Genomic DNA, 70,000 nt, shown 5'->3' on the forward strand with positions numbered 1-70,000 from the left:
GGAACATTATTATTCGGACAACTTCCGGCTAAAGATGTAGGGCACGGACAAAATACTAGAATAAAGAGAAGAGCCGCTAGACCTGTCCATACCAAGCTCGAAAAACTCCCCAAAAAATACGACAGAGGACGTCGGGTACTTGGTATGGGTAGGTCTTGCGGCTCTTCTCTTTATTCTTAGTATATTATCCGTGCCCGACGTCTTTATCCGGAAGACGGCAGAGGACGGCAGTGCCGGGTCGTCGGAGTCTGTCTCCGGTGTGGGTTAGCCCTGAAAGTGACAGAGCATCACAAAAAACATTGAGAGCAATGACAACACTGATATAATAATATAATAATAATAATAATATAATAATAATAATAATAATAATAATAATAATAATAATAATAATAATAATAATAATAATAATAATAATAATATAATAATAATAATAATAAATAATAATAATAATAATAATAATAATAATAATAATAATAATAATAATAATAATAATAATAATAATAATAATAGATCTTTATTGTCCATAAAACAGTCCGATGTGAGTGAACTTCTATGTTATTCTTATTTGTTGTTTGTTTTTGTTTTTAAGGGTTTTACGGCGCTTGCAACACATTTAGGTCATATCAGCGCCAGTAAAAAGGAGGAAAATGGGAAAGTAAAAAGTTCTAGAATTACAATTAAAGCACCCAAGAAAAGGAAAGACAAAATGGAATTTGTTCAAACATGAAACACTATTAAAGAACTTAGTTTGATATCACCTAAAAGTCTCATCCAGACACAAACACAGGTTCCCACTAAGAGGAATACACTCAAATGTTTACAAATCATATATACTACGTAAACAAAACATAATATAGTGCATAACAGAGAAATTATTTACAAGGAAAAAAATATATCCCAAAACTAACTATACATTTGACTGTTTCCCTCTAAGCCAGTGTTTCCTGGCCAGGGCCAGGACAAAACCGATTAATCTCATTCCAAGACAAAGACAGAAAGCAAGTTGGGAAACAGATATATTGGGATAGAAAACATAGTAAGTGCCTCTCTGCCCACTATGGGAGGTCAGGAACCTCACCCAGTAATTCTTATTTCGTCACTGATCAGGAAACGGGGTCTCCGATAGCTCTGTTGATAGAACGATCGCTTCACAAGCAAAGGGACTGAGGTCGATCCCGGGAGCTGTCGAGATCATTTTCTGACCATACTAACCACCCAACAGTGATTGGGTAGCCAGGTCTGTTAGATGGACAAAGGGTGTCAAACAATTGCTATTCAATGTCCGTTTAACCCTATAGAAACCGGAATAAAAACAAAATTGGAAAATAATTGAGCTCTTATATAGAGCAATATCCACTAAACGTGCTCAAAGCTCTTTACAAAGGTTCCCTAGCCAAAACACTTTACATGTAGTACGAGACACGGCCTGTCGGACAGGGACAACGCAGTTAACGGCCCGTACTCATTTTACACCTGAGTACGGTCAGAGAATGTGAGTAAACTATGCGCCGGGCGAGGCTCGAACCAAGGACCTTCAGATCCAAAAGCGAGTGCACACCACAAGACCACATAGCCGCACACCGGGATAAACTCCGGCTCCGTTGGATAATGGCTCTGAAGGACTACTGACTACTGAGCAGGAGATCGATTCATAAAGCTGATAAATAAATAAATAAATAAATAAATAAATAAATAAATAAATAAATAAATAAATAAATAAATAAATAGATAAATAAATGTGAGGTACCGCGTCCATTTGATATCATGGCGGAATGAAGCAGATGAACAAGAGTGTGCGGCTATGTGGTCTTGTAGTATGACACTCGCTTTCGGATCGGAAGGTCCTGGGTTCGAGCCTCGCTCGGTGCATAATTGAGTCCTTGGAGAAGGCTCTTTACTCACATTCTCTCACCGTACTCAGGTGTAAAATGAGTACCTGGCCGTTAACAGTGTTGTCTCTGTCCCAAAAATGTGTAATATCGCCTGACAAGCGTCATGTCTCGTCCTACATGTTATGTGTTGCTGTTGGCCAGGGGTCCCTTGTAAAGCGCTTTGAGCACGTTTAGTGGATATTGGGTATTGGCATTCCCTCAATAGAGACCTACAGAGAGCATTGGAGATCAACAAAACAGATTTGAAAAGGATCATGCCCCCCCCCCCTTAAGGTCACAAGCGGAAGAACATGACTAGCTCTGGAAATTTTGGAAAGAATATACTTTTAAGAACGCCGAGTCCTCCGACTCTGAAAATAGAGAAGCGAGCGGTAATAAAATAAGTCCCTAAATATTCGTAGAGACTTACAGAGAGCATTGGAGATAGACAAGAACTGGGTTTGAAAAGAATATGCTGCTCTAAGATCACTAGCGGAAGAACATAAATAGCACTGAAAATATTCTGGATAGAATAAACTAAAATGTGCGGCTATGTGGTCTAGTGGTATGACACTCGCTTTCGGATCGGAAGGTCCTGGGTTTGAACCTCGCTTGGCGCATGGTTGAGTCCTTGGAAAAGGCTCTTTACTCACATTCTCCTACCGTACTCGGGTGGAAAATGAGTACCTGGCCGTTAACAGCATTGTCTCTGTCGGAAAAATATTGCAATATCGCTTAACAGGCGTCATGTCCCGTTCTGCTTGTTACGTGTTGCTGTTGATCAGGGACGTTTAGTGGATATTGCACTATATAAAAGCTCAAGTTCTTTTATTTTTAAATCAGAAGCGAACAGTATCAAATCAAGTCTCTAAGATATTCGTAGAGACCTTCAGAGAGCATTGGAGGTCGACAAGAACTGAGGTTTGAGAAAGAACTAGCAGATCACTAGCAGAAGAACATGAATTGCACTGGAAATTTTGGAAAGAATATACTCAAAAAAAAAAATAAAAATAAATAAGAGAGGCTGCCAATGCATTTGAGTCTGAAGATAAAGAAGAGAGCGGTAATAAATCAAGTCCTTAAGATATTCGTAGAGACATACATAGAGCATCGGAGACCGACAAGAATTGAGGTATGAAAAGGAACATGCTACCATAAGCACAGTGAAAGAACGTGAAAAGCACTGGAAAGAATCCACTAAAAAAATATAAGAAGCTGCCACTGCGAGGCATCCAAGTCTGAAGATAAAGAAGAGAGTCGCATTAAATCAATTCCTTAAGACATTCGTAGAATAAGCACAACTGAAGGACTTTACTTACAAAGTTACTTGGTAAACTGAGAGAATCAGTGAGAGACTGAAATATGTGGAGAAATATATTTCGTGAACCCTCCGAAGCATGGGACAGGCATGCAACTTGAAGAAGAAGAAGGAGAAGAAGAAGAAGAAGAAGAAGAAGAAGAAGGAGGAGGAGGAGGAGGAGGAGGAGGAGGAGGAGGAGGAGGAGAAGAAGAAAAAGACGAAGAGTGCCTATTGATTATCCATTTCAATGACGTAATTATCATAGTATTATTTAAACGTCCACACAAATGTCAACGTTGTAAACAGGAAGTGCGTCACTTTTCAATTAATTGACTGCAATAAATGGTTTATTTTCACATGCAAATCCTGACAAAAGTCCAATTGTGTATGATCTATGTTTATCAGAAATTTAATAACAATTAAATGATCCAACTAACTATTAGTAAGTCATTATTAATGTATACATTATAAATTCATTTTTAATGTGTAATACATTTAGTGATTTTGCAATACTATACATTGAATTCGACCGACGGGCACTTATTTGCAGGACTGATACTGATAATCCAATTCCTTAGCCTTATGAATGGGCTCATTGTTGTAATGGGAATCTCAAAATATGACGCAAAATATGGTCGATTACAACAGTGTTATACTAGGCTCATAAGTGGGTTCGGATGTCAGACCTGTTTTACGGCGCTTGCAACCCGTTTAGGTCATATTAGCGCCAATTAAAATGAATAAAATGCGATAGTAAAAGGTTCTAGAATTAAAATCAAAGTACCCAAGAAAAGGGAAGACAAAGGAATTATTGTCCATTCCAAGGTACGGATTATGGCAAATTCCTCCAAAGTTAGGAAATGTAGTGCCCTGATTGTTTGCATGCTGGCTTATGTTCTAAATGACATTATGAATTTTGAAACAGATCATTGAACAAAGCATCTTTAAATCTTTCAGAGAGAATCCGCAATGCAAGCTGTCAAAAGCTTTTTCAAAATCCATGGAAAAATTATATACAGATACTATGGCTTCCCAACAAGGATAGTTAATATAATCAACGCCATGCACTGCAACTTTCAATGCCATGTAGTATGTGAGAACAGCTTGATTGAAAGTTTCCCTGTAAGGACAGGAGTCAAGCAAGGATGTATGCTCTCGTTGCTAGTAGATTGGATCATGAAAAGGACAACAGACAAGAACGGAGGAATCCGCTGGACACTAAACTCCTATATTATAATTTTCAATTGAAGACAAACCACAATAATTATTGAGTTTTTTTTTAATTGTTGAAGGTTTGTTTATGGACATCCGATCGTTCATCGCCATCATCATCATCATCATCTTCCTTTTCTTCTTCTTCTTCTCTCATACTGCCTCTAAATAAACACACTTCTAATAACATTACCACCATCAAACGAGGGTCACTAGATAAGCTTAAACGTACAAATATATACATACACACATATAGACATATGTGCATATACAAACATACACATAGACATAGATGTATATAATATATGTATACATATATAATATAAATATATATATTATATATTATTATTTATATATATATATATATATATATATAATATTATATATATATATATATATATATATATATATATATTGAATCGTGTTTGATACAAATATGGTACGAAAAGTGCTCGACATGTAGTAATGGAGCGAATTATTATATTTTTTAAAAAAAATATTTACCACAATGTTTGAGACAGTCTACATTAATGTTTCAGGCTTAATTTGCCATCGTCAGGACTGAGTTGTTTTGTTGTCAACAAAACAACTCAGTCCTGACGATCGCAAATTAAGCCTGAAACATTAATGTAGACTGTCTCAAACATTGTGGTAAATATTTTTTTAAAATATATATATAATATATATATATATATATATATATATATATATTATATATATATATATATATATATATATATTATTTAAATATTTACCACAATGTTTGGGCAGTCTACATCAATGTTTCAGGCTTAATTTGATCTTCAGGACTGAGTTGTTTTGTTGACTGTTGTTGTTTCTTGAAGTGGTTCCGGTTTGAAGTTAATTAAGAGGAATTTGCGCCGATGGGGACACTTTCCGTAGATCTCACTTTTTTATTTATATCAATGATTCATTTGATAGGTAGATCTAAATAACTCAGTTTTGAAGGATTTTTAAAAGTATCAAAGCTCTGACATATTCTTGTATAAGAAGTTAATGAGTTCCACACAGCTGGAGCAGAAACTGCCTAAGATTCTTCAGATAATTCAGTTTTAGGGATTTTTCTTTCAAATAATACTGAGTTAGAAGACCTGAGGGAGCGACTTGCATTATGGACAGTAAGAAGTGATTTAAATTAATCTGGAGCAGTGTTATGAAGACATTTAAAGGCAAGGCAAGCTATTTAAAAAAAAAAAACTCCTCTCCACGGGCAGCCATTGAAGGTATTCCAAAACGGGAGTTATATGCTCATTCTTGTTTGTCTGGGTGACAATTCGTGCTGCCCTGTTTTGTAACAACTGCAGTCCTGCGACTAAGCTCTTTGGGAAGCCCGTAAAGAAGGGAGTGGCAATAGTCTAGCCTGCTAGCAAAAAGTGAATTAATGAGCATCTTACAAATTTTTTCATCTAAAAGATTGCGGATATCACTGATATACCTTAAAATAAAATGTAGATTTTGACAGAGTTTTGTTATATAATATTGCATATTCAGAAATTCATCAAAATATAAACCAAGTTATTTTTATAATTAAAGATCTCGAAATGACAGTCACAAATCGAAAGTGCTTCCTTGTTTTCTAAAAACGATAAATTCAGTTTTATCATGATTAAATTTTAGCTTGTTTTCGGTCATCCAGAGTTTGATGTGAGAGACGCAGTTATTAAAGATGTTTGTTTTGTTTGACATTAAATTGGAAGAAGTAATTGTATATCATCGGCGTAAAGATGATGACTGACGCTGTAGAATTGAATGATGTAAGAGAAGTGTGGTGTAGACGGTGAAGACAAATGGACCCAAAACAGACCCTGCGGCACGGATTTATACGTTTGACCCTGAAACAAAGCGCCAATCTAAGGTGGCTCTTTCCTGGTGAGACTCTGCCTTTGAAATTCCAGCGATCTTGCAGCGTTAGAAAGCAAACGGTGGCTAGCTTTTCAAATTAAAAGGTTACATCACGACAGAATCACTCCAAGACAGACGCACAGTCACCCCATTTTGGCATGTTAACCACTACATCATCATCATCCATCGTGGCTTGTGCTCTTGAGCACTTTGCCGGTCAGCTGTCTCCACGAATTACGATCCTCTGCGGTGCGCATGAAATCTGTGTTGCTTTTAAAATCACATTTGACCATTCTTAGGTTATTTATATAAGTCGTTCTTTGTCTTCCTCTAGCTCTCTTTCCTTCGATCATCCCAGATGTTACCAACTTGTCTATTCCGTCTCTTCTCCACACATGTCCGAAAAACCGTAACTGCATCTTTCTGATGGCATCGATCAATATTCTTCCCTTCCTCACCTTCTCCTACACTTCCGCTACGTACAGACAGTTATAGAGAAAAGAAGAATAAGGCTTCCTACGGCAGGCACAATGAGGTTGTTATGGCACCATGACAACACGGCCATTTCAACAGCGCAGTTCTTTACATAAAACAACGTCAAATCTTAACCTACCCTCCATATTCTCCCGACCTCGCCCCCTGCGACTTCTTTTTTTTTTTGTTCTCATTTGTCAAGGACAAAATCCGTTGGATTAAATTTGAGACTCCTGAAGATGCCGCAAGGGCATTTGGAGATGAACTTTCAGCCACATCATCGGAAAGGTGGCAAAACTGCTTTGACTCTTGGTTTAAGAGGATAAAACTTTGTATCCAAACTAAAGGAGAAGCTGTGAATTTTTTTAATTTGAAGTCGATTCCTTATTCTCGATTTCGGAAACGTATCTTTTGAACCCCCGTATGTTATTGGTTTCATTTTTATCTTTTTCTCTTTTCTTATAGTTTTTGTAAGTTGTTATTTGAAAAAAGAAATGTGTGCAAATTATTGGCGAAAGCCTATGAAAAAATTAATTGAAATACTATTATTATTTTGTATGTGAAATTATGTGACTATAGGAAACAATGCAAATTCTAGGACTTAACATTTTCCACGTACAGTCTGCTGTTTAAAAAAAACAACAAAAACTGACTCAAGTTTTTTTTTTTTTTTAATTTCCACTTACTTTTCTCGAACAGATTCCCAGGGACCAATCAAAGGAGTATCTCACAGAATGGGCCTCCTTTCACAAAGAAGTATGGATATGCTATCCTCACGATCTAGCATCTGGAGAACCCAATCTGTAAAACTGACAGCCAATTCCGACGTCAACGACTCGGAGGTAAAGCGATACCTCTGCCAAGAGATGCTCCTCAACATTTCCCTTGTCCTAACTACCATGGTGTCCTTTGTACTGTTTGCCCTTGCCTTATGGATGCGTCATTTCGTCGTCAACTTCTTGTCCCACTATCTGCAAGACAGCGTTGAACAGATAAAAACGGAGTTGAAACTGGCAAATCCGAATAAAACGACTGCTTACGTGAAAGCTCGACTTCCTCCGTTAATAGAGCAGGACGACACTGGAGTGGTCTATGTGGGCGCATGGGTTCGTGTTTTGAGCGATCTTTTGATGACTATCATTCTACTTTTATGGACAACCACCATCGCAGGCGTTCTGTCGATCTACGAAAAGAACCGGGTGTTTGTGATCGCGTTCATCGTGAGCAACATCACGAACGTTTTCAGCCAGATAGGCTTTGTGGGTTTGCTCCACAGCAGAGACGACTCAATGCACGACGGCATGAGAGATCAGATGACGCTTATACTACAGCAACACTACTCCTTCCACTCAACGTCCCTTCTGTCCAAGATAGTCAACACCGTGATGGCTGCGGGTAAGTGTTGCGGCATAAATGGACCAGACGATTTCCGCATGCAGACGGGTAGTGGTGCGTTTCAATTGCCTCCGCCGTGTTGCAAAATGGAAACGTGGGGCGTGTACAATCAATCATCTCCAACCGGCCACAAGTATTGCCTCGTCACGGCTTCGAAGAAGAACGACGTGTACTACAAGAGGGGGTGCTTCGATGTCTGGCAGGATTACTTCACCGACGCCAACAACTCGTTAATCGTGACCAGCACCATCATTATGTGTGTGCTGCAGTTGATTCAAGCCTGTATCGGCGGCATCATACTGAAATGGACAGCTTTCGCCATCAAGCTTGATATTGAAGACGATGACGAGGATTCCGACTCCAACAGTCAGCGCTGGGTCAGCGGACTGAGAGTTACCACGGCCTCGGAAATCAACGCGGCGAACGCCAGATTTAAATACGGTTCTACTAACAGTCACAGTATCTAACTCTTAATCAAGAAGGATGTACATAGTTGCAGTGCTCGCTAGATTTTAGCCGCATATCGGGAGAGTCCAAAAAAGTGTGCCAGAATCAGAGCGTGCCGAAATCCGATGCTCATGGGAGGTAACCACTTATTATTTATATCGATGCTGTTGCGCTTGGCCCAAAAAACAACCTCGCCCCCCCCCCCCCCCCCCCCCCAAAAAAAAAAAAAAAAAAAAATAATAAAAAAATCAAAAAATCACAACATATAACGTACCACCATACAAAACTGTATGTAGCCTATACGTTTAAAGTCTGATTAATACAATTTAACTTATTAAAACGACTGGATAAAAACAATGACAAAGAGCTGAGTGACGTCAATTTAGTTCTATCTATATCTGGATAAGATTCGGTCACCCAGCACCAGCGTGTCGTATTGCAGAGCGTGCTGGAATGCGGCGTGTTAGAATCTAGCGAGTACTGTATCAAAATGGGAAGAAAAATTATTATTACGCCTATTTCTTTCTTTTTTAAAGTGACTTTGCCAGAGGTGAAAGTAATAAAACAAACCAAAACAGCATTTTAAGCAAAAACAATATTAGAGATAAGGATGTTAGGTATTATTATGATTATGATTATTATTATGATCATTATTATTATTATTATTATGATAATAAATAATAATAATAATATAATAATAATAATATAATAATATAATAAATAATAATAATAATTATATAATTATATTATTATATTATTATTATCATTATTATTATTATATTATATTATTATATATATTATTATTATTATTATTATTATTATTATTATATATTATCATTATTAAACATAATCTATTATTATTTTTATTATATTTTTTTTTCATATTTTTCTTCTTAATATAATCATAATTTTCTTTATTATTGTCAACGGTAGTGATAGTAATAGTGGTAGAAGTGGTAGTAGTAGTAGTAGTAGTAGTAGTAGTAGTAGTAGTAGTAGTAGTAGTAGTAGTAGTAGTAATAGTAGAAGTAAAAGTAGTAATAGTAGTTGTTGTAGTAGTAGTAGTAGTAGTAGTAGTAGTAGTAGTAGTAGTAGTAGTAGTAGTAGTAGTAGTAGTAGTAGTAGTAATAGTAGAGTAAATAGTAGTAGTAGTTAGTAGTAGTAGTAGTAGTAGTTAGTAGTAGTAGTAGTAGTAGTAGTAGTAGTAGTAGTAGTAGTAGTAGTAGTAGTATATTAATATTAGTAGTAGTAGTAGTAGTAGTAGTAGTAGTAGTAGTAGTAGTAGTAGTAGTAGTAGTATTAATATTAGTATAGTAGTAGTAGTAGTAAGTAGTAGTAGTAGTAGTAGTAGTAGTAGTAGTAGCAGTAGTAGTAGTAGTAGTCGTTGTACCGGTAATGCTATGTTCAAAGAGGACACTTGTACATATGAACCAGATAATAACTGATACGTCAAAAAATCCCCTATATTATTATTATTATTATTATTATTATTATTATTATTATTATTATTATTATTATTATTATTATTATTATTATTATTATTATTTTCAATTATGATCATGTAAAAGAAAACGCAATTATAGTGTCTTTTAAAAATAAATAAAATATTTCGATTTATCTTTAATTTACTACCCGTTTTGTCGATTGTCGCTGGGTTTTTTTTTTTCAATTTTCACTAAGATAAACTGGGAGAAAAAAAAAGAGGGGGGGGGGGGGGGGGGGTGATGATGTGTGCTTCTGTTTGGGTATGTATATGTGTTTCTTTCTTTTTTTTTTTTGACAGGAGGGGATTCTCCATTTCTATGAAATGAATGTAAGAATTTTTCATCATTATCATTATTATAATTATTATCATACCCCTCAAAACAAATGTTGGGGTCCCGATAGCTCAGTTAGTAGAGTATTTGTTTGTTTTGTTTTTGATGGTTTTACGGCGCTTGCAACACATAATTTAGGTCATATCAGCGCCAGTAAAAAGTAAGAAAATGGGATAGTAAAAAGTTCTAGAATTACAATTAAAGCACTAGAGATTAAGGGAGACAAAGGGGAATTGGTTCAAATAGGGAAGAGATGCAGATTCCAAGAGCACACTATCAGTGTACTTAGTTTGAGATCACTAAATGTTTCATCCAGACAAAAGCATAGTTTCCCGCCAAGAAGTACATATTCAAATATTTACAAATGATATAATTATATGTCAAAGGAAAAATAAAACAGTCCAGAACAGAGAGACGATTTACAAGGAAAAAATATCATTTCACAAAACTCTAACTATACATTTGACTGTTTCCCTCCCAGATAGGGTATCCGGACAGGGCCAGGACAAAACCCAATTAATCTCATTCCAAAACAAAGACAGAAAACATGTTGAAAAACAGATATAGGGGGATAGAAGGCACAGTAAGTGCCTCCCTGTCCACCATGGGAGGTCAGGAACCCAACCCAGTGGTAGAGAGCACTTTGTTCACACGCTAAGGGACTAAAATCGATCAGAGCAAAACTCGATCCCATGACCCTGAAATCCAAAGACGAACGTCATATGTATCGCTACTAAAAATAAACTAGAGCTTTTATATAGCGCAATATTCACTTAATATGCCCATAGCGCTTTACAAGGGGTCCCTGACCACCAGCAACACGTAACATGTAGAACGAGACATGACGCCTGTCTGTTAAGCGATAATACAATTTTTCCGACAGAGACAAAGCTGTTGACGGCCAAGTACTCATTTTACATCTGAGGAGTACGGTGAGAGAATGTGAGTAAAGAGTCTTTTCCAAAGACTCAACTATGCGCCGAGCGAGGCTCGGACCCAGGACCTTCCGATCCGAAAGCGAGTGTCATACCACAAGACCACATAGCCGCAGGATCAAGAACAAGGGCACTAACAGACCTGCTTAGTACTACTAAAAATTCGTAGAAATACGAAATTTTGGCTCCAGCTACAGAGCTGCAATGGTCTTTTTGACTCAATAAATCGTGTTGAAAAGGAAAGTCTAGCTTCTTAGAACCTATAGTCAGGACTTTGGAGAATTTGTGGATCATGTTGAGGGCAAATTGTTTATTTATAAAGCTATTTATAGTGACTTTTTATTCTTTTTTTTCCACTTGGAAACTACGAATTTTTGAAATTTCAAGTTGGCAGCTCTGCATTAAGTCACATGTACTGTCACGTGTATTTAAAAACACAGTATATGCAGAAGATCAAGGGGAAGGCCACGAGGAACATGGAGAAGAATTAAAGAAGCTGATATACAGTGAAGTGGTAAGACCTGGAATGAGATTAAAAAGTTAGCTCAGGATAGAGAAGGGTGGAAACTGTTTGTCGGTGGCCTATACCCTGACCCAGGGTGAAAAAGGCAATGATGATGACGATGATGATATGCAATGTTAACCAAATAGCACATACTGTGTTCTTAAATAAAACGGCAATGTACAGGGCAACTGTGACTCATTACCTATCGTCTCAAGATGGTACTATGTTTTGGGTAACAAGATGGCAAAAAGGAATGAAGGAGCAAAAAAAGAAAAAGATGAATATAAAAGGCTTCAAAAAATATAACACCTTCACAAAACACGGACCGTTTCGGGCCCAAAGCCCTTCTTCGGTCAATAACAAAAACAATACATAATACGGTAACATTAATACATCAAGCGAAATTCAAAATATATTCTTATGCTTTTCTTGATGATTTTACAGCATTTTCAGCACCAGTAAAAAGGAAGGAAATGAGATAGTCAAAGATTCTAGATTTACAATGTCAAAGCATTGTGCGGCTATGTGGTCAAGTGGTATGACACTCGCTTTCGGATCGGGAGGTCCTGGGTTCGAGCCTCGCTCGGCGCATAGTTGAGTCCACGGAAAAGACTTTTTACTCACATTCTCTCACCGTACTCAGGTATAAAATGAGTGCCTGGCCGTTTACAGCGTTGTCTCTGTCCGAAAAAAAAATTGTAATATATCGCCTGACCGGCGTCATGTCTCGTTCTGCATGTTACGTGTTGCTGTTGGTCAGGGACCCCTGAAAAGCGCTTTGAGCACATTTAGTGGATATTGCACTATATAAAAGCTCAATTTAAGTTTAAAGCAAACAAGAAAAAGTAAGACAAAGGGGAAGGGTTGAAATAGGGAACATAATATAATATATGTAGATTCCAAGAGCACACTATCAGTGTAGGCTAGTCTGAGATCACTTAAAAGTCTCATCCATACACAAACACTGGTCTCCACTAAAACTAAGATGTCCCCGCAGTTTTTTGCCATTTTAAACCCCAAAATTTGAAAAGATTTGCCAAAATGTTGCCGCAGGTTTTACAAAATTCAAACAGGTTAAACAACAGGGACCCGCCAAGAACCCCCCCCCCCCAAACCCACAACAAAAACGAATTTCGGAACAGTCAATTTTGAAACAAGCTCATTATCTCTCCATCTTCCCAGTGCCGTCTAGTGTAATGTAATGTGAGTTGGAAGGGTTGTTCTAAAAGAATACTGTCCTCGTGTTGACAGGGATAGTGATAGTGCCTGTGCCTGGTGGCTGATCCATCTATTACTACTACTACTACATAATACAACACTCAATAGTGGGAGAAGGGGTGGGGGAATGCGAGGGAGGGGAGCAATCCAATACTGAAATCTAATATTGAGTACCGAAAAAAGAAAAGCTATACATTTATTTTAAAATGTAGTCTAAGAGGAAAAAATTGCGGCTAAAATAGGATTTTGCGGTCATTTGTGGCTACGAAAAACTGCAGGGACAGATTAAGAGGAATACACCCAAATGTTTACAATATATATATTCATTACAAAATAATAAATGCAATCGGTCACAACAGAGAGATGATTTACAGGGAAATAAATATCATCTCCCAAAACTAAAATATAAATTTGACAGTTTCCTTCCCAGTCAAGGACTCTGACCAGGGCCAGGACAAAACCAAGCAATCCCATTCCAAGACAAAGACAGAAAGTAACTCGGAAAACAGATACAAGGGAATAGAAGACATATGGGAGGACAGGAAATTCCCGATAGACGGCAGCACTATGTTATGACGATCGACCCAATCTGCAAATTCCGTGCCGCACTCACAAATCTGACCGGAAGCTTCGTCACAACGCACCGTTCGACTAGATGCTTTGCGGTTTCGGAATAAATGGAGTATTGAAGCGCATAGAGCATGGCGAATCTGCTAGATCTGTAGGAAAAATACATTTCTTGTTGTTTGTTTGTTTTTAATTGTTTTACGGCGCTTGCAACTCATTAAAGGTCATAGCAGCGCCAGTAAGAAGGAAGAAAATGGGAAATCTAGTAAAAAGTTCTAGAATTACAATTAAAGTATCCAAGAATAAGGCAGACAAAGGGGAAATGGTTCAAATAGGGAACCAATGTAGATTCCAAGAGCACACTTTCAAAGTACTTAGTTTGAGATCACTAAAAGTCTCACCCAGACACAAGCACAGGTCCCCAGTAAGAGGAACACACTCAATATGTTTTACAAATCATATACAATTTAAAGAAAACATAATACAGTGCATAACAGTAACAGAGAGATGATTTACAAGGATAAAAATATCATCTCCCAGAACTAACTATACATTTGACCGTTTCCCTCTCAGCTAGGACTCAGGCAAGTCAAAACCAAGTAATCTCATTCCAAGACAAAGACAGAAAACAAGTTGGAAAACAGGTACAGAGGGATAGAAGACAGCAAGTTCCTCCCTGCCCACTTTGGGAGATCGGAACCCCACCCAGTATCTTCTGTAGGCAATCAGTTGCTTTAGATAGTGAAATACTTCTGACTGACAACAGTATGATGGAATATCACACTTGTAAAATAAATAAAAAAGATGTTGCAAGTAAATTTGTAAAAAAAATTATTATTACATATTGCAATGATAGCGAATCAAAACACAAATGATATAATCAATCATAAACAAAAAATAAAATAAAATATATGGATGTAAATAAAAAAGCTGTTAAACCATTCACGAATCCAAAACTTCTTTCCTGAGAAAATAAAAATTCTAATTTCTCTTTTTCTCCAAAGAAAATGAATGAAAGAAGATCTTCTAACGAAAGATGAAGATTGTTTAAAAAAAAAGAAGAAAAGAATTACAGCATAAAAAAGCTCATTGAACAAAAATTCCTAATCTCATTCTTCTAATAATTCTTCGCACTCGTTTCCACTTAATAAAACAAAAGTCATATGAATGCAACTAAAACTAGTAGGAACATAAAAATATCAATTGAAAAATGAAGTACAGTTACTAAATTCAGTTACACTCAAAATAAACATTAACTCATTCCAATATCCTCGAACAATTTGGGATATTATGAAAACAATAAATTGGAAGAAATTACAATGCATATTCTAATCTTGAAAATGGGTTTTAAAACATGTAAATATTTAACCGAGTAACAGATAAGTCAGTACAACCATGTCATATCCAGACATGCCAACCCTTCACATTCCAAAAGTGGAATCAGAACGCCTAAAAATAGGAATTTGAGACATAAAATAGGAAATTCACCTTCTTAACACCCCCTCCCCCCCCTTCTCTTCGCTCTTTTTTATTCTTACCATTATCATCATTTTTGAAAATTGGAATTTTAGAGACAATGGTGGAATAGTACAAAAAGGAAGAGTGAAAATAGGAATGATTCCGCCAAAAGCGGAAGAGTTGGCAGATAGGCATGTTGGTTGTGTGACAACTCACTGTCCTCTCTCTCCTGGCCAGGCAGAGGGTGTTGTGTCAATTAGATCCTGAGTTTGGTACCGACCCGTGACATTTTCTTCTCTTGTTTTCATCTGGCACTTCTCCATACCCTATTTTTCTTATCATGTAAATACAGTGCAACCTCTCGTATAACAACACCCTGAACTGTGACATCATAACAGGATGGCGCCCCTGGTCCCGAATTTTTGCTTGATATTCTTAGGAACATAAGCCTCAATATAGCATAATACGTTGAATAAAAATCCTATTTAGCGACATCAATGTAGAGATACTCTATAATCGGAAAGTGAAATCACCACTTAATATAAAAATCTAGTTTTTCCTTGACCAATGAGATGCCTTACTCATGCCTTATGGACAACAACAACAACAACAATAATTCAGCTGTACTCATGCGGGTCTAGACCGGATTAATTATAAGGGAAAATTGACATTTAAGGTCTAAATACAATCAAAATGATGAAAGTGTGAAGCATCAAAGAGTTAAAGCATAAAATGTAAGCCCTTTGACATCAGGGGAAATAAACTTTCTAACGTGGTTGTATGGTGTCTAATTATAATCAGTGGTCTGCATTTTATATCCACTTTTCCCACCATCTTGGAAACCCCATATATATAATTTATATATATATATATATATATATATATATATATATATATATATATATATATATATATATATATATATATATATATATATAATATATATATATATATATATATGCTTTTATGCTTTTAAGGGTTTTACGGCGCTTGCAACACATTAAGGTCATATCAGCGCCAGTAAAAAGGAAGAAAATGGGATAGTAAAAAATTCTAGAATTACAATAAAGCATCCAAGAAAAGGGAAGACAAAGGGGAATTGGTTCAAATAAGAAATAGGTGTAGATTCCAAAAGCACTCTTTCAAAGTACTTAGTTTGAGATCACTAAAAGTCTCATCCAGACACAAGCACAGGTCCCCGCTAAGAGGAACACACTCAAATGTTTTACAAATCATATATACTATAAAGAAAGCATAATACAGTGCATAACAGAGAGATGATTTACAATGAAAAAAATATCATCTCTCAAAACTAACTATACATTCAACTGTTTCCCTCTCAGCCAGGGCATCTGGCCAGGACCAGGACAAAACCAAGTAATCTCATTCCAAGACAAAGACAGAAAGCATGTTGGATATAACAGATATAGGGATAGAAGACACGGTATGTACCCCCCTGCCCACTATGGGAGGTCAGGAACCCCACCGAATATATATATATATATATATATATATATATATATATATATAGATATATATATATATAATATATATATATATAATATAACACATACATATAATATGTTTTAAATTGAGCTTTTATGTAGTGCAATATCCACTAAACATGCTCAAAGTGCTTTACAAAGTGTCCCTGACAAACAGCAACACGTAGAACAAGACAGGACGCCTGTTACTGTTAGGTGATATTACAATTTTTTTTTCCGACACAGACAACACTGTTAACGACCAGGTACTAATTTTACACAGGAGTAATGGTGAGAGAATGTGAGTAAAGGGCCGTAACTATGCGCCATGTGAGGTTCGAACCCAAGACCTTCCGATCCGAAATATAGCTGCACATAATAACGACAACCCTGGATAATAACATGATGTCCCCAGTTCCGACAATGTTGTCATTCAAAGGGTTGCACTGTATATTATACCAAAGGGATATGAAGCTGCTAGAAAATCTGGACTGTAAAAAGTAAAAAACAAAAAATGAATTCAACAACTTAAAAAAAAAAAAATACTAAACACAGAATGTTTCGAGTTAAAAACCATTCAAAACCCATTTAGTCCTCGATCTGTTTTTTTATTGTTGTTGGCTGAAGAAGAGTTTTGAACCCGAAACGTTCCATGTTTGATACTTTTGGGTTTTTTTTTAGAAGCAGCTATATTCATTTCTGTTTATTACTATATCATTCCAGGTGATTTTTGTTCTCAATTTCCATTGGCAAGATGGAAGAGTGGATAAGACATTGCACTGCTTCACTGACACCAAGGAAGCCTGGGTAATCTTGGTTTTTTTGTTGTTGTTATTATTTTTTTTTATGAGATAGACCCTAATGAGAAACTTCCACCTGGGATAATAATAATAATAATAATAATAATAATAATAATAATAATAATAATAATAATAATAAATCTATATTGTCCTTCAAAAAAGTGGCATTTTGTCATAAAGGCACCATTATCATTAAAGTGGTCGTGCCTTTATGACTACACATAAAACCATTCTCCACAACAACACTTTAGACTGGAAAGGCATGCATTCACACAATTGAAAAATAGAACTTTAAATGTAGAATAAGATTTCCATTATCATTAACACAAACAACTAGAGTCCTCAAAGTGTTATTTCTTCCCCTCGACCATGATGATATGGTATCCAAACTTTGTCTTGACAGGTGGGTTGGTGTAATTGGGTTTGTCTACAGTACTGTTGGGGAGGGCGAAGGCTGCCTCTTGGAATGGACCCACCATACTGCCACGGGTCATCCAACCTAAATCACCCTGGGGGACAAGAGGAAGCAAGAGAATTAATAGAGGAAGATACAATGATGGTAACGATCAATCATTGATCATTAAAAATAAGGAATAAGAAGAAGGAGAAGAAGAAGAAGAAGAAGAAGAAGAAGAAGAAGAAGAAGAAGAAGAAGAAGAAGAAGAAGCAGAAGATGAAGTAAAAGGGACTCGAATCCATTGTACATTTCACCTTTTCTCAAGCCAAAGGAACCTTTTTAATTTCCAATTTGTTTAATTAACAAATCAGAAGGCCTATTATATATCTCCCCCCCCCCCCCCCTGCTTTTTGGTCTATAAATGAGGCTGACTTATACAATTTTGAATTTTGTAAAGATTTCGTTTTCAAATCTGCTAGTGAATTGAACATGTTCTTACCCCTGATCGAGCTTTGTCCTCGCTGTACTGGGAAGCAACCTCATTAAATTTCATTCCACTCTGGAGTTTGTCCAGGGCTTCTAGAGCTTTTGACTGTTTCTCACACAAAATATGACGAACCTGGAATTATGGGCAAAAACAAAGAAATGTAGATTATTGGTATCAACATTTACCCCCAGGTCTTTTTACTGAGAGCTGTCGTGTTGTTGCAGTGGTGATTTCTCATTTCATAATGAAGCTGAGATTTTATCTTTCCTAGATGGAGTACAATGATTTCCCAGCACTGAACCTCAGTCGCCCTATCAACTAGCTTGTTAATATCTTTCTGCATATTATCCTTGTCGCTTAAATTTTTCACTTTGCCGTATACCTTGGTATCGTCAGCGTACATTGAACACTTGGATGAGTTAGATAGGACACTAGGTAAATCACTAATGACTAATGAAAATGACAAAGAGAATTGGTCCAAGGATGATGATTACTTCTGCCCCGTTGGATACTACATATGCCGTGTACGCTAACTCTGTTTTCTGTCTATAAGAAAGTGTCTAACCCAGCTTAGAGTATTCCCATGAGTGCCATATGTTTCCAGCTTCTTTAAGAGTCTTTGTGGCTGTGGGATCTTCAATCGTAAAAACACTGCTGAAGAATCAATAATCTGTACTGTTAAGCACATAAGCTTTTTTAATATTTGAAGAAACCCTTGAATAGCTGTTTCTTAAATTAGATATTCCATCTTTTTTAACTTTGTTTTTGCCCTACAATATGCTAAAAACTTTTTAGGATTTCTCTTAGCCATCATCGTGATTGTGATTCCTCAGGAGATACATCCCATGCGAGCCACTGCAACAAAAAAAAACAAAAAAAAACCCCAAAAAACTGCTTCTCTTTGTTCGAGTGTGTAACTTAAATAGTTGACGTAAAAAATGATCTGATCTTGGCCATTTAAACTTTACAAAATATGGTCCGGACAACAACAACAAAAATGCCATCATAATAATAATAATCAAATCATCATCATAACGAATGTTGAATGAAAGTGAGTTTGAGAAAGTGAAGCGGGCAAAACGATAGTGAGTGACAAGCAGGGACCCAAATATCTGTAGAAACTCGAGACACCTGGCAAAATACAGATATTGTTTTATTGAAATAATTTTAAGGTGAAAAATATCTCGAAAGTATGATGACAAAAATTCCTAACATTCCCAAGCCCAACCTTCACAGCCGTGCCTCCTTTTGCTTGTTTTTGTTGCGAATCACCACCTTCCGCACCTTTGCCTTTTCCTCCTTTTGCACCGCCACCTCCCTTAGCACCACCAGATGATGCTCCACTTCCTCCTTTTCCTTTCGGCATATTTAATTTAAAAAATTAAAGTTTATAAAAATCTGGCACGAGTAAATTAAGAAGGAAAAACTTGAGCGGTTGTGGTGCAATGTTTACAAATTACACACGTTCGATTTGAACCGGAAGTAGAAACAATAACAACCTTTATCTTGACCTTATTTTGTCTGGAACTCATCACGAATCTGTGCAATGATTGGTCGAAGTTTATTTCGCGAACCAGTCGTTTTGCTTGTACGACAAAAACTGATGGAGAGACGCGCACAACGAGACTGCTGACCCGAAATATTGATCAAACATGGCGTGAAGATGCCGTGAACAAGTTGTCATTTTGATGGAAACAAACATTTGTTGCACGCGTTGGAAATTGATATACGTTAATTTTTTATGGTTTGGGATCTATGGAGGATTCTGAAGAATACGGACCAGCTTTGCCTCCAGGTAGGTCAGTATTTCATGCAGTAAACTGATTTAGAGTGCGCTCGTCTGCGTTGTCGATCCGCGTCGCTGCCCTGCCGTCTGCGTTGTCTTGTATGCGCCTGCGAGTCACGGTGTCGCGATGCAAGGCAAACCCGTGAGAGGCCTTTGTGCAAGTCCAATTTTACTATCCCACACTTTGTTACACCCTTCAAAGTCAACCACTGTCGTTGTCAATACTTTCACATCTATCCATTCACAACACGCGAACCACTTTTATGTCATTCAATCACTCAATACTTCCTCGTCCATTTTGTAATGTTTTCATTGCATCCCTTTTCATCACGAGAGAGACAAAGAAGTGGCAATGACCCAGATTCTTTTCCTACAATTCATTGCCATTCAGCTTCTATCAATATCTAGATACCGAGGTCTGCTACTACTACTGATGTATCTGGTAGACCTTGATCAATGTCATAGTCAAATAACCAGAAATCCAGGATCACTCAGATTCCAGTCCAGGCTCAAGAAGACCCTCACACTTTTCTTTGATTTGCGGTTCGGCCGTTGCGTTGAGTTCAAAGCTATCAACTGTCTGCAAATCCTTCACTTTTTTTTTGTCGGATCTCTCTTCTTCTTTGAACTTGAACACAACCGTATTTATTTCTATTCTTTCTTATCTCATTCTGAAGTAGTCTTTGGGAGACCTTCCATTTCCATATAAGCTACTACATGTGTTCTTCCGATGTTCTAGAGGGGAAAACTTTTTTTTTTTAAAGTCTCCCCCCTCCCAAACCCCCTACACTAGAACTTCTACTTCTAGAAGTAGAAGGGGGTTTGGGAGGGGGGAGACTTTTTAAATAAAAGTTCCCCCCCCCCCCCCCCCATCTAGAACATCGGAAGAAGACTTGGGATGTAGTTGCTTATGGAAGGTCTCCCGCTCAAACTCAAAAGTACTTTTCCCCAGGCCCAGATCAAGATCATAATCATAGTATGGGTATGAGATGGGTTCCCCCCCCCCCCTCTCTCTCTCTCTCTCTGATTCTGGTTGGAGATAAATATTCCTGCCCAAATTATTAGTTTTCAATATTACCACTACCACAGCAATGTCCTTTACTTAACCATCAGGGGATTCTTCGTTGAGAGCTTCAGGGCTAAACTAAAGGAATCTGATAGTTGTCTCTTGGGGAGGCCTTCCGAAAGCTGCTACATCCCCAGTATTCTTGTTTTGGGAGAGGGGAAACTTTTCTTATAATGTTCTAGTGTAGGGGGTTTGGAAGGGGGACTTTAAAATTTTTTTTTTAAATTCCCCCCTCCCAAACCCCCTACTATACTAGAACATTATAAAACACAAGAATACTGGGGATGTTGGAGCTTTCGGAAGGCCTCCCATCTCTTGAAATACTCCTAGGGCTACCTTTTTTAAATTCACAATCCGTGTTTTGTAAATGCTGAGACCCCCTAACTTTTGCACACAGATTGTCTGCAGTGTTGTACATTGGGCATGTTGTAGTCCTTCAGAGCCATTAATTAGGCCCATGGAGCTATTTATTATCCCAGCTTCTATAGAATGAAATGGTCAATAGCAATTGCTTGCTACCCTTGGGATAGGAGGATACTAGTCTATCGTAAAGTACTTTCCACCAGATCTATCTGACCCAGCTCTCCTGGGGGGGGGGGGGGAGAAAAATCCCAACTTCACCCTGTACATCAACCTCCGTCTTTGCGTGTAACCGGAACCGCATTTTTTTGGGTATACTCTAGTCTTGTGGTCTAGTGGTTTGACACTTCACTTTTTGGGTTCGAGACTCATTTGGCGCATAGTTGGGTCATTGGAAAAGGCTCCTCACTATCATTCTCTCACCGTTCTCGGGTGTGAGATGGCTACCAGGTCGTTAACAGCGTTGTTGTGTCGGAGGTGGGGGGGGGGGATGTAATATCTCCTCACATGCATCATGCATACCAACCATGGACGACTAGAGTACTATAGTTACATCATGATACCAACCCTTCCACTTTAGGCAGAATCATTCCTATTTTTGCTATTCCTTTTCTACAATTCCGGCATTGCCTCTAAAATTCCGATATTCAGAAATAATATATTATAATGATCATGGTAAGAAGATAAAAATGGAAGGGGGGGGGGGAGGGGGGTTTAACCCGTGATTTAAAAAAAAATGACTGCCAGAAGGGAATTAAGTAGGAAAATAAATTGCACTCCTTTCCCCTTCCCCATTCCATTACCGAATACATGTGATGTGTAGTTTTGCCAAATGTGCCGGAATACTGTCTTTATGTCTTTGGTGGCGAAGATCGTGGTCATTTCGATGAAGAATTATCCAATGTTTAAAAATTCCTATTTTTTGACCTTCTGATTCCACTTTTAGAATATGAAGGGTTGGCAGGTCTGCGTCATGGCTCATCCTACATATTAAGTGTTGCTGTTGGCCTGGGACACCTTGTAAAGCGCTTTGGAGACTTCTATTGGATATTGCGCTATATATCACAACAAAAGAGAAGCAAAAAATACTTTCTTAATAGTTCGTGGTTATGGATTGCAGTCTAGAAAATCCGTCCAAGGTGTCCTGATAGCTTAGTTGGTAGAACAGCAGTGATTGGGTAGCTGAGTCTATTACATCTGGCAGAAAGTGTTGTCTATCATCCTATTCAAAATACAGCAAACAATTGCTATTGTCCATTTCATGATATAGAATCCGGGATATACTCAGCTCCGTGGGCCGAATGGCATTGACAGACTTCTATTATACGATTGATTGATAGTGATAGATAAAAGATTGTTTCTTGAAAATTTGTCGTGAGAGATTTAAAAAAAAAAGAAAATTTACGCAGATGTAAGATTGGGTATTTGGGTGGCATGGCACACAGAATGCAAAGCTGGTGCTCCTATTTTTAAATAATAATGGGCTCGAGAATAGTGATTGCTAGAACAGAAAGAAGAAGTGGTGGAAGAGGGAGATGAGAGCAAATCAACAAAAGACTTACATTTGGCTCAGCTGATAAGAATAGAGTCTGCATATACACTTCATTCACTATTCACCAATATATGCATAAGGGTACAGTTCAAATCCATTGTATTGTATTGTATGAGAGTTTATTTTTCGTTGTCATGAAAATGTATATTTTACTTTTTGTCTATATAGTATGTGTTTTAATTCTTTTCTCCGTCCATAATAATAATAATAATAATAATTTTTTATTTACAGGAATGATAGCAGGGGGAAGTGTGTCTCAGAAATCAGAGGGAAGTTCTTCAAGTCGATCAAAAGTTTTGGGCCCATCAGTGCCAGGACATCTGCGTAAATCTTCAGACAGCGACGATTTGAGTGACGAGGGTCAGTTGATGGTCAAGATGGAATCTGACATGTCTCCTGAACAAGTAAAGATCAGTTGACATAATTAGATCACATAGATAAATATTCATGGGTTTCAACTTTCTGCTATATTGCGGAAATATGCTATCCCTGTTTTATCCTCATAGTAAATCTTCCGCACTTACCCTTACCCTCCCTTCTCAACTTCTGGTGTTTTGAATATAGGGTTTCGCGTGTAAAGTTCCTCTTTTTTTCCCAACATTTTGAGTTGAGACCTGTGAAATATTATCAATAGATATCGTTTCAGAATGCCATTATTATTTTTTTTTTTTTTTACTCAAGTGTCGACTGTTGTCCCGATTTGGCAGTTTGGAGAAATATATTTAAAAAAAAAATAATTTAGGCTGTTTATTTGTAAGGAAATTACTCTGGTATGTCCCAAGATTATGATTGTTTGATTTGTAGTAATTTAAAACAAGGATTGAGAAAATTGAGAGTGTAGCTCTAAATCTAGATTTTTCGTGATAGTAGTCCAAACATACTGCCATTTTTGGGTCGTGACAGCAGTGCAAGTTGGTAACGTTTAGGATGTCCCTTTTAGCTCAGTATTTTACCATGCAACTGTGTCTTGGTATTTCTTCTACAACTGGATTTTTCCTGTTCCACTTCTTATATGTGTTACACTTCAGCAGCACGGTTTCCTCGAACTCCTCAGGACAAGCAAAAAAGCTTGAGGAAACTACTTTGCCATAACGACTTGATAGAAAGAAGGGAGGGGGATATGAGGCTCAGCACCCAAAAGATGCCTAGTTCAATATCCATAGCGTTATGTGGCCTTCAGCAAGCCACTCCTTTGCTCAATTTGCGGCGCTGCACTGTGACTGACACTTGGGTTATTCCAGCCTTCCCTTGGAATAGTCCCTAAGTCAAATTTTTGCTTGAAGATGAAAAAAGGGAACTGTATTAGTATTATTTATTTACTTTATTATTGATATATTGAGGAAGATAAATTTATATATGGCATATTTCAACTTGTTTATGCGTGTGTGTGTTTGGGGGGGGGGGGAGGGGTTGCTTTATCTTAAAACATTCATTTACGGTCATAGCCAATCATGGTACGTGGCATTGAAATTATAACGAATGGCGAAGTGCTAAGAATAAGCAGAGAGATGTCAGTTATGCGAATGGATTACGGGGTGTCACACCGTGTGTAGGTTGCCGTGTGTGTCTGCTTGTGTATTGTATTCTAAGTGAAATTAGATTGAGGAAACCGTGTTGAGGAAGGAAGGGAATTTTAACGAAATAAGGAAAAAATTTGGGACATTCGAATGATTTTCGGGAAACCGTTTGGAGGAAACTGTGCTGGAATGTAATGTATATAAATTTTTGCCAAAATAAGGCTTTCATTCTGATTAACACCTGCAATGGTATATAATGCTAGTCTGGGTGATTGGCACTGTGCTGATGGTTTTCCTCGGATCTGCGGAAATCCTCGATTTTGTTTTCAGAGGAGGAATTTCCTCCTTTTAAAAATTGACATCTGCCTTACTCAAGTGTACAGGCAGTAAAGAGACTTGTTGTTTGATGGACCAAATAGGTATAGGTACCCACTCTTAGAGTATCAATGATGGTTTATCATCTCAGGTGCTCTAAAAGTGGGGTATTGGTGCAGTAAAAATGGGGCTTAAGGGCATTCATTCAAAATTTTCCTCCTTTTTCACTTTTTGTCACCATCGGGCACTGATTGAAGTAATTTTGATAAGAGGTTGGAAAATGTATTTTAGATTTATAGATGAAATCTCCGTCAGAAACTATCATGTGTTATTCATTATATGACTGCTTTTTTGCTTTGATTATATCATAACCTTTATTTGAATTGAGATAATTTAATTTAGCTACACACCCACAACCAAAAAATTATGGAAGAATTATTTTCAAACCTGCTTTTTTGTGTTTTGTATAATTTATGTTTATCATAATACCTTTTTTTAAAGTAAGGCCAGGGCCCGTCGGAAGGAAACATAACCTTCGTTTTCAAACACCTTTGCATTGTTTGTGATTTTGGGCCCTTTACTTTCACTTGTTTCTACTATCCTTGTCCCCTCTGTTTTTTTTTCTTCTTTTTTTTTGGTACTTCTCCGTGAGGCTCTGTTGTCCTTGTTTTGGGAATTGGTCGAACTTCTTTATTCTGCATTCATTAAGGGTGTATTTTTTTGGTGAAACAGAAGAAGAAAATTCATTAAAAAGCATGTTTGACAATAATTAGGGTCTGTGAATTGCATTTCTTTTTGTTACTGTCCTCGTAGATTTATGAGATTTTACTATTTTTGAAATCCCAGGGTGACTCCACTGTGGGGCCAACACCTTCAGAGATGGCTTCAGAAGGAGATAATGTTGCAAAGACAGCGGATGAGTTTGAGAAGAGATCTAAAAGGATGAAGGATAAGCTTTCTATTAAGGTTTGTGTGATCTACTGCTAATGATTTTTGCCTATTTAAAAACAATCTTTTTCTCTCCTTAGCATAGGCAGGGAGGTGAGGTTTATTGATACAGGAATATACAAACTTGTCGATCCTCCTGAAAAAGGCAGATAAAGCATCTTCTTGTGCCCTTCCAATTGTAACTGAAATCTCCTACATAAGAAACAACTCAGCGTGTTATAGTAATGAACTGCATCCATTTGTTTACCCTAATGTTATCCCATGTATTTTAAATTGTTGTAGATAACTTGTAGTTGAAGTTCTGATTGGTTGAAGTTTGATGGTTTGATAGAAGATGAGGGTAAAAGAAAAGGATGTACAAAGTTGTATCATTGGCGTTTATGATATATATATATATATATATATATATATATATATACAGTAAAATTACTTTAAACCGAAAGAAGCTAAACCAAAAAATATCTTAAACCGCAAAGAATTTAATAAATTGTACAAGTTTCTTCATTTTCTTTTTACTAATTCTTACGATGAATCGAAATACTTCTAAGCAGGACTTTCTTTAAACCGAAACAACTTGAGAGCACCTTCCCTTTTTCTCTATATTTTTCTTCAAAAATTCGGGAAGGAGGCCACACGTAGTAATGCCCGGCGATATTAAACAGAGCGTAAGATGAGGGTGATGGGTGGAGGGGGGGGGGGAGGCAAACACTTCAATCACTGCACTTGGGCTTGGCCAACACCACAGTCGCACAGACTGGAAAAGGAAGACAGCGGGTGACTGGCAGGCGAAAAATGAGGAAAGTTGGGGTGTAGAATCACGCAAGCGAGATGTTCTCGCTCGTGTGTTGATGCTTTGGAACTGACTGGATTTTCAACACGACGATAAGGAGGGGGGAGGGGATAGACAACTTACCATTGAAATGCCATTTCATTTCCACTTTGTTTAAATGTGTGTATGGGGGGGGGGGGGGGGGGGGGGTTCTATGTAATTAGGCCTTTGAACCTAATGGCTTTTCAACAAAAGAGAGATGTGTTGTAGACAGCTTAGCATTGACACGCTTTTCATTTCCATTTCACTTCACCTCTGAGTAGCTGTGCATCATTCATTATCAATTGTCGCACAAGAACTTTCGATCTTATTTTAGCTTTGCATTTTGATGTTACTAAAAGATGTCTAAACCAAAAGAAAGCACTGTGCTTACACGTTTGAGTTTAAAATCAAAATACTATGTGAAGTCGATTAAAAAAAAGTTGATCAAGACGGAGATATGTAAAATACACGGCATCACGAACTCAACTCTTTCAATAATTTTGAATTGAAAACGAAAACCCCCCAAAATATTTTTAAAACACACCAAAAAAAAAAATTGGTTACGAAGATGTCATTTATTCAACAACTCCATTTAACGAGAAACCCATGATACGATTAAATGAGCACATTCCTAAAATAGTTACTACCCTTGAAAAACATTGCATAAAGGGAACTTGCTTTAAACCAAAATGTCTTTAAACCGAAATGGTTTAGAAGGTCCCCAAAATTTCGGTTTAAAGTAATTCTACCGTATATATATATATATATATATATATATATATATATATATATATATATATATATATATATATATATATATATATATATATATATATATATATTATATATATTTATTATATATATGAGCCAAGGTCAAAAGGTGCCTGTCTGATACCAGTGTTAAGAAAATTTGAATTTTACTTAATTATAGGCTGTTTTCATTGGGTTAATGCTTGTAATCAATTGATATTATGAAGAAGAGATAAAATGAGAAAGCTCAACATACTCTGTTCAACAGAATATGAAATAAACAACTTGAAAGTGAAATTTGAATGCTGTTTGGCATGTGCTTAAAACGAGGTCAACGCATCACCTTTTTAGAAATCATGTAGAAATTAAATGTGATGTTTTAGCTCACGTGATTGAAATTTGACTAATAGTATAAAGTCAAAATTTACTTTTAAACGCAGTTGCAGTATATTACATATCTGATTAAGTTTCATATAGAGTTCTTAAAAAGTTGGTGTTGCTTGTGACCTTTGGTGTCATCAAACACAGCACAATACTAAGCCTCGACACGAAACTTTAAAGCTCATGTTTAATGTTTATAAAATGTTTAATTATGAGAAAAAAGCATAGATTTACTATCTGAACTCAAATCTTGGAGTAAATGTATACCGTTTTGCCGATATTGAGGTCTATTGGTTTTGGTGTCATTTGTCACAAGCAACACGGCATGCGTGGACACGTGGAAGTTTGTTTCGTTAAATGGCGATTCGCAATTTTGATCCACCCTTCTTACCAGTCTTTGAAGTGCAGCACTTTCGTTTGCCTTTACAGCGTGGCTCCAGGGAGAAAAGGTAAGTTGAACTTTGGTGTCATCGCTATTTTACATTGTCACAAGCAACACTTGATATTAGACATTACAAAGTGCCACCAAATAATTATGTTTTCAGCTGTTATTCTATTTACAAATATGATATTATGACATCTCACATAAGACTGTGATTTTGACACAATTAATTATTTCCTTGTAATTCTAATTTTTTATGTTTCAGGGTTGTATCAATCAAGAAAAAGACAAAACTCAAGCTTTCGACGAATCCAGATAAAAGAAGGGTTGTCAAGAAATTTGATTTGATTTACTATTAACACACTAAATTACTACAAACTAGCAGATTTGAGCAGTGGGGCGGATGTTACCGTATGGTTACAAGAATTCATTACAATGGCTGATATTTATCTAGTGTTTGTGTGACTTTTGGTACTTTTTGTGACCATTGGTGTCATTGGTTAAAATGTCACAGGTGACACTTAAGTTTGAAGTTTCTAATATATTTCTGTTTTCATGTTCTTCAAAGCTTGAAATGTCATTGAATTACATTTTAACAGACGATATTACATGTGTTCAGTTGCTATTCTTGATTTATTGTGGCAAAATTGCGTTCTAGTGCCGATTTTGACCAAAGTAATAGCAACAATGGTATTACTAATTTCTAAGTATATTTCCAATTTGAAAGTATTTAGTTTCTTAAAATATTATTGAATTTCATATTATAGTAGGTTATTGTGCTTTTTTGACTGAAAATAATGCTATATTATGGACGAAAGTGTGATTTGGTGTTGCTTGTGACATAAGTAATGGTGTCACCGGTCTTATGTCACAAGTCACATTCAGATGCTCTAATTTCCATGTATATTTCTATTTTTGAAGTCTTTGGTTTCTGAAATATTATTAAATTCCATATTTAACTGTTGTTATTACACTGGTTTGACTGAAATTAATGATATATTGTCGAAATTGCAATTTGGTATTGCTTGTGACATAAGTAATGGTGTCATCGGTCTAATGTCACAAGTGACACAATGTCGCTAAATAAGATATGCTTTGGTCACATTATTTCCCAACATTTTATTCCAAACGTTTCTGAACATTGCTGGTAATAAGCATATGCAATATTGTTGTTGTTGTTAATGTACAAACATTTTTATGAAATAATATATTTGCATTCTATGTTGCTTGTGACCGATGACACCAAAAAGCAACATTTTCTCCAATAGTTGGTAATATTATTGTACTATGATTGTTGTTGATTGTGTCCTTTTGTCTATAACTTACTAAATAAAGTTTGATACTCAACAAAAATCATTTGGTTATTGAGTTTTTTGTCTCATTTCGATGTCACCGGTCACATGTGACACCAGCAACCTATAGGTATTGTTGACGATATTATGATGCGTTAGACCTTAAAGTTATCTAAAGGGCCTTTGATTCATGAAGTACAGGGTTTTTGCTACATATATAGAAACCTGGATGGACTATTATGTCACTTTTATTTTGAGAAAAAAAATTGGCACCTTTTGACCTTGGCTCATATATTAAATTTTAATATAATAATTGCTTTTGTTTCAGTCTGAATCAGGCGATGTCGCTGTTAAACGAGAGGAATGGATGACTGAGTTACCACCAGAGATGGGTAAAAACTTTGGTCTGCAGAATCGTCAATTTTCTAAAGGAAGTGGAGATGCTGGGGATGATGGTAAAGACAGATCTGTCTGGACTGAAACACCAAATATTAAAAAGGAAAAGGTTTGTTGTCTTTGTATAGGTATTTTATTTTAGATTTCAAATATCATCCAGAGATGTCAACTGTTTCGAAAATTACAAATTTTTAAATGTAAATTGTACAGTACCAAAAATATGGTATTAGTATTAACATCATGATTTGTTCTTTTCATTTACTATTTTTTATCTTTCGTTTATGTTGTCATCAAATTTTGTGAATTTTTGGCGAAAGCCTGAGTTTAACTAAACTTGAAACTTCGAAAATTACATATATTTTTGGCAAACAACATTTTTTCTAGTATTAATATGAGGTCATGAGTATTTGTGCAGAGTCACGACACAGTGAACAGTCTTCACTTTTATCCAAGAATTTACCTGATTGCACATATTTTTTAGGGTAATTACATATTTTTTTCCTTCAAAGTTATAGATTTCTGGTAATCAAATAATAACGGTGTTCCAAGATGTCATTTTTGTAACACACTAAAAAAAGTCATTGATATTCAGTTACATTGAAAATGCTGTGGAAAAACCTGAATGAAATGGAATACGAAACTTAGACCTAGCGATCAGCAAACAGCTTCCACAGAGATGATTGAAATAGTTTTAAAGCTGGCTCTGCGATAGAACCCAAGAAGTTGTCCTTGGTGGGCACACTCCAGTAATAAATACAACATCATTTCTTGGGTACAGCATCGAACAATGCTTAGTCCCTTTTCTTCTTGATATTTATTAATGACCAGGGAGGCAAGGTATCTCCTCAAATAAAAATAAAACTATTTGCCGATGACAGATTTAGAAAAATTGAAGACATCGGATGTATGCATAAGTGCTTCTGGACTCTCTGTAAACATGGTCAAATACGTGAGACATGAAATTCCATCCGTAGAGATGCTTAGTGTTGACAATAGGAAACATAAAACCAGGCTTGCCAACCAGTTCAGACCTGCCGAATCTTACGAATTTTTCGTAATTTTACGGATTTTAGACTAATTTCATGGCCAATTACGAAGATATAAATTTTATGGAAAATTACGAATTTTAAATTCTCAGTAATACTTATATAATGATAATAATAATGATGATGATGATGATGATAATAACATGAATAAAGCATTTCTATAGCGCATCAGCATGATGATGTAATGTGATCATCAATGTCAAATTGTGGTTGTTTGTACACAATTTCAGAAATTACTAATTTCCTTGTCAAATTACTTAACATTGACATAAAAATTACTAAATTTGAAGTTTTTCCCATATTTTCAAAAATGCTTTGAAGTCCAAAAATGATAATGTTGACTGATGTGTGCTGAATACTGAAAGACAGAGTTTGTAGCAAGAATTAGGGAAAAAAAATAATAGTTGAAGCTCATTTTTAATGTTGTCTCAACATAGACGAGAATATGAGTCCCCAGACAAGACAAGATATGATAAGATGAACTTTATTTATCCACTTTTGGAAATTTACATTGGGCATTGCCATAGACTAATGAATTTCTGAAAATAATAAAAAGGAAATGCAATAGTCGTAACGTCACTTCCCTCGTAATTGTTATGATATATGTATGTGAGTAATTGGATAGTAAATATACAGGGGACCACTTAAATGTAAAGATTACCTAGATTTTAATATTGTACGGAATCACTTCAATATAAAAGCGAAAGTAGAATCTTTGTTATTAGTTATTGTTTACTTCCTCTTATATAAAAAACCGTTAGTTGAATAAAGTTGTTGATGTCATCCCAAAGTGTTATCCAGTTAATCCAAATATTTATAGCGCATCAAACATCACAACAGTAATGACGCATGGTAACTTAGTAACTGGCTCTAGACTATCGGTACAATGGCGGACACCCTAATGAAATATTTCTCCGGTGAGCATAAAAGCGTATCCAGAGGGAAAAAACATAAATCTGATCATGTTTTGACTTTTACACATTCTGATCACAAGACATATGAAAAGTTCTAGCCAGCATGATGAATAAAAAGTACAGATTTTCTTTGTTTAAATCCACGTTTAAATCGTTGCTGGGCGACGTGACATCATACTATTGAATCCAATTACAAACAAGAAAACCAATAGTTTAACCCAAAAAAAACTACATCTTATGGATTGCAAGATTTTCCTACCTTGTACTAGCTTGATAAGTCTGCATAACTTCGGCAAATGTTAGTTAGATATGAAAATTGGGATGGTTGCACGTATTGAAAATAATGAGTTTTGTTTGGGGGGGGGGGGGGGGAAGGATATGAGTTACTCAGCATAGATATTAGGAAAGATATGATAAATCTTTTCATGTGGTTGATGTTCGTTAGCAAGTCTGAAAAATACATATATCACACCACCACAGAATGCTCAGTCACACATTGTAATACAATGTTTGCATCCCTTACCTCAAGAGTCCACATGAACAAATGTTGAAATGGGATGCCCTTATTCAATATATCCTGGCAGAAGTTTATATAAAATACTGTTTTTGTTGTTGTTTTTTTTTTTTTTTGCGAAGGAATATCTCAATATCACATTTGTTTGACCTTTATTGGAATATGCGAGTGCAGATTGGGATTCTCATGCACAGAAGGACATAAACATGATTTTACTCTTTTTCTTCTTCTTCCTCTTCTTCTTCTTCTTCTTCTTCTTCTTTTTCTTCTTCTTCTTCTTCTTCTTCTTCTTCTTCTTCTTCTTCTTCTTCTTCTTCTTCTTCTTCTTCTTCTTCTTATTGTTTTTTCTTCTTCTATTATTTATCATGCAGGAATCCAAAGGAAAGAAGCGTAAAAGGGAAGAAGACAAATTATCTGCCCGTGACCAGAAACTGCATCACCAGGTTGATGAGTACAATGTAAGAATTTCATTTTATGTTTTTAGTTGCTTTATGTTGTTTTGCTTGCTTTTTTTGTTTTTGCTTCTCTGTTTATTTGTTTTTATTTTGGGGGGGGGGGGGGGGTATCCCATAGTAATTGCTTGAGTGTTGTTTATCTTAACCAGCTGTTTCTATTACTTAAAAAAAAAAAAAAAAGAAGTTATGGCCGTGAGTTGCTGTAAATTTAGTTTGACCAAATGTTTGAGGAGGTTTTAATCCTCTCCTTACCAATTATAGGAAAATCGTCACATTTGTTACGATACAACCAACATTTTTCTTATTCAAATTTCTTTTGTACATCATAAAATTTTAACGAAAATGAACCGTGTTTTGTAGAGCATGTTTTGCTAAAGTAATTATGTATCGCAAGAACTTTACTGCTATTGTGTTTGAGTGATAAAAAATATATTTTGTGTTCCTGATCTGACTTTACCTAGGCAAGTTATGATCTAAGTTCTGAGTTGGGTTTAAAGAGGTGCGGGTTTAAGAATGTTGAAGTAGTACTCTTATAATTGTCAACCAAGTTTGTAAGTAGTGAAGAAATTCTATTTTTTTTAAAACTCAGAATAACGGATACTACATAAAATCCGGAGCAAATAACACGTTATGTCATTATGAGCAACACTGAATACCCAGTGTGGTTGATCGAAATCGGCAGGGCTACCCATATGTTTCATTTGCGTAACATGATCACTGTTTAATGCTTTGCATTGAATTATCTATCTTTGTTTCTACGTTTTGAATTTGCTTGATAGAAATTTATTTATTTCTGAAACCAAAGTACTCACACATATATATATATAATTGCTTCTTTTTTTTCTTTCTAATTTAACTCTACAATTAACTTTGTCAAGTGTTTGAAAGGTTATGAAGTACTTTATTGTTGTTATTATTATTATTATTATTATTATTATTATTATTATTATTATTATTATTATTATTATTATTATTAACTAATTTATTTATTTCATTTTTAACTGGAATACAATGGATAAAGTGTAAGGGAAAGAATGACATAATAATACTTTAATTTTAATAAAAATTAAAAATTAATGGATTTTTTACATTACCACAGCCTTATTTATAGTTATCGAGTTCCCTAATGACTGCGCTACATCTTTTTAGTTTTATTTGTCAAACTATTGTGACGTCAGCATTGTTTTATTGATCTTGTGATCACTTTTATTTGTGACACACCCCTGCTTTAACTTTATTCCAAGAGCTGCGAATTTGCTGAAGGCGTTGGGATTCTGGGATCTTTTATTGCAATAAGACACTGTTAACTCACTCAACCCTAACACCGACTATATCCGTAGTTTACCAGGGTTACTTTTACCCCATACCTATTCATTGCATTTTTTTTTTTTAAACAAGTTATAGGCGTAGTATCAAAATGTTTTTAGTTTTTACATAATAATGGTAGTTGAATAAAACCATATACGTACATGATCATTTTAAATACATCCCCCCCCCCCCCGTTTTGAAAAGTAGCTAGAATTTCTAGGATTGAGTGAGTTAATAATGTTAGCCCAGAGTGCATTGTAGTATCAGTAAAATTAGGGGGTGTGAGGGCCAAAGGCATTACACTTCCACCCAGGGGACTTGAGTTCAAGCCCCTCGGTTTGCTTTTATTTTTTTTTCCTCTTGAGCAAGAAACTCAGCTCTAATTGCTCACTCTGTGACGTCACGCTGTAACCAGTGCCAATGTTTGTTATCTCTGGCCTTTCTGTACGATTCCTCTAAAGAAAAATATCCCCTGAGATGCATAGAGGGAATTTGGTATTTATTATCCTTTTCTATTTGTCTTAAATGATCTATAGGAGTATTACCCGTGGCCCATATGCAGAGCTGCCTAACTTGAAATTTTTAAAATTCGTAGTTTCCAAGGGAATAAGTGAAAAGGTCACTATAAATAGCTACAAATCAATCATTTGCCATCATCACGATCCACAAATGCTTCAAAGTCCTGAATATAGGATCTAAGCAACTTAATTTTCCTTTTTCAACAAGATTTATTGAGTCAAAAAGTAGGTACGGCAAACCCTCTTATCGAGTCATGGCTTTATTGGCAAACCGAGAATTTCAACTCAAATCATCACTCTCTTTTTCTCATTTTCAGTCCGTCAAATGAAACGTGTTTGGTGTCAAATTAAATCTCAAATCTTCATCTTTTATAAAATGTTTATGCTTTTTTCATAGGATTTGCCGTTATTTTATGGCTTTGAGTTGAAGAAGAGGGGTAAACTCCGATTTTTGAACCGGCGCTCTTTGAAAGAGGTGAATGCAGAATGCAGTTCTGTAGCTGGAGCCAAAAATTCGTAATTCTACTAAGATTTTTTTGTAATACTAGGCAGGTCTGCATATGTGATCCTCCCTTAGAAGATGACCTGTTACCTTTTCATTCTAAATCTGTAGGTTTTAGTTCTTGCATATATATATTTGCTAAAGTGTTGAGTGTAAAAAAATCTCAATTGTCACTTTTTGTGCCTTCTTCTTTTCTTTTTTTTTTTTTAATACAAAGAATTCTTTGTAAGCTTATATCATTTTATTGAGCACTACTTTTTGATCTTCCCTCAATTTTTGTCTTAAGCTTCAAAAGCATTAAATGGTTTGAAAAGTAAAGTTAGCTGCTGAAGGTCCTAGCTGTAAAATAGATTAATATTTGTAAATAATTATAAAAATTATCTAGTTTTAATCACTTTCTTTGGGTACAATTTCAACGTGTGTGGCTATGTGGTCTTGTGGTATGACACTCACTTTCGGATCGGAAGGTTCTGGAGTTGAGCCTCGCTCGGCACATAGTTGAGTCCTTGGAAAAGGCTCTTTACTTGCATTCTCTCACCGTAGTCAGGTGTAAAATGAGTGCCTGGCCATCTGCAGTGAAAAAAATTGTAATATCGTCTAACTGGCGTCATATCATGTTCTACATGTTGCTGTTGTTCAGGGACCCTTTGTAAAGCTCTTTGAGCGCGTTTAGTGGATATTGCGGTATATAAAAGCTCATGTTATTATTAAAACATGTGTTAATAGTCAAAAATTAGACGAATAGTCATCAGAGAACTGAAGGAACAAACTTTCAAAGGTTTGAAAAGTATGGACAAAGCTGATACTTTGATGCTTCTGTTAGGAGAAAATGAAAGCCATTCCAATGTCTTTTTTGTTTTCTTTTAGTATTATTATTTTTAAAAGTAAAGCTTTAGATACAGTTATATAGATAGTATTCACTTGGCTAAGAAGCTCACAACATTGCATCTGGAAATATAACGGTACCAACACACAAAACTATGTGTAACCTAAATCTTTATTAGTCTGGTTAATACAATTTAGTGAGAATTACTCATAAACGCGAATGGCAAAAACCAATAAGTGACGTCAACTTCAATCTATCTATAATTAAAAAAAAAAAAATTTTAACTCAAAAATAGCATTGTAACCAAATTGAAAATACAATGCATTCTGGAAACCATTTTAAAATGGGAACTGGCAGAGATAGTGATAATGGTAAAAATCACGTATTTAGGGTCGTAATTTATTTTTATTTTTTTTATTTGTGTTTTTTTTTTCTTCTCAAAAGTCTATATATCTATCTATATATAAGAGATATCTTATTACTGCCCGATGGCAAATCTGCTTTACAAAACTAACCTATTGTCCCATCCTCATTCTTCAGAAATGTGAAGCATTGTATTTTATGCTGCTTAGGGCAAATTTAAGGCCGCTTATCTTTCCTTTTAACATTTCAAGTATAAATTCTTTCTCAATACTTTTTTTTTTCGTGTGTTTGTGTCATTTTTATCCATGCTTCACAACAATTCCAGTTTAGTATTAATTTTCACTGCCTATGCATGACGTTTTATTATTTCTTTTACTTTTAAGCTAATATTATTAATATATTAGTTAGAAGTTAAATTCTCAATTTGCATTTATATTTCATGGGCTTTAAGTGTTGTATAATTCCCTCAAACCAAATACAAGGTTGCCAATTTTCCGTTTATTTACGGAATTCAGTTTGTTATAAAATCTCAGTAAATATTCCAATCGCTTGCCGAACAGAAAAAAAGTAAGTACAGAAAGGACGTTTTTTTACTGCGTAAAAGTTCAGTCAATTTTTTCCTCCTGAATTGGCGACTCTGTAAATATATATGTAATATTTTTTTTGTTTTTTTTTTTAGTCAGGGATCATACACCTAGCTTATGCAATTAAAACTGGTAATTATCAATGTCAGACTTTGTTTCAAAGTATCGGTACTCTTTTTTTAAATTTTTTTTTTTTTTAATTTTTAATTTTTAGGCAATTTAATATTCTTGAATCCCAACTGTGGAGATTTGATATTTTAAAACTTTTTTTGTTTTGTTTTTTGTTTTTCATTTGCTTAGGTGTATGAGTTCTGATATGTCCACTTTTTTCATTGTCATATTATACAATTGTTAAAAAAAAAAGATTTTTTTTTTTTTATTTTGAGGGTGGATCTGCTTGATTCTATGTATAGACATGTAATGTGTGTCACTGTAATTTGTGATTTTCAGAAGAGTAATCGCTCTGAGTCTCTCCTGGACATCCATAGTAAAAAACAAAAGAAGAAAAAGGTTAGTGAGTACGGACGTACTGACATCAATCTCTTTGATACATTCATCGGTCCTGAACAAAAGCCATCCTCAAAAGACTTCTGCTTTCTGATCTAGTGAAATCATTTTTAGATTGAACAAATATTTCTAACCCTTTTATATTTTCATTGACTACTGCGGTTTCAGGGTCCCGATAGCTAGTTGGTAGAGCGCTCGCTTCAGACGTAAAAATTGATCCCAGATGTAGTTGAGATTTTTTTCTGACCTCCTCCCCTGAACCCCCAGTCGTGATTGGGTAACTGGGTCTGATGGAAAGTAATTTGCAGTAGACTAGCATCCTGCTCAAAGGATAGCAAGCAAGTTATATTGTTTCAGCAATTGAATTCCGTGAGCAGCGGATGATTTATGTAAAGTTGTATTCCAGTTTAAATTGTCAGAAAGTGTCATTTGGTGATGGCTTTCCAGGTTTATCCTTTCAGCACATCTAACACATACATAAAAACACCACACACCCTCCCCCATAGAGCATACACACTTCACACTGTCGCTTGTGTGATAGATGCTTCAAGTGCAAGAGTTGCTTGTTTGTGTTGTTTGTTTTTTGTTTTTTTGTGTTCTTTAATATGTTTGTTGTTGTTGTTTAAAGTTTTTTGTAAGCTGGTTCATTTTTGTCGTTTGCCTAGTTAAGAGTTATTTATGTCAAATAACTAAAGTTAAATTGCTCTGCATCTTTTCTTTAACTAGAATTTTGCGTTCAAATAATATGGTCGTATTTTGTTAATTTCTCTATTGTCTGAAAACGGTGGTTCAGTGATGAGTTTTTATTTATTCTTATCATCATTTTTTTTTTACCTGGAAGACTTTTCAGCTCAGGAATAAAAAGTAAGTATTTTGTGAAGTCACTTTGTTGTTTCATTGTACACACATGTGTAGCCTCGCTTTTGTTGTTTATAACTGATCTGTTTTTTTGTGTGCGGTATTTGTTATAGCATAAGATTTATTTAATTATTTTTTCATTTGATGTTTCATATTTTATCAGATTTTGATTTTGTGGGTCTAATTCTGTAATATTTTTTGTTTCCTTCCCTCTTTCTTAATTAGGGTGAGCCAGTCACCTTGGCAGATACAGCCAATGGCAATCAAGCAATGACTGCCCAGCCAGAGAATGCTCAGGCTTTACTTGCACAGCAGCAACCTCAACACTTACAACAACAATACTATCAGCTGCCTGATGATATGAGGGACTCCATAGATTTGTTGTCAGACCAGCAACAACAACAACAGCAGCAGCAACAACAACAACAGAAACAGCAAACTGAATTCTACTCCAACGAGTTCAACAACGGAGAGTTTAACGAAGCCAAGCCTCTTGCAGATTTACTCATGACGCCCAATGTGGTGACATATAATCAAGATGGCACAGTTTACACTCAGGCAGCCTCCACTGCCTTCAGCTCCAGTCAAATGATTGCACAGGCCTACAGCCATGCACAGCAATTGTCATCGACAACGGCTTTCACACCGCAAGTGGCCTCTACCCCACAGCCTGGTAACATGGCGGCTACTGTCGTCAACTCTGGCCAAGGTCAAGAAGTCGTAACCGCTGCAGTACAAGGTCAAACAGTTCAGGTCAATGGACATACTGTTCAAGCTCAGCAAGCTGCCGCTAATCAAATCAACGCCCAACCAGTTCAAAATTATGCTGAGGCAGCATACGCAACTCAGATTACAGGGGATGTCGCAGCCGTGCAGCAGCAGCAACAACAACAAGGTCAGGTGGTGACTTTCTCTTTGGCTGGAGGTCAAAATATGATTATTGCCTCACCTCACACCCAGCAGGCAGCTACTCAGAATTATGTCATCGCATCACAGGGTCACCAGCCAGGCCAAAACATAGTCATTGCCGCTCCTCAGGGCCAACATGCTGGAGTGCCCGCCGGTAACTTCATTGTGAAGGCAGAGGGCGATGATCTTGGTCAGAATATCGTTCTGACACAACAAAACCTGCAGCAGCTTGGACAGAATGTAGTGCTAACCCAGGACGGACTCGCCACCACAGGGGGTGAGAACGTCATTTTAACGACAAATGATGGCACCGGGAGACAGCAGACAATTACTGCACAGCGTCAGATCCAGCCAGCACCTACACCACAACAACACCAGCCACATCAACAACAACAGGTCCTTACTCAGACAAACATCCCCATTCAGGCAGCAGGTGGTGCTATTCCACAGGTCTCGCTTGTCCTGCCACAGGTTAGCTCCCTTTTCCCACAGATGCAAGGAGCTACCACTGCCACAACCTCTAACATCTCCCCTCAAGCTTTCTTACAGCTGTGCAATAAAATGGATAAAATGATTACCATGGTCACGGAATCTCAAACAACTTTGATGGAAATGAATAAACGGGTTGAGAGAATTGAAAATCAGCTGTTTCCCAGCAACACATCCACGGCTACTCCTGCTCCTACCGCTGGTAGCCCGGCTACCCCTATGAAGATGGCAAAGCCCAAACCACCGCCCAGACCCGTTATTTCTGGAGGAGCAACTTCTTCCAACAATGCTGCTGCCATGAGTAAGGCTAACCTTAAGGCAGCTCTCTCCAGCTACTTGACCATCTCTGAATACACGGCTACTGACGAACTGAAACGCAGCGATTCCAACTCAGATTTGTTCATCCCGGTCGGCACAATGTCAATGGTTCATGGTCAAAATGTCATCGAAGCCCCAAGTCCCAGCGAAACACCTGAAACCGCTTCTAGCACCGTTCAAGAACTTTCAACAGACCAGGAAATGATGCCTGTTGTTCTGGGGCAGGGTGGTGAACCGACTCCCCAGGCTCAGGACATCAATGTACCAATTGTCGACAGCCAATCAAATATCGCTGTCACCGTCTTTGACGAAGGGACAGAGAATACAAAATATGAACTCGGTCCAGGGAGCAGCAAGGAGCCTAATGCTCGTTTCTCCAACACGTCAAACACACCTAAAACTGTCATACTGGACCCAAGATTCTGGGACATTCTCGTGGAAGACTTTCAGAAAAATATGAGCTCAGACCAAATCATCTCTGCAATGGCATCGACTCGTAAACCTCTTGTGAGGAGTATTGGTACAAGTGAGATAAGTATCTGTTCCACTGTGTTGAAGGAGGCTGAATCTGCTTGTCAGGGCAGACGTGAGCGTCTGGCTAAAGAGCTTGTGTTTAGAATTTTCACATTAGGAGAGGTCTACGATAGAAATGTCTCCGGAGTCTTCTACATCAACGGGAAGAAGATGGAAAATAAGAACAAAGCTTTGGACCCAGCCAAAATGGCTGCAATCCATTATTTGGTAATGAAATATCCCCCTAGCGTGGTGGACAATCCGAGATTGGAGAGACTGGTGTGGAAGAATTGCGTGGATAGAATCAACGACTCTTTGCGTCGAATCTACAACTGGATTCATAAGATTGTTGATGTCAATAATATTATCGACAAGCTTCCCACAGACAGCATTATGATGCCTTGAGCTTGTTGAATGACTTTTGTTTTTAGTTTTTAATCTCCAAGATATCATATTCTTATGGACAAGGTGTCTTTTTTTAAAACCTTTATCTATAATTCTCATTGTCAGTACAGTGGAGGTTCCCTTAACTTGATTTTGAGTACAGTTGAACGTGACAGTGACAGAAAAAAATGAAAAAATATCAGTGGGCCTATGGCTAAAGGACTTTTATACTGTACACGCTGGGTTCTAGCACGTTGAATACCGGCACTGCTGTAGCTGGGTGATTGAATTTTATCTAACAAGTATAATTATGTTGTCATTATGTCCCATGGGGATCCTGATAACTCAGTTGGTAAAGCACTCACTTCACACGCAAAGGGACCAAGTTCAATCCCGGGTGCAGTTGAGGTTTTTTTTGTAACCCCCCCTGTCCACCCAGCAGTGAATGGGTATAGTTGAGTCTTGTTAGATTTGGCAGAAGTATCCAAAGGATAGCAAGCAATTGCTATTGTCCGTTTCACGCTATAGAAACGGGGATAAACTCCGGCTCCATGGGCCAATGGCTTTGAAGGACTACTACTTCTACTATTGCGTCCCATGGGCATTGGATATTTACACATTTAGATTCTACCGTCCCTTTTGGCTTCTCCCGCGAGCATGCTGGATAGAATCCATTGACAAACAGATTTTGATGCCGATTTTTTTCTGAAGGTTTCAAGCAGAAGTTTCACTCTTCATTAAGTCTTTACATAGCAAATCCATTCTTTTTTTTCTTTTTTCGGTGCTTCTCTATTTGCACAGATATTTTATTCTTTATTTATTTATGTATTTATTTTGTAAAATGTCTGTGGAGTACATCAAGAAACCTCATTATTCAATGATTTTCTCGTCGGGGAAATGTCTTTGATAAACTAAGACTTTCGTTTGTGGGTTGTTTTTTTTTTTTATCTGAGGATAAATTTGTCTTGTGGTAGGAAAGATATATTTTTTATATCGTATCCATTGTGGAGGAGAGAAACAGTGAACAGAGAAAGAAAAGAAAAAATAATTCAGATTATTTTTTTTTGGGGGGGGGGGGGGGTCTTTAAAGTATTACTCACAAATAAAAATAAACAGTCAATATTATTCCACTTTGGTAATCTTGTACAATTTGATTTGCGTTCAATGATATAGAATCGGCTAGATTTTGATTAACATTATCATCATGAATTTGACTTCGTGATGTAAAATAAATAGCTTTACAGGAAAGAGATTAAGAGAAGAAAATGAAATGTTCATAGTGTGCATATTACGTATGCAGTTAATGGCAATTTAAAAAAAAATTGAATTCAATAGGGTATTTACAGGGTTGCCAATTTTCCGTATACACTCGAAATTCAGTAAGTTAAAAAACCTCTTGCGTATTTTCCAATTTCCTTGTGAATGCAAGAAAAAGAAGCTTTGATGGCTCAAGACTCCAGTCTAGACCTCCATATATTTAACGCTAGGAAACAAGTATTAAGATAAGATCAGTCTGTGTATTGTTATCCTAAGCCTTTTACTGGTGTCCAGTGTTCATATATCTGTCATCTGCATTTTTTGCGGCCGCAAATATCGGGGTGGTCCGCAAATTTTGGCAAATTTCCCAAAATTGGCAAATTTTGGTAAAATTGGCATATCGCGTGGCAAATGTTGGGGGAAAAAAAAAGAAACGAAAAAAAAAGTGCGGAACTTGGAAATGTTGCAGCTTTGCCTGGGCCCAAACCAAGGGAAGCTACTCTCTACGGATAATGATCCTTTAAAATCTTTGTAACAACGCTATTCATAATGTAGGCTTCTTAAATGTAATAAATTGTCTTTTATATATTTTTTTTTCTGTACGGTGTAATTTTAACTGAACGCTAGTTCTCTCGCAAATTTTTGGCAAATTTTGTCTTTTTGGCAAATTCTTGGCAAATTTGTGATTTTTTTGCAATTTTAGGTCCCATTGCAAAAATGCAGATAACAGATATATGGTCTTTGTGTTGATAAGATTCATAATTTTTGCTCCTACTTAGCATCTGTGTTGCAATAATTGCCCTAGGAAAGCGGTGGTTGGTGGAGATCACTTTGATTCAATACTATATGTTGATGGGTGTACGATCCGATAGTGATTCGTTCTCTTATACTAGCCAATCTGCTCTTTGTTTGATGATTTTGACAGATATTATTTTTTTGTAATTTGCTGTTTGTTCTTGTTATTGAATTTAGCTATGATATTTAGTTATGATTGATTTACATTGTACTATTTTGTTAATTGTTGTTTTGTTTCAGCTCTCTTATAACTCATTGTGTTGAAAGACTAATGAACAACAACAAAAATAAGGAACTAAGATGGGAATTTTAATAATATCATCGCATTTCGGGGACTTGAGTTACAGCGTTGGTTGTGTTCGATTTATAATTTTTTACCTCTACTTATTATTAATTAAATTATCGGATATGATTTTATATTTGTGTATATATATAAATATATATATATATATATATTATGGAAATGATTTGTTAATTACGTTTTATATAGTAAACAGGCATTTATATCTATATATATATTGCATAAGATGTGACATTTTTACCTTAGTTTTACATTTAGTAGCTTTGCTTTTTATTTAACGTGTCAGGGTTTGAGCTCGTGGTTGGTGCAGTTGTTTGATCACCCTCTTCTGTCATCACTTACTCTGTGGCTATTGTTCTATCTTGTCCTAGAATAAAATGACACGGGGTTTCAATTTCATCCATACCTGGCTCTAATCCTTTTTCTTTTTTTTTTTTTCCTGAAGGAAGCAATGTCAGGTGTGAGTATGTTCTATCTGAGATTGATAACAACCCCCCCCCCCCCACCCTCCTCTCCCTCTCTCATGTGCCACCGTCATCATCATCATTGTCTTTTTCACCCTGGGTCAGGGTAGTATAGGCCACATACAAACAGTTTCCATCCTTCTCTATTCTGAGCTATCTTTTTAATCTCATTCCATGTCTTATCACTTCTCTGTTTATCAGCTTCTTTAATTCTTCTCCATGTTCCTCGTGGCCTTCCCCTTGATCTTCTGCCCTGAGGGTTCCGGTCCAGTACTTTCTTTGTTATATTGGAGTCATTCTTTCTAAGCTGACCTCCCATAGTGGGCAAGGGGGGTACATACTGTGTCTTCTATCCCCCTGTATCTGTTTTCCAACATGCTTTCTGTCTTTGTCTTGGAATGAGATTACTTGGTTTTGTCATGGTCCTGGCTGAGAGGGAAACAGTCGAATGTATAGTTAGTTTTGGGAGATGATATTTTTTTCATTGTAAATCATCTCTCTGTTATGCACTGTATTATGCTTTCTTTATATTATATATGATTTGTAAAACATTTGAGTGTGTTCCTCTTAGCGGGGACCTGTGCTTGTGTCTGGATGAGACTTTTTGTGATCTCAAACTAAGTACTTTGATAGAGTGCTTTTGGAATCTACACCTGTTTCTTATTTGAACCAATTCCCTTTTGTCTTCCCTTTTCTTGGATGCTTTATTGTAATTCTAGAACTTTTTACTATCCCATTTTCTTCCTTTTTACTGGCGCTGATACTGATATGACCTTATGTGTTGCAAGCGCCATAAAATCCTTAAAAACAAAACAAACATAAAAACATTCTTTCTAAGCGTGTGTCCAATCCACCTCCATCGTCTTCTTCTTATTTCCTCTCCCACTGGTTTCTGCTGTGTTCTTTTGACTGAATGTTATTGGTGGTAGAAACCAATCCAGGTTATGGGAAACACTTGTCTGAGTCTTAGATTTTTTGGTAGCTTTAGGCTGTGCATCGGGATGAAGTACTGCTTTATTTAGTCTACTTACTTTGTTGTTTGGTAATTCTGTCTTTGCTTTCTCTTTATTGTGATGTCCTCTGGTCATGGTTTCCCCCGGAATTTTAATTACTTTTTTCCTTAGTCTTTTTATAGACTGACTTTAAGTTTAAAACAAGGATTCTAGGGCCCTTTTTGTGAATATAGAGGGTTTGGAAAACTTTATTTGATTTGAAAAGTTGAAATTTCGATTGTTTTCATATTTTAGCTTGTGGGTATATGTAACGTATGTATGTATACATGTCGTCAGTTGTAACATTCATGTTTTTTTAATTTTCATAATTTTCACCCTATTTTTTTTAGCACAGATTTCACAATGGTGCTTGTGACATGTTGATATCATATTCCATTCTTCTTATACAATGATTATAATTATAAGAAAGATTGGTGTTGTAAATGTTTTACATGTTACATTTTATCTATTTTATGTCAAGTTTTTTTTGTGTTTTTTTGGGGGGTATAAGTTGAGTGAGAAGAGATAATGATTTTAATTATTTGAAATACATCATTACATGGTTGCCAGATTGCCGGCTTTACCTGCTGGAGGATACACTAGCTTTTCAGAAGTCTCCATAGTTATCTGGCCCGGTTTTCAAATAATACATTTAAATTTCTGATATAGGTAATTTTCTTGTAATTTTGAATGAAACCTGCGTTGTTTTAAAATAAGTAGGTTTGCCGGTTTTTCCCCCTGAACATAAAAAAAAAGGAAAATTTCCAAGTCTTGCAGAATTTCTTTGAACCGTGAACCCCTGGAGCTGGCACCCATGTAATTGAGATGCACAAGCACACCAGATCCTCAGCCATTTCAGTGGAAATTTTTTGCATTTAAAATAATTGTACATAGTTTGTTGCGCTGTTAAAATTGGCTAGTTTGTTGGGGTTTTTTTTTTTGCACAGATATAAGTAGGGGGCCCATCAATTTCCTCTTTTCGAAAGCCAAATCATGTTAGTTTCTTCATCAGAATAATCAAGCAATATTCAATACTACGTTTAGTTTTTAAACTGTTTGCCATTTTTAGTTACATATTTATATTTATCTGCCTATTTAAATTAAAAAAAAAAAAAGTTTGCTCGTTCTCAATTCCCAGTAACTGCAGTTGATAGAGTCAGGCTATGTATTCGTTATTTATTTTGATACAGACTATAGATCTTGTATGTAATTTTGTATTCTATGAATATTTTGAATGGTCGTGAATTGGCCGATATTTATTTATTTTTAAAATTTTTTTTTAAGAATGAAATTATTGTATTCTTCTTGGGCATTGTTGTCAGTAGAAGTTAATGAATTTTTTTATGTTTGCACGTTTTTCTCACTTGTTTGAATGGGTTTTGTTTTGTTTTTTTTTTGGCTGCGTGCACGTATTTGCACGTCTGATTACCAAATTCAATTATTGGCTTGGTTGAACATTGTAATGGACAATATTTTTTGTCGTTTTGGGAGTATTTCCATTACAACAATGAGCCTTTAACAATTTGGGCTATCGGACCTGCAAATATAAGTGCACATTGATTTTTGGGGTCCCCCTTCCCTGTTTGTTTTCCTGTCCTGTAAGATGGGGGAAAAAAATATTGACAAAGTTATATTGTAAACTGTAGCTTTTTGTTTCTGTTTCTATTTGTGTAATACACCCATTTAATATTTATAAATTATTATTTTGGGTTAGGAGTGGTTGCCCTGATAAAGAAATAAGGCTGGGTGTGGTTTCCGACCGCCCATAGTGGGTAGAGAGGTATTTGCTCTGTTGTCTATCCCCCTGTATCTGTTTTTTTTTTTCTGATTGCTCTCTGTCTTTATCTTGGTATGAGATTTCTAAGTTTTTTTCCTGACCCTGGTAGGAGTCCTTGGCTGGGAGGGAAACAGTTGAATATATAGTTATAATTTTGGGAGATGATATTTTTTTTCCTTGAATCATCTCTCTGTTATGTACTGTTATTTATATTTTAATATTTTTAACATTTGAGCGTATTCCTCTTAGTGGAATCTTGTGCTGGTGTCTGGGTGAGACTTTTAGGTAATCTCAAACTAAGTACACTGATAGTGTGCTCTTGGAATCTATATCTGTTCTCTATTTGAACCATTCCCCTTCCGTCTTAATTCAAACTCAATTCCCTTTAATTGTACTTCTAAAGCGCTTTTACTATTCCATTTTCTTCCTTTTTACTGGCGCTGATATGACCTAACTGTGTTGCAAGCGCCGTAAAACCCTTAAAACTTAAAGACATACAAAAGATTCCTCTGAAATGTGAAGAGCAGCTCCATTCACCTCAGAAACATTGGCGATTTTACAAGTATCTAATAGTTTGTTTCAGCAAAAATTTAAATAAAAGTAAAAGCTGTCCTGGTCATTTACAGTACAGCAGAACCTGTTCATGTGACACTGACACTGAATTTCAGTGACTATTTTAGAATAAAATATGATTTTTCTGTTATCGTGGTTCTATGATTGTTATATTTTTCATGATTAATTTTCTGTTATCGTGGTTCTATGACTGTTACTGTTATAGTCAATATTATTTTTCTGTTTTCGTGGTTCTATTATTGTTATATTTTTCATGATTAATTTTCTGTTATCGTGGTTCTATGACTGTTTTTGTTATTGTTACATCATGATGTTTTATGTCCATATTGTTGTAATTCTTTGATTAAAATTATTGCTGTATATCAATATCAACAGTCAATTGCTTCTTTTCCATTTATTTTCTTGTTCTGTGTTTGTGGTTTATGTACTGTGATGCCAAAACTCCGGTCTAGAGAAAAAAAAAAAAAAAAAAACCGGGTTACGGGCAACTTCCGTCAAATTCCGGTGAGGTCAATTTGTTCCAAGGATTCCCCCCCCCCCCCCCCCCCCCCCCCCCCACCCCCCCTCTCTAATGACCACTTCATCATCACTACCACAACTACTACAACCACCACCACCACCACATCATCACTAACCACTACTACTACAACCACCTACACCACATCATTATCCTGACCTCTCAATGGGCAGGGGGGGGGGGGGGGAGGGCTTCTGTGTCCTCTATCCCCCTTATCTGTTTTCCAACATGATTTGTCTTTGTCTTGGAATGAGATTACTCTTGGTTTTGTCCTGGCCCCGGCTGGGAGGGAAAACAGTCAAATGTATAGTAAATGTTTTGGGAGATTATAATTTTTTTCTTGTAAATCCTCTCTGTTATGCACTGTATTTTCTGTCGTGTACTTTATATATGATTTGTAATCATTTGAATGTGTTTCTCTTCTTAGTGGGCTGGGTGGGGTTCCTGACTTCCCATAGTGGGCAGGAAGGTACTTACTGTCTCTTTTTCCCTTAAATCTGTTTTCCAACTTGTTTCTGTCTTTGTTTTGGAATGAGATTACTTGTTTTTTTCCTGGTCCTGGTCGGAGTCCTGGCTGGGAGGGACACAGTCAAATGCATAGTTATTGTTTTGGGAGATGATATTTTTTTCCTTGTAAATCATCCCTCTGTTATGTTTTATTATATATTTGTTATTTTTAATATATAATGTAAGCATTTGAGTGTATTCCTCTTTGTTGGATTTTGTGCTTGTGTCCGGATGAGACTTATAGGTGATCGCAAACTAAGTACATTGGTGGTATGCTCTTGGATTCTACATCTGATCCCTATCTGTTCCCATTCCCCTATGTCTTACTTTCTCTTGGATGCTTCAATTGTAATTCTAAAACTTTTTACTATCCCATTTTCTTCCTTTTTACTGGCGCTGATATAACCTAAATGTGTTGCAAGCGCCGTAAAACACTTAAAAACAAAAACAATATCCCGGTTTCTTTATGTAGCGCGAAACGGGCAACACCATTTCCTTACTATCCTTTGGATAGGACGCTAGTCTCGCCAACTCTAACAGACTCAGCTACCCACTCACTGCTGGGTGGACAAAGGGGTCAGATGAAATCTCGACTGCCCCCGTGGTGATTGAGGCAATAAAATCCAAATTCATAGTCTGTTGCAAGTATGGCATTTTCGTTCTGTTTGTGTGTTTTTTTGTTGTTTTTTTTTTTTTTTTTTGGTGTGTGTGTGTGTGTGTGTTTTTTTAGAACACAAGACTCTAGATTCTGTCTTATTTTTTCTTGTTGTAGATATGTCAATTGTAAATCTAGAATCTTTTTTCCTGGCTCTGCAATGACCAAAATATGTCGCAAGCGCCTTAAAAACCATAAAAAATAAATACATAAACAAACACACAAAAAAACCCTCAAAAACAAAAAACAAACCCAAACTTCTTAAAGTCAAGACCGCCTATTACTATTACTGTCATCTGCATTTTTTGCGGCCGGCCGCAAATGGCAATTGGCGATCCGCAAATTTCCCAAAATTGGCAAATCGTGGCAAATTTTGGGAAAATTGGCAAATCGCGTGGCAAATTTTGGGGGAAAAAAAAGAAGCGAAAACAAAATAACGAAAAAAAAGTGCGCAACTTGAGAAATGTTGCAGCTTTGCCTGGGCCCAAACCAAGGGAAGCTACTCTCTACGGAAAATGATCCTTTAAAATCTTTGTAACAACGCTATTCACAGTCATTTCATTTCTCAAGTCATAAATTGTCTTTTACATTTTTTTTTCTGTATCGCGTGTTCATTTTTACTGAAACGCTTAGTTCTCCTCCGCAAATTTTGGTCTTTTTGGCAAATTTTGGGGATTTTTTGGGCAAATTTTAGGTCCCAATTTGGCAAAAAATGCAGATGACAGCTATTATTAGTTCCAAATTTTCCGTTCTTAATCTAAGTGCACTCCATTGATAATGGATAAAGTCAACCTTGCTTAATTCTGACCTCCCATAGTGGGCAGGGGGGTACATACTGTGTCTTCTAACTCCTTATATCTGTCTTCCAATATGCGTTCTGTCTTTGTCTTGAAATGAGGTTACTTGGTTTTGTCCTGGCCCTTTCCGGAGTCCTGGCTGGGAGGGAAACAGTCAAATGCATAGTTATTGTTTTGGGAGATGATATTTTTTTTCTTGTAAATCATCTCTCTGTTATGTATTATTATATTTGTTATCTTTAATGTATATTGTAAGCATTTGAGTGTATTCCTCTTTGTTGGATTTTGTGCTTGTGTCCGGATGAGACTTAAAGTTAAAGGTGATCTCAAACTAAATACATTGGTGGTAATCTCTTGGAATCTACATCTGATCCCTATTTGTTCCTAGTTCCCCTTTGTCTTACTTTTTCTTGGGTGCTTTAATTGTTATTCCAGAACTTTTTACTATCCCATTTTCTTCCTTTTTACTGGCGCTGATATAACCTGAATGTGTTGCAAGCGCCGTAAAACCCTTAAAAACAAAAAGAAAAACATGTTGGCTTGATCAGGATTCCACTGTATACAAGTAAATGTGTAGATGTTTTCGTTTCATTTATGCCGGTCTCGTTTATCGATGTGTTAAGTTTTGTTTGAGAATTTATGTGCATGCAGATTGTGTGTGTATGTGTGTGTGTGTGTGTGTGTGTGCGTGCGTGCGTGTGTTGTTTTGTTGTTTGCGTGGATTTGTTTAAGGTGTGGATGAATAGAATTTTTTCTACATGTCTTGTCTCACAACAAAAGATTATCATCCATTACCATCCCTTTACAGTTCATTATTACCGCCACCACAATCGTGTCATCACTAAGTACAACAAAAACATCACCACTGCCATCATCATCGTCATCATTATTATTGATACCGCCACCATCATCACTAACGACAACAAAGTCACCACCACCACCATCATCATCATCATCATTATTATTATTACATATTGATACCGCCACCATCATCACTAACGACAACAAAATCACCACCACCACCATCAGCACGACAACCACCACCATCATCATTATTATTGATACCGCCACCATCATCACTAACGACAACAAAAACATCACCACCACCACCGTCATCATCATCATCATCTTTATCATCGTCATCATTATCATCATCATCATCCTTATCATCATCACTATCATCATTATCATCGTCATCATCTTCATCATCATCATCTTTATCATTATCCTTATCATCATTATCATCGTCATCATATTCATCATCATCATCATTGTCACCATCAATTTCACCTACTTCATTTTTAATTTAATATCTCAAAATCACACATTTCATGTCTAGAAAAAGGAAAAGAAAGAGAAGAAAAAGAAGAAGGAAAAGGGAGAAAAGGAGAAGGAGAAGGAGGAGCGTCGTCCTTTCGACAGAGACAAGGACCTACAAGCCAACCAGATAGACGAGGCAAAGAGGAAGGCAATCATCAAAAAGTCTGCCGTACTCAACACCAGGTTTTCATTTGGGGAGAGGACCTCTCATTTTCTGTAGGGTTGATTCGTGGATTTAAGGAGAGAGAGAGAGAGAGAAAGAGAGAGAGAGAGAGGGGGGGGGGGGGGGGAGGAGAGAGAGGAGGGGGGGGGGGGGGAGAGAGAGAGAGAGAGAGAGAGAGAGAGTCGATCATCAAGAAGTCTGCTGTACTGATTGATGGCTTTAGAGAGGGAGGGAGAGAGGGGAGGAGAGAGAGAGAGAGTGTGTGTGTGTGAGGGAGGGAGAGAGAGAGAGAGAGAGAGGGAGAGAGGGAGGGAGAGAGAGAGAGAGAGGGGAGGGGGGGAGAGAGAGAGAGTGTGTTTGTGTGAGGGAGAGAGAGAGAGAGTGGAGGGGGGGGAGAGAGAGTGTGTGTGAGGGAGGGAGAGAGAGAGAGAGAGAGAGAGGGGGGGAGGGTCAGAGAGAGAGAGAGAGAGAGAGAGAGAGAGAGAGGGAGAGAGAGGGAGAGGGAGAGAGAGAGAGAGGGAGGGAGAGAGAGAGAGGTAGGGAGAGAGAGAGAGAGAGAGAGAGGGAGGGTCAGAGAGAGAGAGAGTGTGAGTGTGAGGGAGGGAGAGAGAGAGAGGCAGATAGAAAGGATACAGGGCGCAAAATAGAAACCCAAGATTGTGCTCACGATATCCTCTAGAGGACTACTTCTACACAAATTGTTGGGTTCAATGTTGAATAAATTCCTTTACTAGTACTAGCTACATCGTTTTACTTGTCTTCAATTTTATTTTCCTTAGGAAGTCAAAACAAAAACAAACAAAAAAAAAACATTCTACAGAACTAGGACTAGGACACAACAGACCATATTTAACACACACACACACACACACACACAGAGAGAGAGAGAGAGAGAGAGAGAGAGAGAGAGAAAGAGAGAGAGAGAGGAAACATCATGTTGATCTATCAGAATCAGAATCAGTCCCACAAGATAATTTTTTACCCAATTTTGTTAGTTATCGACCAGTACTCGTCATTTACATGGAGTTTGGTGAGATAATGTGAGCAAAGAGTTGTTTTGTTTTTAAGAGTTTTACGGCGCTTGCAACACATTTAGGTTATATCAGTATCAGCGCCAGTAAAAAGGAAGAAAATGGGATAGTCAAAAGTTCTAGAATTACAATTAAAGCACACAAGAAAAGTTAAGACAAAGGGGAATTGGTTCAAATAGGAAACAGATGTACATAGATTCCAAGAGTACACTATCAAAGTACTTAGTTTGAGATCACCTAAAAGTCTCATCCCGACACCAGCACAAGATCCCACTAAGAGGAACACACTCAAATGTTTACAAATCATATGTTAAAAATGAAAAGAGTAACAGTACATAACAGAGATGATTTACAAGGGAAATAAATATCATCTCCCAAAACTACAACTATAACTATAAATTCGACTGTTTCCCTCTCAGCCAAGGACTCCGACCAAAGTCAGGACAAAACCAAGCAATCTCATTCCAAGACAAAGACAGAAAGCAATTGGAAAACAGATAAGAGTAAGAGGGAATAGAAGACACAGAAAGTACCTCCCCGCCCGCCATGGGAGGTAGGAACCCCACCCAGGAGCAAAGAGTTGTTTCCAACGACTCAACTTTGCACAGCTGACAGTGACAGCAGAACTCAAACCACAGATCTACAGGCTATATACTACAACCACAAGCACAGTATCTCATTCCCCCCCCCCCCCCCCCCATCAAACAGAACAAAACAAAAAAAAAATCCCAAACAATAATCAAAATGAAAAAGTAAAAAAAAAAAAAGTAGTCCTTCTGGATTCTGAGCCATTGGGGCTCATGGAGCAGGAGTTTATCCCGGTTTCTACAGCATGAAACGGACAACAGCAGCTGCTTGCTACCCTTTGGATAGGACGCTACTCTATCGCAAAGTACTTTCCGCCAGGACCAGGACAAACCAAGTAATCTCATTCCAAGACAAAGAAAGAAAGCAAGTTGGAAAACAGATATAGGGGGGTAGAAGACACAGTACAGTAAGTACCTCTCTGCCTACTATGGGAGGTCAGGAACCCCACCCAGTTAAACAAAAAGCAAACCACATGAAAAATCAGACCATACAAACCAAAGTCACAATGATGTCCGTGTTGTATTCATAATCATGTTTATTATTACACTGATTTCAATTTATTGGTAGACATAGGATAAGGACATTTTTCAAAAAAAATGTTTTAACTCGTTCAGTCATATTTTGAAAAAACAAAAAACAAACCCAAAATATATACTTATTACATCAAATAATGTGTGTATTTGTGTGCATGCGTATGATGCAATCTTACTGGAATTGGAATATTTTGTACTGTCCTTCGTGTTCTCCTATTTATCAATATATATACACACATATATATTATGTGTATGATCTAAAATTTGAAAGCCAAAATGAAGATCAGAAGGGGGGAAAAGGGGCATAATAATAATACAAATATTATCTTATCATAAAATTAAATTTTATGAGTTATGTCCCTTAGCATATGATTCATTTGTCAACGTTTTACATGAAAATATGAATTAAACTGAAGAAGGGCACTAACTTTTTGTTTGTTTTGTTTTTAAGGGATTTACGGCGCTTGCAACACATTTAGGTTATACCAGCGCCAGTAAAAAGGAAGAAAATGGGATAGTAATAGTTAAAAGTTCTAGAATTACAATTAAAGCACCCAAGAAAAAAGTAAGACATAGGGGAACTGAGAACAAATTAATAGTAATAGAGATCAGATGTAGCATGATAAAGAGAGGAGGTAAAAACAAACAAACAAACAGAGAGAGAAAAGACTTCTAAAATTTATAACTGGATTTTCTCAAGACATGTTTTTTGTTTTTAAGGGTTTTACGGCGCTTGCAACACATTAAGGTCATATCAGCGCCAGTAAAAAGGAAGAAAATGGGATAGTAAAAAGTTCTAGAATTACAATTAAAGCACCCAAGAAAAAGACATAGGGGAACTGGGAACAAATAGGGATCAGATGTAAGATTCCAAGAGCAGACCACCAATGCACTTAGTTTGAGATCACCTATAAGTCTCATCCAGACACAAGCACAAAATCCAACAAAGAGGAATACACTCAAATGCTTGCATTATACATTAAAAATACCAAATATAATAACACATAACAGAGAGATGATTTACAAGGAAAAAATATCATCTCCCAAAACAACTATGCATTTGACTGTTTCCCTCCCAGTCAAGGACTCCGGCCAGGTCGGGACAAAACCGAGCAATCTCACACCAAGACAAAGACAGAAAGCAAGTTGGAAAACAGATATAAGGGGATAGACGACACGGTAAGTACCTCCCTGCCCACTGTGGAGGTAGGGAACCCCACCCAGTTTCTCAAGACAGTCAGTGTGAAATTGAAATGCGTCTCCCCACGACTTCCCCTTCTTGTACTTGCAGTTTTCAAATATAACACAAGAGAACTAAAAATAAAATAAAACTCTTTCGTTATTCCGATGGGGAATAAAAATCATTGAAGCTTTTCTTTTATTTTCAAAAATACTGAATGAGCTTTGGAACGATAAAGTTTAGGTGTGTTTGGGTTGGATTTGGCGGGGGGGGGGGGGGGGGGGGGGGGGGAGAGGGGTTCTTGGTGGGCATCATCATCAATCATATCGTAATCACTTATTATATATATATATATATATATATATATATTATATATATATTATATATATATTATATATATATTGTCACATAGTATCTTGCATTCTAAAGAAAACAAGTTATTAAAAAGAGAGTGATAAGAGTCAATCAATTTTATCATGAGGACAAGTAAGATATTCGAAGAGGAAAATAATAATAATAATAATAATAATAATAACTATTATTATTATTATTATAATTGGGACATGAGTCCATGAATTTATTATGGTTTGCAACCAAAATCTAAAACTGAACCTGTTACTGGGTATTTTTATTTCGTCTCAGTAAAATTCAGTTTTCTTTTAATCTCATCATGACCATCCCGAGTCATTTCAGACTCCTTTTCTAAAATTAAAATATTTATCAAGGAACAAAAAGAGAGATAGAAGAAATGCAATTCTAGCGTCCTAAGGTAAAACGTTCTGTAGTAACTTTTAAAAGAAATCATCATATGATATTATATATTCTTTTATATTATTAGTATTCGTATATTGTCATGGGGCAACTAAATAACCCCCGACGTACGAATAGGGATAGTTTTTTATTTTACTATATATTGTCATGGGGCAACTAAATAACCCCCGACGTACGAATAGGGATAGTTCTTTATTTTACTATATATTGTCATGGGGCAACTAAATAACCCCCGACGTACGAATAGGGATAGTTCTTTGTTTTACTATATATTGCCATGGGGCAACAAAATTACCCCCGACGTACGAATAGGGATAGTTCTTTATTTTACTATATATTGTCATGGGGTAACAAAATTGCCCCAGACGTACGAATAGGGATAGTTCTTTATTTTACTATATATTGTCATGGGGCAACTAAATTACCCCCGACGTACGAATAGGGATAGTTCTTTATTTTACTATATATTGTCATGGGGCAACTAAATTACCCCTGACGTACGAATAGGGATAGTTCTTTATTTTACTATATATTGTCATGGGGCAACTAAATTACCCCCGACGTACGAATAGGGATAGTTCTTTATTTTACTATACTATATACTGTGAGAAAGCGCTGATTCCATGCAATGTAGTTAACATGTGTTCTGATTGGTCGGTAACAAACCAATCTCATTGGGAGGGGAAAAAAATATCATCTCTCCAAAAAAAAAAAACCCAAAAAACCCAAAGAAAATTACTACACAATTGACTGTCTCCCTCCCAGCAAAGGATCCCTGCCAGGACCAGGAAAGAAACCGAGCAATCTCAATCCAAAACAAAAGACATGCGGGATAGAAGACATAGCAAGTGCGATCTCTGCCCACCATGGGAGGTCGAAATAATTGTAATTTATAATCCAGTTTTTTCTTTGTCTACAACATGCATAATTATCGCTAAGAAAATTCACCACATGATCAAATAGTAATAGTAATACATTGTTGTTATAACAATAAGAATGGATAAAATTCATGCAATGTATTGAATAGCATCGGCAATTAAATTATGTACAATTTAGTTTTGAGTTCTTTCTTTGGAATGAAATATTTTAATATAAAAACAACAATTGTCACTTTTGAGATTTTGTTAACATTATTTAAAGTAAAGAGTGTTGTGTTGACATTAGTAGTAGTAGTAGTAGTAGTAGTAGTAGTAGTAGTAGAGCTGGGAGTAGTAGTAGTTGTAGTAGAGCTGGGAGTAGTAGTAGTTAGTAGTTGTAGTAGTAGTAGTCGTTAGTAGTAGTAGTAGTAGTAGTAGTAGTAGTAGTAGTAGTAGTCGTTAGTAGTAGTAGTAGTAGTAGTAGTCGTTAGTAGTAGTAGTTGTAGTAGTAGTAGTAGTAGTAGTAGTAGTAGTAGTAGTAGTTGTAGTAGTAGTAGTAGTAGAGCTGGGAGTAGTAGTAGTAGTAGTAGAGCTGGGAGTAGTAGTAGTAGTTAGTAGTTGTAGTAGTAGTAGTAGTAGTAGTAGTAGTTGTTGTAGTAGTAGTAGTAGTAGTAGTAGTTGTAGTAGTAGTAGTAGTAGTAGTAGTAGTAGTAGTAGTAGTAGTAGTAGTAGTAGTAGTAGTAGTAATAGTAAAATTGTAAAATCGATATATAGATTCAATGGTCAAAAGTACATGAAATTATTTACAAATTAAACTTGGATACAATGTGGAAACATTCGGGAAGAAACGATTCGGTCATTGTACGAGTACGAGTACAGACTACCAAAATACAATGTTATCATTTATGATAAGAAAGAAAAGAAAAAAGCATCATGATGGTTTATCAATCGTACAATGGGCATATAAGTGGCTGGTGTAGGGTATGTTAGAAAGATTTAAATAAAAAGAGAGAAATGGAGAGAGAGAGAGAGAGAGAGAGAGAGAGAGAGAGAGAGAGAGAGAGAGAGAGAGAGAGAGAGAGAGAGAGATAAATGGAGGGAGGGTAGGAAGCTAGATAGAGAGATAGAGGGAGTTAGAGAGGGGAGAGAGCTAGACAGAGATAGAGAAGGGATAGATAGAGAGATAAAGGGGGGGGGGGGGAATTCATAGATATAGACAGACACGGAGGAATAGAGAGATCATATAAGTTGAAAATCACATGGTAATCAAATGGCTTATAAAATTACTCCGTTGTTGAGACTTGCGAACGTTCATTTTCAGGTGAAGTGAAGGTGAAGAAAACCCAAATGATTTTTTATTTTTAAAAACTTTATATAGGGATCACTATGCAATCAGAACAAGGGGAAAAAAATATAAACAAATCCCAAAACAAACCAAAACTTAAAAAGAAAAATAACAAAAACCTTCTTATGATTTGAACAATTCGATGATTTACAAAAAAAAAGAAATTTTATGTCTGGTGGATTGTGGATGAAGGCGATTGAAAGACGAAATTGTGATTGGAGTTGGAGCACGTTGGGCGGTGGGTGGTTGGTGGTTGGTGGGTGGAAGAAGGTTAGGGCCGGTGGGTTGGGTGGTTGGTGAGTGGAAGAAGGTTAGGGTTGGGCAGTGGGTGGTTGGTGAGTGGAAGAAGGTTAGGGCCGGTGGGTTGGGTGGAAGAAGGTTAGGGCCGGGGGGTTGGGTGGAAGAAGGTAAGGGCGCGGGGTGGGGGGTGGTATGGTAATGACTGGTGAAGACTTTACAATCTAATGTGAAATTGATGCCATCTTTGTGTAAGAGATGTCAATATTGAGCTCCTGATTTTCCAGCAGAAGAAATACACGATGCATTCATAATTAAAACTGTTCCATAAATTATTTCAAATTCTATTTTTTTTAAAAAATTAGAATTACCCCCCTGTTTTTTCTAAAAATAGATAATAATTATCATTATGCTTCATATTCATATAAAAAAGATCATTTGATTTTTAATAAAAATTTGAATTTAGCTAATTGTAGTGTAAAATGAAAAATAAAAGAGCAATGATTTAGATGCGATAAGAAATACGCGCAAGTCAAAGATAAAATAATAGTTAAAAATACTAGTAGAATCAAATGGAGTTATTTGAGTTTGAGTGAAAATAAGTTTTTTATTCACACACACACACATACACAAACACACACATAAAAGTAATACTAATACAAAAGCAAAAATACTGTTGAGACAAAAATCGTATGATCCTTAACTTACTTACTTATCCTCTTGTTTTCCTAGGAGGAACATAAATAACAATGTGAAATTGAATGTAAGCTTCAATTTAAACAGATAAAATGGACGTTTTGGGTTTCCCCTTGATCAACAAAACAAAATGAATGAAACACTACGGACGAATGAGATAATGTGGTAGTGGCGTTGTTAAGATGAATAAAATTGAATTTTATTTATCTTAACAACGCCACTATCACATTATCTCATTCGTCCGTAGTGTTTCAGTCATCCTGTTTTATTGATAAAGGGGAAATTCGAAATGTCCATTTTATCTGTTTTCGTATATTAAATTGAAGCTTACGTTCAATGTCACATTGTTATTTATTTCATCGAGCTTCGAGCAGCAACTTTTACATTTGGTGGATCATAAGGCACCAACCAAGTTCCTCCAGGCATCTCTTGTCCTGGGCCAGCCAGCCAGCCAGCTCAGCTCATTCCATGTCTTTCCGGCCTCTTTCATATCCTATTCAACTGCTGTCCTCCTCCACCAGTACCCGATGGTCTTCCTCTCTTTCTCTTTCCCAGTGGGAAGGGGGGGGGGGGGGGGGGGGGGGAACCATCTTAGTGCACTGTGAGGCATTCTGGAATTTTTCATTCATTTTCATTAATCCATTCATTGTCACAAAATCAAGATCAAAGTATAATCAAAAGAAAAATCCTTAAAAATTTAGAATATTATTTATCACAAATACAAGTCACATGATTTGAAGAAAAGAAAATGACTTAAGGGAAATGGGGGGGGATCAGGGTTGCCAATTCGGGCAGGAAAATAATTACTGAACTTGTACACAAACACACAGACAAACCAACCCCTTTCTGAGCACTGAACTCCAGTAAAAAGGCATTCTGTACTTACTTTTTTTCCCCGTTTAGCAAGTGATTGGAAAATATACTGAGGGTTTATAACAAACTGAATTCTGTAAATACACGGAAAATTGACAACTCTGTGGGATAAGAATAAGACGTTTTTATGGAGCGACAAAAAAAACCCCAAAAAATCCACAAAAAACCCCAAACAGAACTGGTTGCCGAACGGTTAAAACTGTTCCATACAGGTGGAATGCATTGGTATAAAATCACATAGAGCAAGTCTTCTTTCAACTGTGTAGTGTATGTAATCACATTATTGACCAAACAGAGGTAACATAAAGAAAGGGTGATACAAACAGCAAACAGCGGATTAGAAAATTAGCTATAAAAGCAGATTGATTTAAAAAAAAAAAATTAAATTATATTAAATTACAAGACAATCGCAGCTTTGGGAGAAAAAAAAACAAGACAAAACATAAACATTTACAAAATCTATCAGCTACTTTCGTTGAATGTGTTCTCACTAAGCACTAAACCATATTATATTAATCATAAGTATGATAAAAATATGATTAGTATATGAATAAAATTCACTTTTAAAATAAAAGGAGAGAAAACTTGACCCCCAAAAAAAAATTTTAAATGAAAGAAATATACAAAAAGGAGATAAGAAAAGAAATTACAAAACAAGAAAGAAGATAAAATGAGAAAAAACAATAAAATAATAGCATTAACATTAACATACGATTGAAACATTTCCTCACAATGAACATTAAATTCAATACTATTCCATAGGTTACAAGTATAAGTATTGGACAGTAATATAAAATTGTTTCAAGTATTCGTCATCATCATCGTCATCATCATTATATTTACAGCAGTTATAAATGTGGCAATGTATTGGTATATTGTATTGAAATAAAAAGAACATAAAAAGAATATCGTTAAAATTCTAAGGACATACTTCTTCAATGATATTTTACCATACAAGACCAATATCAATATTATAGCTAATTATTTTCTCTATGATTAAAAATGTGTTCAATAATTTCAAGCAAATCAATTTTTTTAAAAATAACGACGACAAATAATATTGATTAAAAATGAAGTTCACTAAAGTGATGCGACTATAAAAGTATTTTACTCATAAAACCAATTTAAATATTTAATTTAATAAAATCAGATGAATACTTTACTAAGCTTTGTCGTTTAACATGCAAAACAATGATAAAATCCACAATGATAAAATCCATCTCTTTGTATGATCCGAAAAACCTGAAGTGTTTTCATAGTTTCCCATTATTAATATTCGTCCAGTTGACTGGCCTACTCTGGAAAAGCGCATATAATAAAAAATTTGGCCATAAAACTTGTTCAAATATCCATCGATTTAATGACATTCATCTTGGCAAAAACTCTCAAACCTGGGAATTAAAGAAGACATCACGAGGTCCCAGGTTTGAATGTTTTAGCCAAGATGAGGGTCATTTATTTAAATCGATCGAAATTCAAAGGACTATTTTCTGGACCAAATTTTAAAAAAGATGTGTCTTGCTAAAGTACAGCAGTTTTAATTGGTTAACTATTAATTGGGATGTGAAATTCACTCGAATGCGATCTTAGAAATGCATCGACTACTCATAGCAGTAGTCCTAAATTATCAAGCCTCTTGGATTATACGAGCAAAACAGCCACCAGCATCTACAATCTGCACGATGCTGAGTTTATCGTATAGAATGATGAAGCTGTCACAGTAATAATTCTGATAAGAGTTTACACCTATTCTTGATATCAATACTTATATATACTTCATGAAATCAGGAAAAAAACAAAACAGTTTTACTACTTTCTAGAAGTTTCAACTTTCAAAGTTTCAATGCAATACAGGTTGGAAGAGTCCATAATTTTACTGTACCAAAGTTTTCCACTTCATAACTAAAACGATTATCATCAATGATAACAGTGAAGAGGCGAACTGCATAAAACATTATTGTATTTATGTCCTAATAACAAACAAAAAAAAAAAACAATCATGAGAAATTAATGCATTCAATTTTCTACACAAAAAAAACAAAGAAAGTAAAAAAATTTAGAACAAAGACAAAAAACAAATTGGTCCCTCTAATTTTGATGCTAAATCTTCAACATCGAGGCATACATTTCTTGCAAAATTACCTCACTATCTGTCTGATTATGACCAAGACCTTAAAATGTCCACCATGCGATGTATGCTACAAGAAACGACGAAGACAGACACTGTGGACATTTCCGGTTTCCTCTTTGTCAACAAAACATGATGGATGAAGGAAAATGAATGAGAGATGAGAGATTCATCGTTTTCTTTCATTCAATCATCGTAATTTGTTGACAAAAGGGGAAACCCGAAACAGCCACATTATATGTCTATGTTGGTTTTAAATTGACGCTTCAATCCATTTCCTATCGTTATTCGGCTCTTTCAAGCTTCAAGCAGCAACGTTTTTATTTACAAGACACAGTGGACAATGAAGCCTTAAGTCCCATTGGCTGTTTCTATTTCAATTCGGATGGTGAAAACAATGAGTTGTAAAATAAAATGGAATTCGGTTTGCGAAGGGTTAAAGGTCTTGCATCACTCTTTGTTGCATTGATTTCATCATATTTTTTTTTCTTTCCACAAACACAAGACATACAAATACAAGTTTCATATCTTTTCATACAAATCACAGATTGTAAATTCATCATGTATAAATTGATACCAACAAAATAATAAATAAATTCGTAAACTTTTACTGAAATATCTGACCTAGCAGAAATCGTTTGAACCAACTTGTATGTTTTGCTGTTGTCTTTCTTAGTTTGAGAAATCAAACTCATCACAATGTTATTCACTATGGCAACAATTATCATATTCATGACAAAAATATTCAAGAACATGGGGAAAAAAATAAAAAATAAATTGAAAATAAAAATTGAGCAGTAGCATAAGACTGCATTTGATTCAACATTAGCTGACTATCATCAACATTAGCTGACTATCATTAAAACGTAAGTATATAAACAAATGATGGGCTTTTAAAATGAAAACTAATAGCTGTTGATCGAAAAGATAGGCAAATGCAAATGAAATTTAGCTGTTGCCAAAAATTTCTCTGCCATCTATCTGGGTTTTTAAGTAATGCAATTTATGTTTTTATTGTTTTTGTTGTTGGCCGAAGAAGGGTTTTGAGTCCAAAACAATCCATGTTTGGTATTTTGTTCTTTGTTTTGAAGCTGTTATAATATTCATTTTATTTATTACTTTATTTATACAGCTTTGACAGCTTCTAGCAGCTTAGTACCATTTTAGCTGTTGACCTAAATATCTTAAACCTTACCTGAGACAAATGGCCATGAACACATTGTGTCCAAAATATCATTAACTTGTACTCTGTCAAATGACATTTATTTATCATAATAATTCCATATAAGCGTAAAAATTTAAAGTTTAATCTTAAAATCCAATTTCCAGAAACAATCAAATTGGCAATTAATGATTCACGGATAAATCATTATATTTCAAGAATTTGATGAGATTATCGCATATATTCCATCGCCCAGTGAATTGTTACAAAACATTTGTAATAGATGCTACTTCCAATTCAACTTTCAACATCCTTCATTCTTCTTCTTCAAGTACCAAGTCTGTGCCAAACATCGGTGATCATTGTACCTACGCCATTCATCTCTCTGATCTGATAACCTCAAAAAACTAATATTTCTCTTCTCTTTCTTTGTCACCCAGCTGTTCAAACTATTCAAATATGTTTTTCTTGGTCTACCTTTACTCTTTTTACCTTCTGTGAGAGCAAGATGTTCAATACGTACATTTATGTCGATTTAGGTGCCCTAAAAATTGCATTTGTCTTTTTCTTAATGTACCCTTCATTAAAAACTATTTAACTACATTTTTCGCAAATCCGTTCTCTTATTTTCACCTGACATTATCTAAACGTAAACACATATTTTTTTGGATTGCTTACATAGACACATATTAAAGAGAAGAAAACTCCATCTCATCATCTAAACAAAACGAAATTAACAAATCAACATTGTATCAGTTTTCGTATTAAAAACCCATCATAACCTTTTTTTAAAAAACACAAAACAAAAAAGCCCCCCAAAAAAACATCATAACACAAAGAATAAAATGAAAAAACAAAAAAAACATGTGAAACGTAGTAGTGGTAACTACTACACTGGAAGGTTCTGGAATTTGACGACTAGTGCCGTAATCGCTATGGAGACAGCCAGGACTTGAACCAATTTTTCCATCCCCAGTGAAGTTGCTTTGGAAATAAAATCAAATAAACCATCAATGCATGCCCACACATAAATGGAAAATCGTTCTTTTTAAAATTAAAAAAAAAATGTTTTTATTTTATTCACTTATTATTATGATTATGATTATGATTATTATTATGATTATTATTATTATTATCATCATCATCATCATCATCATCATCATCATCATCATCATCATCATCATCATCATCATCATCATATCATATTATTATTATTATTATTATTATTATTATTATTATTATTATTATTATTATTATTATTATTATTATTATTATTATCATTATTATTAATAATAATAATAATAATAATAATAATAATAACAATGCTACTACTACTACTACTACTACTACTACTACTACTACTACTACTACTACTACTACTACTACTACTACTACTACTACTACTACTACTAATAAAAATAATAATAATAATATAATGATGATGAAAATAATAATAACAATAGAATTCCAACAAACCCTGCAATACAACATGCTGGAGCTGAGTGACAAATCTATTGGTTACCTCCTCTACCATGCTCATAATGATAATGGTTACCTCCTATGCACATAATGATAATGGTTACCTCCTATGCACATAATGATAATGGTTACCTCCTATGCACATAATGATAATGGTTACCTCCTATGCACATAATGATAATGGTTACCTCCTATGCACATAATGATAATGGTTACCTCCTATGCACATAATGATAATGGTTACCTCCTATGCACATAATGATAATGGTTACCTCCTATGCACATAATGATAATGGTTACCTCCCATGCACATAATGATAATGGTTACCTCCTATGCACATAATGATAATGGTTACCTCCTATGCACATAATGATAATGATTACCTCCTATGCACATAATGATAATGGTTACCTCCCATGCACATAATGATAATGGTTACCTCCTATGCACATAATGATAATGGTTACCTCCCATGCACATAATGATAATGGTTACCTCCTATGCACATAATGATAATGGTTACCTCCCATGCACATCAGATTTCAGAATGCTCGAATTTGGGAATTTGGCGTGCAAGAACCCAGCGAGTAGTACTGCACTGACTCAACAAATAAATGTAAGAGCTTGTTTTGGAACAGTGAATTATAAAACAGAACCAGAGCCAAGATTCAATTGAAGTAAAATCAGCAAGGACTCAAAAAGTTCCAAATCAATCCATAGTGATTAGTTATTTGATTGACAATTAATTAGTAGATTTTTGACCAATCAAAATATGGATTTGTGACACACCTTCTTCACACGTTTTCGGACAAGCATAGTTGGTTGCTTATAAACTATAACTTGAATGAAATCAACCTCTTTCTGAATGTTGTTATTATTTTTATAACGTCGGATGGGCGATTAGTTATCACACGATTTTCTTTTCTCGACCATATTATAAACGTTTGAAATGTGTTGGTTCTATTGATCAAGCGGTAGAACAGTGGGTAATTTACAAATGACGACACATACCATCGATAGTAAAACCTGTGTAGTTTGATATGTCAACCAATCATTGCCCTTGTTTACAATGCGGTTTCAGGCTCATTACCACAACAGGAACATATTGGACAGGTGGAAAAACTCCACTGATGAAGCGATTTTGCTGTTAGGCAGGTTCTCAACCGAAGCCAATTCGCTGCCACCCAGTGTCTCCTCCTGCTGGTGGAAAAGCCTGACAATTTCTCCCCCCCAGTCAATTTACACAACCTTTCAACTCCAAGTCAAAAACACTTACACGTCCTTCGACTCAAATCATATTTGACACCTCCAACCCAGCAATGTTTTCTGGCAGCAGCTTCTAATGGTGCTCACACTGCTATGCTATGACGATCGACCCAATCAGCAAATTCTTTACCGCACTCTTGCACCGCCGCAAACCCACCTGGAAGCTTCGTCACAACACACCGTTCAACGAGATGCTCTGCGGTTTCGGGCTTATTACTACGACGGGTACATGTTGGGCAGGTGGCAAGTCCCCACTGATGCAATAAGCGTGCTGTTAAGCATGTTCTCAACTGAAGCCGATTGGCTGCCACCCAATGTCTCCTCTTGCAGGTCACAACACATTGTTCAACTAGATGCTCTGCGATTTCGGGCTCGTTACCACAATGAGTACATATTGGACAGGTGGAAACTTACATTTCAAAAATGAGCTTTTATATAGCACACTATCCACTAAACGTGCTCAAAGCGCTTTACAAGGGGTCCCTGGCCAACAGCAACAGTTAACAAGAAGGACGGGACATTATGCCTGTCAGGCAATTTTACAATTTTTTTTCGGACAGAGACAACGCTGTTGACAGCCAGGAGAGAATGTGAGTAAAGAGCCTTCTCCAGGGACTCAACTATGCGCCGAGCGAGGCTCAAACCCAGGACTTCCTACCAACTCCCAAGTAAAAAAAACACTTACCCGTCCCTCTACTCAAATCATATTTGACACCTCCAACCCAGCGGTGTTTTCGGGGACATCCAATCTCATCGGACCCGTCGTGACACTGAACGGTGTCGTCACATTTCTGGCTGGACCGGATGCACATTTTGTTACTAGCGCAGGTGAAGTTCTTGGTCGTGCACTGGGACATTTGGAAGTTACGAGGCAGTACTGGCAAAAAAAAAAAAGTGAAATTGATCAATGATGATTATATAGTGCAATATCCACTAAACGTACTCAAAGCACTTTACAGGGTGTCCCTGACAAACAGCAACATGTAACATGTAGAACAAGACATGATACCTGTTAGGCGATATTACAAACTTTATTTCCGACATAGACAACGCTGTTAAGGGCCAGGTACTCACTTAACACCTGAGTACGGTGAGAGAATGTGAGTAAAGAGCCTTTTCCAAGGACTCGATATGCGCCGAACGAGGCTCGAACCCAGAACCTTCCGATCCGAAAATGAGTGTCATACCACTAGATCACATATCCGCAAATGGTAAGTTGTACATTGCATGCAGTATAGCAGTCGTCATAAAAATTTCACATATGTACTATTTTATCTCAAATATTATTGACACAGTGCATGGAAATGAAAGATTTTATATATCGTATGTGCTAAAATCATGATTATCTCAAATCCAATAGTTAATTCTAGATGTTTTACAAAACACATATAAAATATATAACATACTACATAGAAATATTTCGAGTATAATTTTGATCAATTTTTACAATATTATTTATTCGAGCATTCACTCTCATCTTCCTCTTGTAGAAGTTGATCATAATTATACATGAAATATTTTATAAAAAGCTCCTTTTATCATAAAGTCGAGCACTATTATTTCATGGTTTTTGTTTTTATAATGTTATCACATAGTACAATATATATTCCTACTATTACGAAAGATTCCAAAACTTACGAAATTTTGCCACCAATTTCAGATGTTCATGAGCATTTCTAAGTCATTAAAACTTATTGAAAATGAAAATTGAAGCCAGACTTACATAATTTTAAGTATATTGAAATGTTATTTAATTTAATACTTGAAAGAGAAACAATATTGAATTTCATAGGGACTAAAAATTTTATCTCCAAAAAAAGACAAGTTTTTAAAATTTCCAAGTAAGCAGGTCTGCATATACACTACATATATCATTAAAGCGACAAAATGTCAATTGTTTTGTTTTGTCTTGTTTTGTTTTTAAGGATTCTACGGCACTTGCAACACATTTTGGTCATATCAGTGCCAATAATAAAAAGGAAGAACATAGAATAGTAAAAAGTTCTAGAATTACTGTTAAAGCATCCAAGAATAAGGGAGACAAAGAGGAATTGGTTCAAACAAATGTAGATTCCAAGAGCACACTATCAGTGTACTTAGTTTGAGATCACCTGAAAGTCTCATCCAGACACAAGCACAAGTCCCCGCCAAGAGGAACACACTCAATTGTTTATAAATCATACATATGTAAAAGGAAAAATAATACAGTGCATTACAGAGAGATGATTTTAAAGGAAAAAAATATCATCTACCAAAAATAACTATATAATTTGACCGTTTCCCTCCCGGCCAGGGTATCAGGCCAGGGCCAGGACAAAACCAAATAATCTCATTCCAAGACATAGACAGAAAGACAGTTGGAAAACAGATATGGGGGGATAGAAGACACAGTAAGTACCTCCCTGCCCACTATGGGAGGTCGGGAACCCCACTCATACAGGGGGATAGAAGAAACAGCAGGGGGATAGAAGAAACAGTCAGTACCTCCCTGCCCACTATGGGAGGTCAGGAACCCCACCCAGACAGGGCGATAGAAGACACAGTAAGTACCTTCCTGCCCACTATGGGAGGTCAGGAACCCCACCCAGACGGGGGATAGAAGAAAGAGTCAGTACCTCCCTGCCCACTATGGGAGGTCAGGAACCCCACCCAGACAGGGCGATAGAAGACACAGTAAGTACCTCCCTGCCCACGATGGGAGGTCAGGAACCCCACCCAGACAGGGCGATAGAAGACACAGTAAATACCTCCCTGCCCACTATGGGAGGTCAGGAACCCCACTCATACAGGGCGATAGAAGACACAGTAAGTACCTCCCTGCCCACTATGGGAGGTCAGGAACCCCACTCATACAGGGCGATAGAAGACACAGTAAGTACCTCCCTGCCCACTATGGGAGGTCAGGAACCCCACCCAGTAATGTCAACGTACGATATTAAGTAAGTAAAATCAACGTAATGTCTAAGCCTATTGAGCCAGGCTGATATTTTGCGATGTTTTTCTTTTGTTTTGTTTTTGTGTTGTTAGTTTTCTTTTCTTTTTTGTTTTTTTTCTCCTTCTGCTTTATCTAGCACTGGGGATCCCGATAGCTCAGTTGGTAGAGCACTCGCTTCAAACACAAAGAGACCTGGATCGATTCCGGGTGCAGTCAAGACTTTATGTTTCAGACACACTTTTTTCAAATCTTTGATACCATGACAGCTAATCCTGCAGGAATGGGCACGATCTATATTACTTTCCCATGTGCTCGAGGCCATTGGTCATATTGGAATATGTGCTCAAAGTGACCCACATTGTGAAAAGTGTTCACAACTTTTGAAATATCTAACAACACGATTGGTCATTTTGCTCAGCGTGTCACATGTTACAACTTTCATAAACTGTGTCACATGTTACAACTTTCATAAACTGTGTCACATGTTACAACTTTCATAAACTCGACAACGTGTATACATTTATTGAGAAATGTCTGATCGATGACTAGGTTGGATTAAAACATGAATATAGATCGCTCCCATTGATTAAACTCACCAGGGCAGGGGTCTCTCTTGCAAGGTGCACTCATCTCATTCTTGCCCTCACAGGGATCCCCTCCGTACCTCTGTCCACGGCACTGCCTGGTCCTGTTCTTGGTGCCTTGACCACAAGGTTTGGTACAGTCTGACCAAGAAGTCCATCCAGACCATCGACCATTCACTGAAAGGATTGAATTATTCATAGAATGTAATAATGGTAATAATAATAATAATAATAATAATAATAATAATAATAATAATAATAATAATAATAATAATAATAATAATAATAATAATAATAATAATAATAATAATAATAATAGTAATAATAATAATATAAAGAAAACTAACATAACGACAGTAAATTTTGGATGCCTCTCATTACTCGCGTGAAAATAAAAGAAAGAGAAAAGAGGAGAGGGGGGGGGGGGGAGAAGACAAAAGAAAAAGTAAACCTTTAAAGAAAATCGTTCGCTTTTGTTGGCTCTTTCTATTATATAATTCAATATTCTGCAATATCTAGTTGCTCTCGACTTTCTAGGTTGTTACACTTTTTCTGTTGTCATAGTTGTTACGAGTAACTCTACATTACCTCTGCATTCAAAACGTCCTACTTACCCGATAGCTCAGTTGGTAGAGCACTCGCTTCACAATCAAAGGGAACGAGATCGATCCTGGGTGCAGTCAAGATTTTTTTTTCTGACCCCCCCCCCCCCCCCTGTCCATCCAGCAGTGATTGGGTAGCTGGGTATGTTAGGTCTGACGGAAAGTACTTTGTGATAGACTAGCGTCCTATACAAGCAAGCAATAGCATTGCTATTGTCCGTTTCACGCTACAGAAACCCGGATAAACTCCGGCTCCGTGGCTCTGAAGGACTATCCTACACTTACCTGGACAGTTAGAGAAGTATTTGTTGGTACAGAAGAACACTTTAGAATGAAGAGGTGTAAGGTTTTTAGGTTCCAACGTTTCAAACCCAGAGACCATCCGGTCCGACGCCGAGTGTCATAAAATTTTAAAAATTAAAATCGAGCATTTATATAGAGCAATATCCACTAAATGTGCTCAAACGCTTTACAAGGGGTCGCTGGCCAACAGCAACATTTAACATTTAGGACGGAACACGACGCCTGCTAGGCGATATTACATTTTTTTTGGACAAAGACAACGCTGTTTACGGTCAGGTACTCATTTTACACTTGAGTACGGTGAGAGAATAACTATGCGCCGAGCGAGGCTCGAACCCCGGACCTTCCGATCCCAAAGCGAGTGTCATACCACTAATAGACCACATAGCCACACTACAAGATCCATACATACTACAAAATCTCACCTCCAACTCACCTAGACAGTTAGGGAAGTCTTTGTTGGTACAGGAGAACACTCTAGAAGAGGTGTAAGGTTTTTAGGATCAGTCGACGGCGA

The 70,000-nt window shown here is 36.4% G+C and overlaps 4 protein-coding genes across 15 annotated transcripts in view; 2 read left to right on the forward strand and 2 right to left on the reverse strand.

Annotated features, from left to right (window-relative positions):
• Positions 1-3,506: 3,506 nt before the first annotated feature.
• LOC144955894 (uncharacterized) lies at positions 3,507-9,187 on the forward strand. Its single transcript, XM_078886152.1, has 2 exons — positions 3,507-3,613; positions 7,420-9,187. The coding sequence occupies exons 1-2, from the start codon at positions 3,595-3,597 to the stop codon at positions 8,580-8,582; spliced, it is 1,182 nt and encodes a 393-aa protein (XP_078742278.1). The 5' UTR covers positions 3,507-3,594; the 3' UTR covers positions 8,583-9,187.
• Positions 9,188-17,554: 8,367 nt separating this feature from the next.
• On the reverse strand, positions 17,555-19,702 carry LOC144956128 (peptidyl-prolyl cis-trans isomerase NIMA-interacting 4-like). The gene is made up of 3 exons (XM_078886496.1): positions 19,459-19,702; positions 18,243-18,362; positions 17,555-17,855 (listed from the first exon to the last, which is right to left on the reverse strand). The coding sequence occupies exons 1-3, from the start codon at positions 19,594-19,596 to the stop codon at positions 17,697-17,699; spliced, it is 417 nt and encodes a 138-aa protein (XP_078742622.1). The 5' UTR covers positions 19,597-19,702; the 3' UTR covers positions 17,555-17,696.
• Positions 19,703-19,809: 107 nt separating this feature from the next.
• LOC144956127 (uncharacterized) lies at positions 19,810-42,498 on the forward strand. 8 transcript variants are annotated; one of them, XM_078886488.1, is made up of 7 exons: positions 19,810-20,025; positions 23,226-23,398; positions 25,673-25,792; positions 29,719-29,895; positions 32,632-32,718; positions 37,267-37,326; positions 38,407-42,498. In XM_078886488.1, the coding sequence occupies exons 1-7, from the start codon at positions 19,986-19,988 to the stop codon at positions 40,813-40,815; spliced, it is 3,066 nt and encodes a 1,021-aa protein (XP_078742614.1). In that variant the 5' UTR covers positions 19,810-19,985; the 3' UTR covers positions 40,816-42,498. The 8 variants fall into 8 exon arrangements, with proteins under 8 accessions (XP_078742614.1, XP_078742616.1, XP_078742613.1 ...); XM_078886487.1 differs by having other exon boundaries at positions 19,835-20,029; positions 38,407-42,496; XM_078886491.1 differs by having other exon boundaries at positions 19,846-20,025; positions 23,226-23,354; positions 38,407-42,496.
• A 12,917-nt stretch (positions 42,499-55,415) lies between these two features.
• The window catches only part of LOC144956133 (thrombospondin-2-like), a 383,991-nt gene continuing 369,406 nt past the window's right edge, over positions 55,416-70,000 (reverse strand). For 4 of the 5 annotated variants that reach the window (XM_078886509.1, XM_078886506.1, XM_078886508.1 and 1 more), the window contains 3 exons: positions 68,591-68,755; positions 65,745-65,936; positions 55,416-63,297 (listed from right to left, as the gene is read on the reverse strand). In XM_078886509.1, the coding sequence (XP_078742635.1) occupies positions 63,203-63,297; positions 65,745-65,936; positions 68,591-68,755 (452 nt within the window). In that variant the 3' untranslated portion in view covers positions 55,416-63,202. The remainder of the gene's footprint in view (positions 63,298-65,744; positions 65,937-68,590; positions 68,756-70,000) is intronic. The other variant, XR_013641884.1, reaches the window with a different exon arrangement.

Source organism: Berghia stephanieae, chromosome 10, assembly GCF_034508935.2.
Source record: "Berghia stephanieae isolate SIO BIC M18660-M18661 chromosome 10, UCSD_Bste_1.3, whole genome shotgun sequence".
Classification (NCBI taxonomy): domain Eukaryota; kingdom Metazoa; phylum Mollusca; class Gastropoda; order Nudibranchia; family Aeolidiidae; genus Berghia; species Berghia stephanieae.

Excerpts from the sequence above, each read along its gene's own strand:
- LOC144956127 (XM_078886487.1), top strand. The coding sequence starts at position 19,972 with ATGGTTTGGGATCTATGGAGGATTCTGAAGAATACGGACCAGCTTTGC. Across the intron at positions 25,793-29,718 it reads AGGATAAGCTTTCTATTAAG|TCTGAATCAGGCGATGTCGC; the intron begins GTTTGTGTGATC and ends CTTTTGTTTCAG. Across the intron at positions 32,719-37,266 it reads ACCAGGTTGATGAGTACAAT|AAGAGTAATCGCTCTGAGTC; the intron begins GTAAGAATTTCA and ends TGTGATTTTCAG.
- LOC144956128 (XM_078886496.1), bottom strand. The coding sequence starts at position 19,596 with ATGCCGAAAGGAAAAGGAGGAAGTGGAGCATCATCTGGTGGTGCTAAG. Across the intron at positions 18,363-19,458 it reads AAGGAGGCACGGCTGTGAAG|GTTCGTCATATTTTGTGTGA; the intron begins GTTGGGCTTGGG and ends CCATAATTCCAG. Across the intron at positions 17,856-18,242 it reads AGGACAAAGCTCGATCAGGG|GGTGATTTAGGTTGGATGAC; the intron begins GTAAGAACATGT and ends CTTGTCCCCCAG.